This window comes from Oncorhynchus tshawytscha, linkage group LG03 (assembly GCF_018296145.1).
Source record: "Oncorhynchus tshawytscha isolate Ot180627B linkage group LG03, Otsh_v2.0, whole genome shotgun sequence".
In the NCBI taxonomy this organism is placed as follows: Eukaryota; Metazoa; Chordata; class Actinopteri; order Salmoniformes; family Salmonidae; genus Oncorhynchus; species Oncorhynchus tshawytscha.
The window spans coordinates 69,094,257-69,166,090 of NC_056431.1; the positions used below are offsets into that span (position 1 = coordinate 69,094,257).

Here is a 71,834-nt window from a genome sequence, read left to right on the forward strand (position 1 = left end):
AAGGTTTCTAAGCTCTTTACATTGGATCCAGAAGAGCTGTTTAGAGTGAAACTCAAGCTGGCCTGTCTTTGTGTTGAGTGAATAAAGCTTGATTGCATGTTGGAGAGAGAGTTGAAAAAACTATTAACACAAAAGCGCTCCTAGGCTTGTTTAACGTCACCACCCTTCAATGCTGGTACTTGGCCAAACTTTATAAAGTGACTGTCTACCAACAGTATGAATACAGCCTTAGAATAGAACCACACCAACAGTATGAATACAGCCTTAGAATAGAACCACACCAACAGTATGAATACAGCCTTAGAATAGAACCACACCAACAGTATGAATACAGCCTTAGAATAGAACCACACCAACAGTATGAATACAGCCTTAGAATAGAACCACACCAACAGTATGAATACAGCCTTAGAATAGAACCACACCAACAGTATGAATACAGCCTTAGAATAGAACCACACCAACAGTATGAATACAGCCTTAGAATAGAACCACACCAACAGTATGAATACAGCCTTAGAATAGAACCACACCAACAGTATGAATACAGCCTTAGAATAGAACCACACCAACAGTCCCTGACCCCCCCCCAGTAACAATCAACCCTCTTTTCAGAGAAGGATGATCTGCGACATTGCTGTGAACTCCTCTCCAGTCTCCACAGTGCTGTGGCTTGGACCTTTTCTTCCAGCATGTAGATATCCCAATTCACATGGAAATCCTGCAGGCTCCAGTGTTTTGTGTGTCTGAGGACTGTTGACATGGAATTTCCACACTGCTGAAAGTGCAAACAAGCTTGGCATTAAGAAACAAACCCTGGACAGACACTGAAGAAAGAAGAAGTGGCTGGGGCCACTTCATTGTAATTCGTATTGCAGAGCTGAATAGGCTGACTGACGGTCCACAACTACTGCACAATATTCTGAATCATCCACCTAATGTTGTAAATGAAGTTTTGGTTGTGTCAACGGTTGCATAGTACTGGAGTTCTCAAAAGGCCAAACATGAGTCACTGTGCTTGGACCCTAACTGTTCAATGTCTCTGTATTTTCTCAACTATCTGGATCCCTCCTTGAAATGTAATTTGATTCACATGGGTCTAGATTATTCTAGATTGCCTTGCCTCAACCAGGGTACAAATACAAGCCTGCAATATGTGCTGAGGAGTATTTCTGTCTGTAATAAATGTTCCCCTTTTGTAGGGGAAAACTAATTCTGATTGGCTGGGCCTGGCTCCCCAGTGAGTGGGCTTGCCTGCCAAGTGAGTGGGCCTATTGCCCTCCAAGGCCCACCCATGGCTGCACCCCTGCCCAGTCATGTGAAATCCATAGATTATGACCTAATGAATGTATTTCATGTCAATTGACTGATTTCCTTATGTAACAGTATAACTTTAGACCGGCCCCTCGCCCATACCCGGGACCCTCTGCACACATCAACAACAGTCACCCACGAAGCATCGTTACCCATCGCTCCACAAAAGCCGCGGCCCTTGCAGAGCAAGGGGAACTACTACTTAAAGCGCTCAGAGCAAGTGACGTCACCGATTGAAACGCTATTTAGCGCGCACCGCTAACTAAGCTAGCCGTTTCACATCCGTTACACTTATATGAACTGTAACTCAGTAAAATCTTTGAAATTGTTGCATGTTGCGTTTATACATTAGATATAATCAGATGTGTGTACAAAGAAGACATACATCTGATGTGTGTACAGTCTGGTGTTGATCTTGAGGTGACATTAGAAAGATCGCTACTTTTACTATTCTGGGCCTATAGGAAAATATACCCGATTTTCTCAAGGTCCTCTATGTTTAAAGGCATTTCCAGAGGGGGTTTATCTTGTTAAAATAATCAATTTCAAAAGTCCTAGTTCCGCGAACTATTTGATACATTTAGGCGTTTATGTATTAAAAACTCGTTTCCACGTGCACGAGCCTTCCATATCACTTACAAGTTTTTTTGTCTTGCACCTGTTGCGGCTCGAGGTGGGGTCGGTGACGTCACCCGAAGATGGGGGATGGGGTTGGGAACGCGCCGATGAACTCCGCCTGGGAAAGTTGCCGCGACTCCTGTAGGAGAGTAGTTTCACCACAAAAACGAGGAAATTGAAAACTTCTATTTACATAAAATCAAGAAAATGCGCTGATGAAGCGTTGCTTCGACAAATGTTGCATGGTTTTATCAAATTAATTGTATCGATTGACTAAAGGTTGGTCGTCTTTTAGGAGCTTCCGCGTTGGAATGGCGAAGAACAAAATGGGAAATATTATCTTGCTTGCGCTTCTGCTTGGTTTCCTGCCAACAGGTAAGGTTTTTAATCTAAAACCGCTTTAAGATACGGCTCTAACGTGTATTGGGCTTTATTACTTACAAAACACAATTCACATATACATTGTCTTGATTCTTTCCAAAATAAGCATGTTAGAATAAGTTAATAATCGACAGGTGTAAACATGACAAGGCCAACAAGTCGCGGTCACGTGACCGTAGGGTGTTTACAAGTTGCCAAGCAGATGGGTGTTCAGGACAGTTAATCCACAACGTTAAACGTTGTTAGAAATTATTGTTTCCGAGTACTAATATGCACTTCTGCATACAAATTAAGCAGTTTGAAAAACAGTTTCTCTTAATCATTTGAACACATCATTTTTTTCTAATTTAAATTTTAAAAATTGTGTGTTATTTTTGTACTATCCTCTCATTCTTTCTCGCAACTCTGTTTTTCAGAGGTGTTTTCTATCCAGGTGATTGTTCCTCAGACAGAGAGGAGTACGGCTCTCTTTGCCTCGGTCATCATACGCTGTGACTACTCCACCTCCGCCAATGCACAGGAAGTCCTGGTCACCTGGCGCTACAAGTCCTTCTGCAAGGACCCCGTGCTGGAATTCTACTCCACAGGTGAGATATTAAAGGACAGGTAAATGAGTGAGGGCTGCACGGACACTAGTGTAGCCCTCCTCCTTTCTTTCCGTTATTATAGTCTTCTTGCAATGGGGCTGTGGTGATTGTGATGTCATAAATGGAACTGCAGAGCTTGTGAGGTAACAGGGCTGTGGAGATTGATGTCATATTGCAGTGAAGATTGTAAATGTAATAATGGAGCTGTGTAGTTTGATGTCATAAGGTGCTGTGGTGATTGTGATGTCATGCTTTGTAGATTGTGCTGTTATAATGGGAATATGATGATTTGGATGTCATAATGGAGCAGCAGAGATTGATGTCAGAATTGTAAAGTGATGTTATAATGAGGCTTTGAAGATTGTATGATGTCATAGTGGTACTGTTGAGATTGGGACACCAATGCGATAATGGAGATGTTGGTGTATAGTGATGTCATCATAATACTTCCATTCTCCTCCTGCTGTAGCCTATCAGGCTGCTCTGCAGCTGGGCCAGGACCCAGCCAATGACTGTCCAGACCGCCAGCGCACCATTCGCACAGTCATCCAGAAGAAGGGAACCAATGAGGCCACCCTGGGCTCTGAGTATCGGGAGCGCAAGATATCCATCCAAAACAGTGAGTGTGACCCCAACATAGTGAAAAGAGACCACAATTATCAGATTTGTAAATGTTGCATTAAATGTTAACATGCACATGTACAGTAAGTGCTTGGGTGTGTGCCCAACCCCCTGCCCTCCACAGAGGCCGACCTGGTTATGAATGAGGTGATGTGGTGGGATAACGGTGTGTACTTCTGCTCCATCGACGCACCGGGGGACACTTCAGGAGACTCAGACCGCGAGGTCAAACTCATTGTTTACCGTAAGTGACTGCAAATGTTTTTTGCTTTTTCAGGATGCGTTTAACTATCCTCATTTTCATTTATGTATTTGCATGTTCCACCAATGCATTGCTCTCCTGGGGGAACCATGGGGTGCCTGTGGCACATCATTAAAAAGCACCCTTAGGCTTGAGGACCAACTGTGCAGTGGGTCATGTTTCATTCTTCCGTAACTATTTATTTATATATTTTTTATTTATATATTAACAAACTTTCCCCCCCAAATTTTGTGGTTTCCAATTGTCCCATCTCTACAACTCCCATACAGACTCGGGAGAGGCGAAGGTCGAGGGCCGTGCATCCTCCGAAACACGGCCCAGCCAAGCTGCACTGCTTCTTGACACAATGCCCGCTTAACCCGAAAGCCAGCCGCACCAATGTGTCGGAGGAAACATGGTACACCTGGTGACCGTTTCAGCGTGCACTGCGCCCCGGCCCGCCACAGGAGTTGCTAGAGCGCGATGGGACAAGGACATGCCGGCCTAACCTGGACGACGCTGGGCCAATTGTGCGCCGCCTCATGGGTCTCCCAGTCATGGCCGGCTGCGACACAGCCTGGAATTGAACCAGGATCTGTAGTGACACAGCTAGCACTGCGATGCAGTGCCGTAGACCACTGTGCCACTCAGGATGTTAACTTCCTCCATTCAAGGTTCATAGGTTCTCTATGTAAAACATGCATTCAACAAACTGTACACCATGTAATAGCCTATTTTGAATAAGAAATAATGTCACTCGTATTCTGTAGAGACTTGGCGCTGTTGTCTATGTGGCACTTTAATTACAATGTGAGTAACACAGCAAAAAAATGTACATTGGCCAATCCCAAATCAACTCCACTATTCACTTCTGTAGATCTGAAAGGATGGCATAGGTACAGTATAAACAAAATTATAGTAGCTCCAACACTGCGTGCAGCGGAGGCACGCATTAACACACAAATCGAAGTGAGAGAGGCGAAGGGAAGGGGTCAATCTGGGATTCTGCAAAAAATGTGGCAAAGAAATTACCTCCATATCCAGAATAGAAAGCCTTATGTTTGGGTCAAACACAACACATTACTGAGCACCACTCTAAATATTTTCAATCATGGTGGTGGCTTCATCCTGTTATGGGTATGCTTGTCATCGGCAAGGACTAGGGAGGTTTTTTTTGTTGATAAAACACAACGGAATAGATCTAAGCACAGGCAAAATCCTGGAGGAAAACCTGGTTCAGTCTGCTTTCCAACAGACACTGGGAGACATTCACCTTTCAGCAGGACACAAGCCCAAGTTGCTTACCAAGACAACATTGAATGTTCTGTAACGGCCTAGCCACAGTTTTGACATAAACCAGCTCGAATATCTATGGCAAGACTTGAAAATGGAGGTCTAGCACAGATCAACAACCAACTTGACAGAGTTTGAAGAATTAAAAAAATATATAATTTGCAATCCAGGTGTGTTAAGCTCTTAGACTTACCCAGAAAGACTCACAGTTGTTATCGCTGTCATTTTCAATAAATTTGCAAAAATGTTTTTGGGTATTCTGTGTGTAGATGGGTGAGAGGATTTTTTTTTTTTTTTTTTTAGTTCAGACTGTAACGCAACAAAATGTAAAATATGTCACTTGGGTATGAATACTTTCTGAAGTCACTATGTGTCCTACATGACCTCTTGACCTCTGTTCCAGATTGGCTGACGGTGCTGTTCATCATCATCGGGGCTCTGCTGCTCATCATGCTGTTCTGTATCTGCTGTTGTCAATGCTGCCCCCAGAAGTGCTGCTGCTACATCCGCTGTCCCTGCTGCCCACAGACCTGCTGCTGCCCTGAGAAAGGTACCACACACAAACACACACACACACACGATCGAGCGCACACACACTCGTAGTGATACACTTATTCACACCTCTCCTCTCTCCCCTCCCAAGTGGTGATGCAGCACAGGATGATACGAGAGGCCCAGAAGGCCATGGCCCCCTGGATGCACGGCCAGCCTATCTACGCCCCCATCAGCAACCACTCCTCCCAGGGCAACCCAGTGATGTACTCAGGTCAGTCTTATAATGGTGATAATGTTGTACCCTGCATGTTGTGAAACTATCTACTGAACTCCGGTCAATGTTATAAAGTTGTATCCTCAAGGTTCTCCCAAAGAATGTAAGAGAGGTGATGTGCCACCTTGTGGACTGGCTGTGCCACTATGTAAATAGACAAATGAAAAAATATCTGACCCCCCTGGCCGTACTCAGCAGCACCACCTTAAAAAATCCTGGGGAGAACCCTGACCATGCATGCTGTGAAACGATCTACTGGTCTCAGGTCAGTCTTATAACGGTGCTAATGCTGTGTGATTCGCTATGTCTCCAGCCTCGTTCTCCGATGGGTACCCTACCAAGCCCAACTTTGCCATGGCCCCGATGGGCCCCTCGCCCCTCCAGCTGCAGCCTCCCCCTATGCCCCAACACCAATACGGTATCCACCACGGTAACGGCAGCATGCATGGCGGGAGTGCGCACGACACCAACCAGATGCTGGACTTCCTGGAAAGCCAGATGAGGGGGGTTCACAGCCAGATGCCCCCTCCCCCTCATCAGCACTTGTCTCCCCACGCCCACCAGTATCAGCCCCAGGGAGGCCCCCAGGGGGTCCCCTTCACTGCCGGCCCCCCCAGCATGCTGTCTGCCCTGGATGAGATGGGGATGAGGGGGGTGGAGAGGAGAGTGATCACCTTGCCCCCTATCGTCCAGCGGGTACCCAGTTTTTCCTCTCGCAGGGGGACTGGAGGTGGAGGAGGGACCAGTGGTGCTCCAAGAATATCCAGCCAATCCAGCAGCAGCACCAACCGCACTGGGGGTGGCGGCGGTGGGCGTTACAGTGACAACCGGCGTGACAAACACAACTCCACCCCTCCGCGGCAAGGCATCCTGCGTAGCTACAGCGACGAGTCAGACTGGGACGACCGGAGGGGAGGGCCAAAGAGGGAGGGGCAAGGCTCGGCCGGGAGGAGGACGGGGGGGTCTGGGTCGGCGCCACGGTCCCGTAGTCGTGACGACATGATGGAGGAGGTGCGTCGGTCAGCCCTTGCCAGGCTAGACAGGAGCCACTCACCTCCTGCCCATCGACAACGGTCCTGGAGCTCGGAGGAGGAAGACAGCAGGAGGGGAGGGAAAAGGGGAGGCAAGGGGAAGCTGTGGCCAGAGAAACCCCCCAGCTACTCCTCCATCGAGATCCAGCATGGCAACAGGAGGAACTACGACCGCTACTCAGTAAGAAACAAACACAAGTGCTGATGTCTGACTCACACCCATATAACATTGTTTACTCACACATACAGATCAGGATCGTACTGTCCTGTAACAGACACTGCACAAACAGGATGGTACACACACATCTACAGACATTCACATGCACTCATTTTACCACACAAATGTCAACACTACTGAACACCCTCTATCTCTCCCTCCCCATCCCTCTCTATCTCTCTCTCTCTCTCCTTCCCCCTCTCTCTCCTTCCCCCTCTCTCTCTCTCCTTCCCCCTCTCTCTCTCTCTCCTTCCCCCTCTCTCTCTCCATCTCTTTCTTTCTCTTCCAGGATAAAAGCTCTCGTAGTGGTACCAGTGTGGTGATCTGAAACCTGGTCTGTCTGTCTGCCTGTCTGTCTGCCTGTCTGTCTGCCTGTCTGTCTGCCTGCCTGTCTGTCTCCCTTTTCCTCAGTGTAAACTCATGGTTTGTGTCTCCACAAACTGTTTGTTTTTCGGTCTCCACTGTCTGTCTGTCTCCACAAACGGTCTCTGTCTGTCTGCCTTTGGACGAGAAGTGACACCAAAAGGATTATTAAGCGTAATTGAGTCCAGAGACGCGATAGTCCAGCATCCCATTGTGACATAACTACGGGTCTCTGAGACCACTGCCCAAACGAGCATCTGCCCAAAATTCCCAACCAACACGGCTCTGCGTTCGCATCCTATATTAATTTGAATGTGTTGACGATTGGAGAAATTGCTTGAGCCATGCTGAGAAAAGTATGAAAGCTAATGTTCCAATATTCTAGATCACGCATACACGTTTTGGACTCTGATAGACGCTATAGAATGTATTGTAATAAGGTGACTCGGGTGCCTTTATACCTGTACAGGCGTAGAGGTTAAACAGTACTTATGTAATATTGTGCTATGCTTTATATAGAATGGGATTGAAGGGCAAGGTGTATATGGAGGGAGGGAGGGCTAGAATACCGGAATCTTAAGGCACATATTTTACCTGTTGAAATCCATGTGATCTTTTATTATTATTTTAGAATACTTTTTTTTTTACACATTTACCTATGAGACATTGTAAAACACAGCACTATCACGTCAATTGTAAGAAATATAATTAGTTTTTTTATTGTACATTTCATCAAGTGTGTATCTGTTTTCTTATCTTAAATAGTTGTATACAATGTTTTGTTGTAGATTCTGTAGTGTGTGACTGTTTCTTGTTCAGTTTTCCTCAAGTGCCTCTGTCTGTTTACAGTTGTATGTTGTTTTTTTAGTCGGTGGTGGGATAAATTATTCCGTTGGTCTTGTACTGGGGATTTTGTACTTGGGATTTAAATGAAGTCAAGTGAAATCATCATTCACCTTGCTTTGAGTGGCATGTTTCAAGAGTATGGTGAGTCTTTGTTCTACAGTACCAGTCAAAAGTTTGGATACACCTACTCATTCCAGGGTTTTTCTTTATTTTTACTATTTTCTACATTGTTGAATAATAGTGAAGACATCAAAACAAATATGGAATCATGTAGTAACCAAAAAAGTGTTAGAAGAATCTCAAAAATATTTTGATTTGTTTAAGTAGCCACCCTTTGCCTTGATGACAGCTTTGCACACTGTGGCATTCTCTCAACCAGCTTCACGAGGTAGTCACCTGGAATGCATTTCAATTAACAGGTGTTCATTTGTGGAATTTCATTCCTTAATGTGTTTGAGCCAATCCGTTTTGCTGTGACAAGGTAGGGTTGGTATATGACAGATGGAATTGCTTTAGTTAAACAAAGTGTCTGCTAAGTGTGTAGACAATTGCGTTTTTAAAAAAAACAACACTTTTTTAAAATAAAATAGTTTTAGAGAACTTTTTAAGTTAAAGTTATTTTTATCTTCACTGGTTCCTCAGATGATATTATAAACTAATAATACTCTCAACAAAAATATAAATGCAAAATGTAAAGCGTTGGTCCCATGTTTCATGAGCTGAAATAAGATCCCAGAAATTTTCCAGACACACACAAAACATATTTCTCTCAAAATTTTGGAGTGGTACCCAATTGTCATACTTGAGGAAAAGTAAAGATACCTTCATAGAAAATGACTCGAGTCACCAAGAAAAATACTACTTGGCTAAAAGTCTAAATGTTATAAATATACGTAAGTATCAAAAGTAAAAGTATAAATAAATTCAAATTGCTTATAATAAGATCAGGTGTTCTCTTTTTATGGAGAACCAGGGGCACATGACAACACACAGACATTTTCAATCTAAGCGTTTAGTTCGTCCTCCAGATCAGAGGCCGTAGGGGTGACCAGGGATGTTCTCTTTCCTGTCCTGCTAAGTATTGAAAATGTAACAAGGACTTTTGGGTGTCAGGGAAAATGTACGGAGTAAAAATAACATTTTCTTTAGGAATGTAGTAAAGTAAAACGTAAAAAGTTCTGATTGGCTAATTGACATCATTTGAGTCAATTGGAGGTGTACTTGTGGATGTATTTCGAGGTCTACCTTCAAACTCAGTGCCTCTTTTCTTGACATCTTGGGAAAATCAAAAGAAATCAGCCAAATTGTAGACCTCCACAAGTCTGATTCATCCTTGCAAGCTATTTCCAAATGCCTGAAGGCACCATGTTCATCTTTACAAACAATAGTACGCAAGTATAAACACCATGGGACCACACAGCAGTCATACCGCTCAGGAAGGAGATGTGTTCTGTCTCCTAGAGATGAACGTACTTTGGTGCGAAAATGCAAATCAATCCCAGAACAACAGCAAAGGACCTTGTGAAGATGCTGGAGGAAACGGGTACAAAAGTATCTATTCACAGTTAAATTAGTCCGATATCGAGTCCTATATCGACATAAACTGAAAGGCCGCTCAGCAAGGAAGAAGCCACTGTTCCAAAACTGCCATACAGATTGTAACTGCACATGTGGACAAAGATCATACTTTTTGGAGAAATGTCCTCTGGTCTGATGAAACAAAAATATAACTCTTTGGCCATAATGACCATCGTTATGTTTGGAGGAAAAAGGGGGAAGCTTGCAAGCTGAAGAACACCATCCCAACCGTGAAGCACAGGGGTGGCAGCATCATGTTGTGGGGATGCTTTACTGCATGAGGGACTGGTGCACTTCACAAAATAGATGGCATCATGAAGGAGGAAGATAATGGGGCTATATTGAAGCAATATCTCAAGACATCAGTCAGGAAGTTCAAGCTTGGTCGCAAATGGGTCTTCCAAATGGACAATGACCCCAAGCATACTTCCAAAGTTGTGGCAAAATGGCTTAAAGACAACAAAGTCAAGGTATTGGAGTGGCCGTCACAAAGCCCTAACCTCAATCCTATAGAAACTTTGTAGGCAGAACTGAAAAAAGCGTGTGCTTGCAAGGAGGCCTACAAACCTGACTCAGTTACACCAGCTCTGTCAGGAGGAATGGGCCAAAATTCACCCAACTTATTGTGGGAAGCTTGTGGAAGGCTACCCAAAACGTTTGACCCAAGTTAAACAATTTAAAGGTAATGCTACCAAATACTAATTGAGTGTATGTAAACGTCTGACCCACTGGGAATGTGATGAAAGAAATAAAAGCTTAAATAAATCTCTACTATTATTCTGACATTTCACATTCTTAAAATAAAGTGGTGATCCTAACTGACCTAAAACAGAGAATTTTGACTTGGATTAAATGTTAGGAGTTTAAATTTATTTGGCTGATGTGTATGTAAACTTCCGACTTCCCACTGTAAGTATAAAATATATGGATGAGCTGTGACAGAACGGCTAAATTGCAATGGATTTTTTATTTTAACCTTTATTTAACTAGGCAAGTTATTTAAGAACATATTCTTTTTTACAATGACAACCCACTGTTCCTAGGCTAACTGTCTTGTTCAGGGGCAGAACAACAGATTTTTACCTTGTCGGCTCGGGAATTCGATTTAGCAACCTTTCGGTTACTGGCCCAATACTAACCACAAGGCCACCTGCCACCCCTAGTAAAGAATATATAGTAAAGGATACAGTATATACATATGAGATGAGCAATGTGATATATGTAAACATTCTTAGTGGCGTTATTAAAATGACTAGTGTTCCATTTTATTAACGTGGCCAATGATATCAAGTCTGTCGGTAGGCAGCTGCCTCCCTGTGCTAGTGGTGGCTGTTTGAAAAACAGCTTTCTCAAGGCCATCAGATTGTTAATCTCTGTCCCAGCTTTGATGCATCTGTACTGAACTCGCCTTCTGGATGGAAGCAGGGTGAACTTGTAGCGGCTCGGGTGGTTATTGACCTTGATGATCTTTTTGCCTTCCTTTGACATCGGGTGTTGTAGGTGTCCTGGAGGGCAGATAGTTTGCCCCTGGTGATGAGTTGTGTAGACCGCACCACCCTCTGGAGAGCCCTGCGGATGTGGGCGGTGCAGTTGCCGTACCAGGCGGTGATGCAGCCCGACAGGATGCTCTCGATTGTGCATCTAAAAGTTAGTGAGGGTTTTCGGGGACAAGCCACATTTATTTCATCCTCCTGAGTTTGAAGAGGCGCTGTTGCGTCTTCTTCACCACACTGTCTGTGTGCGTGGACCGTTAGTTTGTTGGTGATATGTTCACTGAGGAACTTAACTTTCCACCTTCTCCACTGCTGTCCCATAGATGTGGATGGGAGGTGCTCCCTTTGCTGTTTCTTGAAGTCCATGATCTTCTCAAATCAAATTTATTTATATTGCCCTTCGTACATCAGCTGATATCTCAAAGTGCTGTACAGAAACCCAGCCTAAAACCCCAAACAGCAAGCAATGCAGGTGTAGAAGCACGGTGGCTAGGAAAAACTCCCTAGAAAGGCCAAAACCTAGGAAGAAACCTAGAGAGGAACCAGGCTATGTGGGGTGGCCAGTCCTCTTCTGGCTGTGCCGGGTGGAGATTATAACAGAACATGGCCAAGATGTTCAAATGTTCATAAATGACCAGCATGTTAATAATAAGGCAGAACAGTTGAAACTGGAGCAGCAGCACAGTCAAAGTGAAACCAGCATGGCCAGGTGGACTGGGGACAGCAAGGAGTCATCATGTCAGGTAGTCCTGGGGCATGGTCCTAACAGTTGAAACTGGAACAGCAGCATGGCCAGGTGGACTGGGGACAGCAAGGAGTCATCATGTCAGGTAGTCCTGGTCCCTAGGGCTCAGGTCCTCCGAGAGAGAAAAGAAAGAGAGAAGGAGAGAATTAGAGAACGCACACTTAGATTCACACAGGACACCGAATAGGACAGGAGAAGTACTCCAGATATAACAAACTGACCCCAGCCCCCCGACACATAAACTACTGCAGCATAAATACTGGAGGCTGAGACAGGAGGGGTCAGGAGACACTGTGGCCCCACCGAGGTCACCCCAGACAGGGCCAAACAGGAAGGATATAACCCCACCCACTTTGCCAAAGCACAGCCCCCACACCACTAGAGGGATATCTTCAACCACCAACTTACCATCCTGAGACAAGGCTGAGTATAGCCCACAAAGATCTCCGCCACGGCACAACCCAAGGGGGGCGCCAACCCAGACAGGTTGACCACAACAGTGAATCAACCCACTCAGGTGATGCACCCCTCCAGGGACGGCATGAGAGAGCCCCAGTAAGCCAGTGACCCAGCCCCTGTAATAGGGTTAGAGGCAGAGAATCCCAGTGGAAGAGGGGAACCGGCCAGGCAGACAGCAAGGGCGGTTCGTTGCTCCAGAGCCTTTCCGTTCACCTTCCCACTCCTGGGCCAGACTACACTCAATCATATGACCCACTGAAGAGATGAGTCTTCAGTAAAGACTTAAAGGTTGAGACCGAGTTTGCGTCTCTGACATGGGTAGGCAGACCGTTCCATAAAAATGGAGCTCTATAGGAGAAAGCCCTGCCTCCAGCTGTTTGCTTAGAAATTCTAGGGACAATTAGGAGGCCTGCGTCTTGTGACCGTAGAGTACGTGTAGGTATGTACGGCAGGACCAAATCAGAGAGATAGGTAGGAGCAAGCCCATGTAATGCTTTGTAGGTTAGCAGTAAAACCTTGAAATCAGCCCTTGCTTTGACAGGAAGCCAGTGTAGAGAGGCTAGCACTGGAGTAATATGATCAAATTTTTGGGTTCTAGTCAGGATTCTAGCAGCCGTATTTAGCACCAACTGAAGTTTATTTAGTGCTTTATCCGGGTAGCCGGAAAATAGAGCATTGCAGTAGTCTAACCTAGAAGTGACAAAAGCATGGATTAATTTTTCTGCATCATTTTTGGACAGAAAGTTTCTGATTTTTGCAATGTTACGTAGATGGAAAAAAGCTGTCCTCGAAATGGTCTTGATATGTTCTTCAAAAGAGAGATCAGGGTCCAGAGTAACGCCGAGGTCCTTCACAGTTTTATTTGAGACGACTGTACAACCATTAAGATTAATTGTCAGATTCAACAGAAGATCTCTTTGTTTCTTGGGACCTAGAACAAGCATCTCTGTTTTGTCCGAGTTTAAAAGTAGAAAGTTTGCAGCCATCCACTTCCTTATGTCTGAAACACATGCTTCTAGCAAGGGCAATTTTGGGGCTTCACCATCTTTCATTGAAATGTACAGCTGTGTGTCATCTGCATAGCAGTGAAAGTTAACATTATGTTTTCGAATAACATCCCCAAGAGGTAAAATATATAGTGAAAACAATAGTGGTCCCAAAACGGAACCTTGAGGAACACCGAAATTTACAGTTGATTTGTCAGAGGACAAACCATTCACAGACACAAACTTATATATTTCCGACAGCTAAGATCTAAACCAGGCCAGAACTTGTCCGTGTAGACCAATTTGGGTTTCCAATCTCTCCAAAAGAATGTGGTGATCGATGGTATCAAAAGCAGCACTAAGGTCTAGGAGCACGGGGACAGATGCAGAGCCTCGGTCCGATGCCATTAAAATGTCATTTACCACCTTCACAAGTGCCGTCTCAGTGCTATGATGGGGTCTAAAACCAGACTGAAGCATTTCGTATACATTGTTTGTCTTCAGGAAGGCAGTAAGTTGCTGCGCAACAGCCTTTACTAAAATGTTTGAGAGGAATGGAAGATTCGATATAGGCCTATAGTTTTTTATATTTTCTGGGTCAAGGTTTGGCTTTTTCAAGAGAGGCTTTATTACTGCCACTTTTAGTGAGTTTGGTACACATCCGGTGGATAGAGAGCCGTTTATTATGTTCAACATAGGAGGGCCAAGCACAGGAAGCAGCTCTTTCAGTAGTTTAGTTGGAATAGGGTCCAGTATGCAGCTTGAAGGTTTAGAGGCCATGATTATTTTCATCATTGTGTCAAGAGATATAGTACTAAAACACTTGAGCGTCTCTCTTGATCCTAGGTCCTGGGAGAGTTGTGCAGACTCAGGACAACTGAGCTTTGAAGGAATACGCAGATTTAAAGAAGAGTCCGTAATTTGCTTTCTAATAATCATGATCTTTTCCTCAAAGAAGTTCATGAATTTATCACTGCTAAAGTGAAAGTCATCCTCTCTTGGGGAATGCTGCTTTTTAGTTAGCTTTGCGACAGTATCAAAAAGGAATTTCGGATTGTTCTTATTTTCCTCAATTAAGTTAGAAAAATAGGATGATCGAGCAGCAGTAAGGGCTCTTCGGTACTGCACGGTACTGTCTTTCCAAGCTAGTCGGAAGACTTCCAGTTCGGTGTGGCGCCATTTCCGTTCCAATTTTCTGGAAGCTTGCTTCAGAGCTCGGGTATTTTCTGTGTACCAGGGAGCTAGTTTCTTCTGAGAAATGTTTTTAGTTTTTAGGGGTGCAACTGCATCTAGGGGATTGCGCAAGGTTAAATTGAGTTCCTCAGTTAGGTGGTTAACTGATTTTTGTCCTCTGGCGTCCTTGGGTAGACAGAGGGAATCTGGAAGGACATCAAGGAATCTTTGTGTTGTCTGTGAATTTATAGCACGACTTTTGATGTTCCTTGGATGGGGTCTGAGCAGATTATTTGTTGCAATTGCAAACGTAATAAAATAGTGGTCCGATAGTCCAGGATTATGAGGAAAAACATTAAGATCCACAACATTTATTCCATGGGACAAAACTAGGTCCAGCGTATGACTGTGACAGTGAGTGGGTCCAGAGCATGTTGGACAAAACCCACTGAGTCGATGATGGCTCCGAAAGCCTTTTGGAGTGGGTCTGTGGACTTTTCCATGTGAATATTAAAGTCACCAAAGATTAGAATATTATCTGCTATGACTATAAGGTCCGATAGGAATTCAGGGAACTCAGTGAGGAATGCTGTATATGGCCCAGGAGGCCTGTAAACAGTAGCTATAAAAAGTGATTGAGTAGGCTGCATAGATTTCATGACTAGAAGCTCAAAAGACGAACCGTCATTTTTTTTTTTGTAAAATGAAATTTGCTATCGTAAATGTTAGCAACACCTCCGCCTTTGCGGGATGCACGGGGGATATGTTCACTAGTGTAACCAGGAGGTGAGGCCTCATTTAACACAGTAAATTCATCAGGCTTAAGCCATGTTTCAGTCAGGCCAATCACATCAAGATTATGGTCAGTGATTAGTTCATTGACTATAATTGCCTTTGAAGTAAGGGATCTAACATTAAGTAGCCCTATTTTGAGATGTGAGGTATCATGATCTCTTTCAATAATGACAGGAATGGAGGTGGTCTTTATCCTAGTGAGATTGCTAAGGCGAACACCGCCATGTTTAGTTTTGCCCAACCTAGGTCGAGGCACAGACACGGTCTCAATCGTGATAGCTGAGCTGACTACACTGACTGTGCTAGTGGCAGACTCCACTATGCTGGCAGGCTGGCTAACAGCCTGCTGCCTGGCCTGCACCCTATTTCATTGTGGAGCTAGAGGAGTTAGAGCCCTGTCTATGTTGGTAGATAAGATGAGAGCACCCCTCCAGCTAGGATGGAGTCCGTCACTCCTCAGCAGGTCAGGCTTGGTCCTGTTTGTGGGTGAGTCCCAGAAAGTGGGCCAATTATCTACAAATTCTAACTTTTGGGAGGGGCAGAAAACAGTTTTCAACCAGCGATTGAGTTGTGAGACTCTGCTGTAGAGCTCATCACTCCCCCTAACTGGGAGGGGGCCAGAGACAATTACTCGATGCCGACACATCTTTCTAGCTGATTTACACGCAGAAGCTATGTTGCGCTTGGTGATCTCTGACTGTTTCATCCTAACATCGTTGGTGCCGACGTGGATAACAATATGTCTATACTCTCTACACTCTCCAGTTTTAGCTTTAGCCAGCACCATCTTCAGATTAGCCTTAACGTCGGTAGCCCTGCCCCCTGGTAAACAGTGTATGATCACTGGATGATTCGTTTTAAGTCTAATACTGCGGGTAATGGAGTCGCCAATGTATAGAGTTTTCAATTCGTCAGAGCTAATGGTGGGAAGCTTCGACGTCTCAGACCCCGTAACGAGAGGAGTAGAGACCAGAGAAGACTCGGCCTCTGACTCCGACTCGCTGCTTAATGGGGAAAACCGGTTGAAAGTTTCTGTCGGCTGAATGAGCGACACCGGTTGAGCGTTCCTACAGCATTTCCTTCCAGAAACCGTGAAAAAGTTGTCCGGCTGCGGGGACTGTGCCAGGGGATTTATACTACTATCTGTACTTACTGGTGGCACAGACGCTGTTTCATCCTTTCCTACACTGAAATTACCCTTGCCTAACGATTGCGTCGGAAGCTGGGCTTGTAGCACAGCTATCCTCGCCGTAAGGCGAGTACAGCGACTGCAATTAGAAGGCATCATGTTAATGTTACTACTTAGCTTCGGCTGTTGGAGGTCCTGACGAATCGTGTCCAGATAAAGCGTCCGGAGTGAAAAAGTTGAGGAAAAAAAAACATATATAAACGGTAATTAAAAAGTAAAAACCGTAAAGTTGTCAGGTAGCAAAATAGGTTGGCAACAAAACGCACAGCAACTCGAAAACAAGTCTGCAAGTTCTCTTTTGTTTTGCTGACATTGAGTTATTTTCCTGACACCACACTCCTGAGGGCCCTCCCTGTAGGCTGTCTCGTTGTTGGTAATCAAGCCTACCACTGTAGTGTCGTCTGCAAACTTGATGATTGAGTTGGAGACGTGCTTGGCCATGCAGTCATGGGTGAACAGGGAGTACAGGAGAGGGCTGAGAACGCACCCTTGTGGGGCCCCAGTGTTGAGGATCAGCGGGGTGATGTTTCCTCCCTTCACCACCTGGGGGCGGCCCGTCAGGAAGTCCAGGACGCAGTTGCACAGTGCGGGGTCGAGACACAGGGTCTCAAGTTTAATGAGTTTTGAGGGTACTGTGGTGTTGAATGCTGAGCTATTGTCAAAGAACAGCATTCTTCCATAGGTATTCCTCTGGTCTAGATGGGCTTGTTTATTGTGACGGCGATTGCATCGTTTGTGGACCTATTAGGGCGGTAAGCAAATTGGAGTGGGTCTAAGGTGACGGGTAGGTGGAGGTGATAGGATCCTTGACTAGTCTTTCAAAGCACTTCATGATGACAGAAGTGAGTGCTATGGGGCGGTAGTCATTTTGTTCAGTTCACTTTACACCACTGAAAATTTGTTAACATCCTTGTTGTTGATCATTTCTCCTTTGCCAAGATATGCCATACATGTCAGGTGGATGGATTATCACAAAGCTGGTTAAACAGCATGATCATTACACAGACACCTTGTGCTGGGGACAATAAAAGGCCACTCAAAATGTGAAGTTTTGTCTCACAACACAATGCCACAGATGTATGATGTTTTGAGGGAGTGTGCAATTGGCATGCTGACTACAGGAATGTCCACCAGAGCTGTTCCCAGATAATTAAATGTTAATTTCTCTATATTAAGCCGCCTCAATGTCAGTTTAGAGAATTTGGCAGTACATCCAACCGGCCTCACAACCACAGACCGTGTATGGCGTCGTGTGGGTGAGCCGTTTGCTTATGTCAGCGTTGTGAACATAGTGCCCCATGGTGGGATTATGGTATGGGCATAAGCTACGGACAACTAACACAATTGCAATTTATCGATGGCAATCTGAATGCACAGAGATACCGTGACGAGATCCTAAGGCCCATTGTCTTGCCATTCCTCCACCACCATCACCTCATGTTTCAGCATGATCAAATCAAAGTTTATTTGGCACATGCGCTGAAAACATCAGGTTACAGTGAAATGCTTCATACAGGCTCTAACCAACAGTGTAATTTTTAAGTTAATAATGCACAGCCCCTTTGACACTTCTCTGTTTGTAAACAAATTTGCAAATCAGTATTATAAAAGGGTGCACATTTTAAATTTGTTCCACCTGAGCGAGTCTGACCACAAGTCAGACCACTATGATGACACATCAAATGGGTTTGATGGATCGTGGGAAAAGAGCAGGAATATGCTTTTGTTGGCTACAGTCCAAGTTGTGTCTTCCAATGGTGCGACTGCTGTCGGCATCCAAAGATTATCGAACTTGAATAAACTCTTGGAGGTAAGGATGACAGCAATGGTGTAGTCTACGGCGATACCGATATCACTTATTATTGTTATCTACATAGCGCATTGATGTGAATCACACTGCTGTTCTCTCATTTAGCTATTTGCACATTACGGATTGTGGTTGTGGATGAATGTTCACAAATCTAAAAGTGCATTTGAACCCAATAATGGTTGAATTCAAGAAGTTGAAGCTGCCTATCAATCATTGTTTTTGAAACCAGTGGACAGCCAGTGACAGGGCTCTTGCAACAGCTGCACAGGGTGGATCCCAGCCTATGGAATAAAAGTGGGGCTTTTATTGCTCAATCTAATACATGCTGATAAAACATTTTTTATCCATAGGCCTAATGGACACATGTTCAAACTCACACACGTTTGATAGACTTAAAGGGGCAATCTGTAATGGCTTTTGGATGTTGTGGTAGCAGAATCAGAATTGGTTAGGTAACATTGATAAATAAGATGTAAATAAAACATCTTAATGCTTATGTGAGATATTTGTCATTAGGATGTCTTCTGGATAATACTGTTGGCAGTTTGCAGTTATCCCTTCTCTGCTAGGGCTTAGTCACTAGGGGCCCAGAGAGGGGAGAGGTCAGGATTGTCTTCATATGTCAATGTATCTGTTAAACCATGTGATGCTATGAAGAATATCAGGAGGGGAGGAGGACAGAATGGAGGCTTGTCTTCTTATGGGAATGTGTCTGGAACTATTGTATGTCCCCTCTGAGGTTGCCCTTATCTTGATTTAGTATAAGACCTAAGAGGCTCACTGTCTTTTCTGATCTTGTCCAGGAGGGGGTGCATTTGAGATGGGAGTATCTATAATTGACAATTGATATATGCCATTGGATGAGGTAATGTTTTGGTCCTGAGTGGTACCAAGAACGGGATAGGAACTTTGTTTACGAGACCAAACTGAACAATAATTTATAGCTAATGCTATCTAGCTATGGGATACTCCTCTTTCAAGTAAAAGGTTCTTTGTGAACTGTTCCTAAGATCTGTGTTTCGTCATGTGAGTTGAGATGGGTGTGTCTTGGCTATAAATTATACTAAGAACTGTTTTGTAAGCACTCTCAGAGAATTCATTTATAGACACTGAATTGATCTGAGAGTCACAGGGCTATGGTGAAGCTCATATATAATTAAAGATGGACTTTATAATATACTCTGACTTGTGTGTGTGGTTTGCTCTCTCAATGTTTAGTAATACAGGAAATTACCACGACAATGTATGAATAAAATATCACCATTAAATTATTGAAAGATATAATTTATAAATGCCTCATGAGCTTAGTTCAACTGTCATACTCCATGAGAACCCAGAATATGATCTTGTTTTTCTCCTATGTTTGTAAACATTGTATAGACTCAAAATGTTTAAAACAATTTTGATATCATGGATGGTCAGTCCTTGCAGCATCCATACTGTAGCTCTGTCTATTAATCTGAGACTGGTTACATTTCTCCAGGCCCATCCCTCAGTTTTTTTACCAAAACAGAGGCGGGGGCAACTGTTTTGTTCTTGTTTCATCTGTTGATTTGCCCTTTAAATGGCTGTATATTATCAAGATATCAAAGTTCCAACAAAGAGGTAAACAGGTCTATAGCAAATGCAGCTTATGGCATACATTTTTTCACATGTAAATAGCACTTTTCAGTAGTGTTCAAAGCATGCCATTCCATGAGAACAGCATTTATTTTTCAACTCGAATCAATGAGCCCAATCAGTCCTCCATGACTGCAAAATCATAAACAACAGAGTAGGGCTGGCTAATAAATCCTTAGTTTTGGGGTTATTCTCAGGTAAAACAATTTGACTAATCTATACCTTCATATTTCCAAGTGCTATTCTTGAAGATCTAGGGGTATAACATTTATTGGAATGACTGGCATTCTGATAGACTTTGGTTTTTAATGTAAAGATATCATTTAATCATTGTATTATTATATGTAGTAGAAAGCGATGGGTTTCAAGAAGCCTACATAACCATCCCATATAGTAAAACTGAATGTCCATATATGGCCAGCTATGTGAACTTGAACATTGATTTATCCTGCAATAGATGTGGTTCAATTGGTAACAAACGTTTTTGTCTTCTAATGCCTCTTAAGGGGAAAGTAATTTAAAAGTAACTGAATGTAATCATATTACGTTACTGAGTTTGGGTAATCCAAAAGCTACATTACTAATTACAATTTTGGACAGGTAACTGTAAAGGATTACATTTAGAAAGTAACCTTCCCAACCCTTCTTGAGACATAATGTACATCAAATGCTAGTAGAGTTATTATATTTGCCCAGCAAATTCATTCTTTGTTCAGTACTTCTCTGCGGGGTGGTGCACTCCTTGGAACGTCTCAATGTCTCTGGGTGTAACATAATTCTAAATCCGGAGGTTCTTGTTGTAAGCAATAACATCTGGCTGGTGACTCAGCATTGCAGACTGAACCAGAAACACCCTAGCTGGGCAATAAAGTACCATATATAAATGGGAAATATGTTTTTGTCTAAGGGGGATAAACAAAGAAAACAGATATGGATTTGACTGTCTTCTGTCATTTATTCTCAACATCTGTTTTTCACTCGCACTGCAGCGGTCTGTATGACCATAATTATGACGGTAAGCTGTAGTGTGTTTTCACATTATTTCACTTTTGTTTTATCTATTTCACTTGCTTTGGCAATGTAAACATACGTTTCCCATGCCAATAAAGCCCTTAAATTGAATTGAATAAATAGCATCTGACATGATCAAATACACTACTCCTACGCTAGTACTCTATTTAAAAAGGAAGGGCTACAATTATGGCGATGGTAAATAAAGTACACAGAAGGGAGGAGCGCGGAGTGGGGGGTGGAAGGGAGGGTCCAAAATATTTTTGTGCGGCTACGATCTTCCGTGAGCAACATTTTGCTTAACACGATTGGTCGGCGGTGACGAAATGGGCGGTTCTACGGTCTTTGGTGAAAGCGTCAACGTCAAATAAACTTGTATCAGCTGTTTAGACCATTCTACTCACATCCACTGATAAAAACGTCAGTGACGAAGAGAGACGGTCGTCTGCTACCCCAACCCTAAAAGGATTGAGGATTTTTCAGATTGGAACTCGAGGGCAGCGTCAAACCGTATTCAGGTAGCGAGCGACGCAGTTTGTTTTGTAAATAAATCAATTTCTGTGTGCGGTGTGCTGTTGTCTATATTTGGAGATTTAGCTATAACGTTACATTGCTCAACTATAGTAGGCCTAGGTGGAACATAAACCTGCCCATTACAGGATACTGGTAAGCACTGCATTTACAATGCCAGCATCATCGTGGCACCTGCTGTTTGTGTTTAATTAAATATTTTGCCTCACCTAGCCATAAAGTGATATATTCAAGGCCTAACGTCGTTAACTATATGTGGAGGGCAACCTTGCTGAACTTGATTAGGCTATGCATGTTGCATGCATGGAATTCTAGGTCGTCTGTCTTGTGATTTAGGACAAGTCATCATCACCAACCATCAACCGATATGTAACCATGGCAGCGCTTGACTTGGACTTGAACTCACCGTTGCTGAGTACAGGCATCTCAACATTTCTACTGCTTCATCTCCTGTTCCTCTTGTAGCATATTAGCTCAAAAGTATTGTGGAGCTCCTGCACCTAAATATAAACAGTACCGGCACCCAAAATGATTACCGGCACTTATACAGTCAAGCACTGTATGTAACCGGTGTCACAGCCACTCTTCCTCCCTCTCTCTTCACAGGAAATATGAACTCCCTACCAGGAAGGAGTGTGTCACTGTGCAGAATCACCACAGTGGGCGCTATGAGGGTCCTCGTGGGTGCACCAGGTCACCCTGTCACGATGGCCCGTGCGACTTGCCTTGAGGCCGTCAGAGTGTGTCACTCGGTCTCGAGCTGCAAGGGAAGCGTCAACACCAAGAAGCGCGGTTATGACATTACCAGAAACCCACACCTGAACAAGGTAAAGCCCTGGATCAAGGTCCCCCAACTAGGGGCCTTGATTTTATTTGGCCCCCCAAGTTTTCTGAGCAAAAAAAATTTCATATTTATTTTCAGAAAATTGTTGGACATAAAAGACTGTAAAAACACCAGCATATCAGCTCCAAGTGATTTCAATTCAGGAAATCTGTTCCAAAGTATTCCCACACATCACAGAGAGATATACACTGAGTGTACAAAACATTTTTTTAAAAACCTTTATTTTACTAGGCAAGTCAGTTAAGAACAAATTCTTATTTTCAATGACGGCCTGGGAACAGTGGGTTAACTGCCTGTTCAGGGGCAGAACGACAGATTTTGTACCTTGTCAGCTCGGGGATTTGAACTCGCAACCTTTCGATTACTAGTCCAATTAAAGTGGAACTGACAGCGTTTTAATTACTTTGCAGATATGAAACAAACAGACAATAATATCAGTAAAAAATACCAAATTCCCAGTTTTATGCTACAAAACCAATTTCATCAGAGGTTTTAAAAATAGTTTGTTTCACCCAAAATTCCATGACATACAGTAAGGAATTGTTGGAAAAATACAGTGCATTTGGATAGTATTCAGACCCCTTGACTTTTTAAAAATGTTGTTACTTTACAGCCTTATTCTAAAATGTATTAAATTGTTTGTTTATTCATCAATATACACACACAATACCCCATAATGACAAAGCAAAAACAGGTTTTTAGAAATGTTTGCAAATGTATTCAAAATAAATAACTAAAATATCCCATTTACATAAGTATTCAGACCCTTTACCCAGTACTTTGGTGAAGCACCTTTGGCAGCGATTACAGCCTCAAGTCTTCTTGGGTATGATGCTACAAGCTTGGCACATCTGTATTTGGGGAGTTTCTCCCATTCTTCTCTGCAGATCCTCTCAAGATCAGTCAGGTTGGATGGGGAGCGTCGCTGCACAGCTATTTTCAGGTCTCTCCAGAGATGTTAGATCTGGTTCAAGTCCAGGCTCTGGCTGGGCAACTCAAGGACATTCAGATACTTGTCCCGAAGCCACTCCAGCGTTGTCCTGTTGGAAGGTGAACCTTCGCCCCCAGTCTGAGGTCCTGAGCGCTCTGGAGCAGGTTTTCATCAATGATCTCTCTGCACTTTGTTCAGTTCATCTTTCCCTCAATCCTGACTAGTCTCCCAGTCACTGCCGCTAAAAAACATCCCAACAGCGTGATGCTGTCACCACCATGCTTCACCGTAAGGATGGAGGCAGGTTTCCTCCAGACGTGACGCATGGCATTCAGGCCAAAAGGTTCATTCTTGGTTTCATCAGACCAGAAAATCTTGTTTCTCATGGTCTGAGAGTTCTTTCGGTAAACTCCAAGCAGGCTATCATGTGCCTTTTACTGAGGAGTGGCTTCTGTCTCGCCACTCTAACATAAAGGCTGGATTTTGTCATTTTTTATTTCACCTTTATTTAACCAGGTAGGCTAGTTGAGAACACCTTTATTTAACCAGGTAGGCTAGTTGAGAACACCTTTATTTAAACAGGTAGGCTAGTTGAGAACACCTTTATTTAACCAGGTAGGCTAGTTGAGAACACCTTTATTTAACCAGGTAGGCTAGTTGAGAACACCTTTATTTAACCAGGTAGGCTAGTTGAGAACACCTTTATTTAACCAGGTAGGCTAGTTGAGGACACCTTTATTTAACCAGGTAGGCTAGTTGAGAACACCTTTATTTAACCAGGTAGGCTAGTTGAGAACACCTTTATTTAACCAGGTAGGCTAGTTGAGAACACCTTTATTTAACCAGGTAGGCTAGTTGAGAACACCTTTATTTAACCAGGTAGGCTAGTTGAGGACACCTTTATTTAACCAGGTAGGCTAGTTGAGAACACCTTTATTTAACCAGGTAGGCTAGTTGAGGACACCTTTATTTAACCAGGTAGGCTAGTTGAGAACACCTTTATTTAACCAGGTAGGCTAGTTGAGAACACCTTTATTTAACCAGGTAGGCTAGTTGAGAACACCTTTATTTAACCAGGTAGGCTAGTTGAGAACACCTTTATTTAACCAGGTAGGCTAGTTGAGAACACCTTTATTTAACCAGGTAGGCTAGTTGAGGACACCTTTATTTAACCAGGTAGGCTAGTTGAGAACACCTTTATTTAACCAGGTAGGCTAGTTGAGAACACCTTTATTTAACCAGGTAGGCTAGTTGAGAACACCTTTATTTAACCAGGTAGGCTAGTTGAGAACACCTTTATTTAACCAGGTAGGCTAGTTGAGAACACCTTTATTTAACCAGGTAGGCAAGTTGAGAACAAGTTCTCATTTACAACTACGACCTGGCCAAGATAAAGCAAAGCAGTGTGACACAAACAACAACACAGAGTTACACATGGAATAAACAAACATACAGTCAATAACAAAATAGAAAAATATATAGAGTGTGTGCAAATGAGGTAAAATAAGGGAGGTAAGGCAATAAATAGGCCATAGTGGCGAAATAATTACAATTTAGCAATTAAAACACAAGTAGAGATACAGGGGTGCAAGGAGCAAAAAAAAAATAACAGTATTGGGATGAGGTAGTTGGATGGGATGCAAATATGTTTCTGATTCTGATCATGTTTGCCCTTGCAGATGTAAGTTCAAATGGGCCCTAGTCTCTCTATAGCCTCTCTATAGGCTGTCTGTTAGATCTGGGACGATAAACAGAGATCAAATGGGCCCTGGGTTCTCTATAGTCTCTCTATAGCCTCTCTATAGGCTGTCTGTTAGATCTGGGACGATAAACAGAGATCAAATGGGCCCTGGGTTCTCTATAGTCTCTCTATAGCCTCTCTATAGGCTGTCTGTTAGATCTGGGACGATAAACAGAGATCAAATGGGCCCTGGGTTCTCTATAGTCTCTCTATAGGCTGTCTGTTAGATCTGGGACGATAAACAGAGATCAAATGGGCCCTGGGTTCTGTATAGTCTCTCTATAGTCTCTCTGTAGTCTCTCTATAGCCTCTCTATAGGCTGTCTGTTAGATCTGGGATGATAAACAGAGATCAAATGGGCCCTGGGTTCTGTATAGTCTCTATAGGCTGTCTGTTAGATCTGGGATGATAAACAGAGAATGATAGACACTGACCCAACCGACCACTTATCGTGGACATTTTGCGGATATCGTTCATTGCAATAAATAACCAATAGAGACCTAATAGAACAATTTGAAGTTTGAACATAAATATGTTTGCTAATATAGGTGATTGCTAATAGGACAATTGATAGGTACAACATTAAAAGTAGTAGTAGTAGTTTTAAGGGTAATATTAGGCTCTCTACATCCTCTCCATAGCTTCTCTGTATCCTCTCTATATCCTCTCCATAGCCTCTCTATATCCTCTCTACAGTCGTGGCCAAAAGTTTTGAGAATGACACATATTAATTTTCACAAAGTCTGCTGCCTCAGTTTGTATGATGGCAATTTGCATATACTCCAGAATGTTATGTGATCAGATAAATAGCAATTAATTGCAAAGTCCCTCTTTGCCATGCAAATGAACTGAATCCCCCAAAAACAATTCCACTGCATTTCAGCCCTGCCACAAAAGGACCAGCTGACATCATGTGTGAGTGTTGACAAGGACAAGGCTGGAGATCACTCTGTCATGCTGATTGAGTTTGAATAACAGACTGGAAGCTTCAAAAGGAGGGTGGTGCTTGGAATCATTGTTCTTCCTCTGTCAGCCATAGTTACCTGCTAGGAAACACGTGCCGTCATCATTGCTTTTGCACAAAAAGGGCTTCACAGGCAAGGATATTGCTGCCAGTAAGATTGCACCTAAATCAACCATTTATCGGGTCATCAAAAACTTCAAGGAGAGCGGTTCAATTGTTGTGATGAAGGCTTCAGGGCACCCAAGAAAGTCCAGCAAGCGCCAGGACCGCCAGTACAGAGCTTGCTCAGGAATGGCAGCAGGCAGGTGTGAGTGCATCTGCATGCACAGTGAGGCGAAGACATTTGGAGGATGGCCTGGTGTCAAGACGGGCAGCAGAGAAGCCACTTCTCTCCAGGAAAAACATCAGGGACAGACTGATATTCTGCAAAAGGTACAGCGATTGGACTGCTGAGGACTGGGGTAAAGTCATTTTCTCTGATGAATTCCCTTTCTGATTGTTTGGGGCATCCAGAAAAAAGCTTGTCCGGAGAAGACAAGGTGAGCGCTACCATCAGTCCTGTGTCATGACAACAGTAAAGCATCCTGAGACCATTCATGTGTGGGGTTGCTTCATAGACAAGGGAGTGGGCTCACTCACAATTTTGCCTAAGAACACAGCCATGAATAAAGAATGGCACCAACACATCCTCCGAGAGCAACTTCTTCCAACCATCCAGGAACAGTTTGGCGACGAACAATATATTTTCCAGCATGATGGAGCACCTTGCCATAAGGCAAAAGCGATAACTAAGTGGCTCGGGGAACAAAACATCAATATTTTGGGTCCATGGCCAGGAAACTCCCCAGACCTTAAAAGCATTGAGAACTTGTGGTCAAGTCCTCAAGAGACGGGTGGACAAACAAAAACCCACAAATTCTTACAAACTCCAAGCATTGATTATGCAAGAATGGGCTGTCATCAGTCAGGATGTGGCCCAGAAGTTAATTGATAGCATGCTAGGGCGGATTGCATAGGTCTTGAAAAAGAAGGGTCAACACTGCAAATATTGACTCTTTGCATCAACTTCATGCAATTGTCAATAAAAGCCTTTGACACTTATGAAATGCTTGTAATTATACTTCAGTATTCCATAGTAACACCTGACAAAAATATCTAAAGACACTGAAGCAGCAAACATTGTGGAAATTAATATTAGTGTCTTTCTCATTACTTTTGGCCACGACTCTATAGCCTCTCTGTATCCTCTCTGTAGCCTCTCTATGCCTCTCTATATCCTCTCTATAGGCTGTCTATAGCCTCTCAATAGCCTCTCAATAGCCTCTCTATAGGCTCTCTATAGCCTCTCTATAGCCTCTCTATAGGCTCTCTATAGGCTCTCTATAGGCTCTCTATAGGCTCTCTATAGCCTCTCTATAGGCTGTCTATCACCTGGTCCAAATTGGGTCATGTGACACACACAGTAGGATTGTGCCTCAGGTTAGTAATCACAACTGGTATTATTTTTTAACAAGGTTAAATAAACTTTATAAAGTTACATTGTTTATTCTCGTAGCTGTCGGTCTCAGTCCGGATGTTAAAGTTTTTATTTATTTACTTTTCTGCTCTTTTGCACACCAATATCTCTACCTGCACATGACCATCTTATCATTTATCACTCCAGTGTTAATCTGCAAAATTGTAATTATTCGCCTACCTCCTCATGCCTTTTGCACACAATGTATATAGACTTTTTTTTCTACTGTGTTATTGACTTGTTCATTGTTTACTCCATGTGTAACTCTGTGTTGTCTGTTCACACTGCTTTGCTTTATCTTGGCCAGGTCGCAGTTGTAAATGAGAACTTGTTCTCAACTAGCCTACCTGGTTAAATAAAGGTGTCTCAACTAGCCTACCTGGTTAAATAAATCTGAACATTTGTAATTGTAGTTCTATAACTGAACTAGGAACTATGTAGTCCATCAGCTCCTACACACACATTGTCCTGGGATTTCAGGTTATTGGTGTTGACGCTAATAAGGCTAAACTGAACAGGAATTGTCCATTGTTAAAACTGCTATTCTGCACTTTCTGTGAGGAAAAACCTCAAAACACCTGGTGGCCTTTTTATAGCATGTTTTGCACACCAGGCATTTTAATTGTATAGTGCAGAGGTCTTTATGTTAACCAGAACACAAGTGTTTTAGTATGATTTTTATCCGCATTCTCCAGTACTCTTTCGCACTCTCTCTCTGGAGGTCAGTGTAGACTGAAGGTGTAATTGCGGTTGCTGGTCAGCTGTTTCCTTAAGGGGTTTACTTTAAATGTTTTAAATTAAATGTTTTCCTCATCAATCAATCAATTTTATTTATGAAGCCCTTTTTAAGTCAGCCAATGTCACCAAGTGCTATACAGAACCGCCTGAAACCCCAAACAGCAAGCAATGCAGACGTAGAAGCACGGTGGCTAGGAAAAACTCCCTAGAAAGGCAGGAAGGTGCAACAGGTCAGCACCTCAGGAGTAAATGTCATTTGGCTTTTAATTATTATTATAATTTAAAAAAAAACGTTATTTTACTTGGCAAGTCAGTTAAGAACAAATTCTTATTTACAATGACGGCCTAGGAACAGTGGGTTAACTGCCTTGTTCATGGGCAGAATTACAGATTTTTACATTGTCAGCTCGGGGATTCGATCTAGCAACCTTTCGGTTACTGGCCTAAAACTCTAACCACTAGACTACCTGCCGCCTCATAGCAGAGCTATGAGAGTTCGAGATAGCAGGTGCGGTAGAGAGAGAGTCAAACAGCAGGTCTGGGACAAGGTAGCACGTCCCGTGAACAGGTCAGGGTTCCATAGCTGCAGGCAGAACAGTTGAAACTGGAGAAGCAGCACGATCAGGTGAATTTGTGGCAGCAAGGAGTCATCAGGCCAGGTAGTCCTGAGGCATGGTCCCAGGGCTCAGGTCCTCCGGGACGGAGAGAGAGAGAGAATTAGAGGAAGCGTACTTAGATTCACATAGGACACCTGATAAGACAGGAGAATTACACCAGATATAACAGAATGACCCTAGCCCCCGACACAAACTATTGCAGCATGGATACTGGAGGCTGAAATAGGAGGGGACTGGATACAATGTGGCCCCATCCGACAATACCCCCAGACAGGGCCAACTAGGCAGGATATAACCCCACCCACTTTTCCAAAGCACAGCCCCCACACCACTGGCGGGATATCCACAGTCCATCAACTTACTACCATGAGAGAAGGCTGAGTATAGCCCACGAAGATCTCCCCCACGGCAAGAACCCGAGGGTTCAATCTACACACAATAGCCCATGATGACAAAGCGAAAACGGAAATACCTTATTAACATAAGTATTCAGACCCTTTGCTATGAGACTTGAAATTGAGCTCAGGTGCATCCTGTTTCCATTGATTATCCTTGAGATGTTTCTACAACTTGGAGTCCACCTGTGGTAAATTCAATTGATTGGACATGATTTGGAAAGGCACACACCTGTCTATATAAGGTCCCACAGTTGACAGTGCATGTCAGAGCAAAAACCAAGCGATGAGGTCAAAGGAATTGTCCGTAGAGCTTGGAGACAGGGTTGTGTCGATGCACAGATTTGGGGAAGGGTACCCAAAAAAATTCTGCCGCATTGAAGGTCCCCAAGAACACAGTGGCCTCAATCATTCTTAAATGGAAGAAGTTTGGACCCACCAAGACTCTTCCTAGAGCTAGCCGCCCGGCCAAACTGAGCAATCGGGGGAGAAGGGCCTTGGTCAGGTAGGTGACCAAGAACCCAATGGTCACTTTGACAGAGCTCCAGAGTTCTTCTATGGAGATGGACAAACCTTCAAGAAGAACATCCATCTTTACAACACTCCACCAATCAGGCCTTTATGGTAGAGTGGCCAGACGGATGCCACTCCTCAGTAAAAGGCTCATGATAGCCCACTTGGAGTTTGCCAAAAGGCACCTAAAAGACTCTCAGACCACTAGAAACAATCTTGGATCTGATGAAATCAAGATTGAACTCTTCGTCCTGAATGCCAAGCGTCACGTCTGGAGGAAACCTGGCACCATGCCTACGGTGAAGTATGGTGGTGGCAACATCATGCTGTGTGAATGTTTTTCAATGGCAGGGACTGGGAGACTAGTCAGGATCGAGGAAAAGATGAACGGAGCAAAGTACAGAAAGATCCTTGATGAAAACCTGCTCCAGATTGTCAGGACCTCAGACTGGGGCGTAGGTTCGCCTTTCAACAGGACAACAACCCTAAGCACATAGCGAAGACAACGCAGGAGTGGCTTCGAGACAAGTATCTGAAAGTCCTTGAGTGGCCCAGCCAGAGCCTGGACTTGAACCAGATTGAATATCTCTGGTGAGACCTGAAAAAGCTGTGCAGTGATGCTCAAAAACCAACCTGACAGAGGATCTGCAGAGACGAATGGAAGAAACTCCCCAAATACAGGTGTGCCAAGCTTGTAGAGTCATACCCATGAAGACTCAAGACTGTTATCGCTGCCAAAGGTGCTTCAACAAAGTACTGAGCAAAGGGTCTAAATACTTATGTTCATGTGATATTTCTTAATTTTATTTTTATACATTTGTCAATTTCTTAAGAACAATTTTTGGCTTTGTCATTATGGGATAGTGTGTATAGATTGATGAGGGGGGGAAAACAATGTAATCAATTTTAGAATAAGGCTGTAACAAAATGTGGAAAAATTCAATGGTCTGAATACTTTCTTGAATGCAATGTACATTATATACAAATAATGTATTTCCATTTAGTATTTTTTTGTGTGTTAGTTGTATGTGTTGTTGAAATAATTATGTTTGTTTGTACTTGAATTTTGTGTGAAGCTAAGTTGTAGACTGATAATGATCATTAATCTTATCAAACTCCCGCTTCATATCAACTCTAAACGCAGTCCCATTCACCTTTCAACATATTGAATGATTTGACGATGGGTCACACCATCAAACAGTTCTTGGGTTCCTTAAACAATGCGCTCAAGTTCAGTTCAAATCCCCCACTTGTATCACACTGAAATGAGGAAGTGGATTTAGGTTCCATTTGAAGGTTAACATCTCATAGTTGGAGAGTGTCACTGTGATTGACACATTAATAGGTGTTTATTATTAATTGAAACCAAACCACAGGTGCAAGTGTCACATTACACTATCACAACTTTACATAGTGACACTGGCATATTTACTGTAGCAAGTTGGTGCACAGTTTTTATTTTGTGATTGATTTCCATGACGGGCCTCTCTGGCTTTCAGAATAGTTCTTTCCATTGAAGAAAGAAGAGGTAGAGTGAGTGTGTGAGGAAGAGGAAAGAAGATATTAGAAGAGAGTTCACAGGGGAGGGAATTCAGGCTCCTATCCCATTGGACAGAATAAATAGATGACCTCCACACCCCCAAATGCTGAAACACACCCCTCCAGAATACTGACATGACAAAGTAGAGTGGCACTAACCACAACCAGATCTCAAAGTCACGACCCAATCAGCCCGCTGAGCAACCATAAGAATTTCCCTTCATGCAATAGGCCTAATAAAGGAATGCTACAGACATGATCAGAACCACAACATAGCTAAAGCACCACAGCTTCTTTATCGAAAGACAATAATTGTAAACACCTGATAGCTGGGTGTTTATGTGAGCAACAGCTAGCTAGACCAATGCTACAACATTGGAGCGATCAATCCTAATGTTGGATATGTGGTCCTCCAACCCCCGTAGGGCATGGCCTTCACCCTGCAGGAGCGCCTGCAGCTGGGCATCCACGGCCTGCTGCCCCCAGTCTTCCTCTCCCAGGACGTCCAGGTGCTCCGCATCATGAGGAGCTACGAGGGCCGCAACCCCCTCGACAAGTGAGCGCACGCACACACACACACACACACACACACAGATACTAATAATACACTTGCATATACAAACACACAACACACAACACACAATGGCTAAAAATGCACATACAGACAGAAATACAGAAACTTTCCTCCCCCTCATTATCACTAATCACTATCATCACAAGCACTATCACCACTATTACTATTATTACTATCATCACTATCACTAAAAACTAGCAACGCTATCAACTCTATCATCACTATCACTATCATCACTATCACCACTATTACTATTATCACTATTACTATATTCACCATTATCACTATTACATTCATCACTTCCTATAATCACATTCATCACTATTACTATTATCACTATTACTATCACATTCATCACTATTACTATAATCACATTCATCACTATTACTATAATCACATTCATCACTATTACTATAATCACATTCATCACTATTACTATCACATTCATCACTATTACTATAATCATCACTATTACTATCACATTCATCACTATTACTATAATCACATTCATCACTATTACTATAATCACATTCATCACTATTACTATTATCACTATTACTGTCACATTCATCACTATTACTATCAGATTCATCACTATTACTATCATCACTATTACTATCACATTCATCACTACTATTATCACATTCATCACTATTACTATCACATTCATCACTATTACTATAATCACATTCATCACTATTACTATAATCACATTCATCACTATTACTATAATCACATTCATCACTATTACATAATCATTCATCACTATTACTATAATCACATTCATCACTATTACTATAATCTTCATCAACTATAATCACATTCATCACTATTACTATAATCACATTCATCACTATTCCTATAATCACATTCATCACTATTACATTATCACTATTACTATCACATTCATCACTATACTATCAGATTCATCACTATTACTATTATCACTATTACTATCAGATTCATCACTATTACTATTATCACTATTACTATCACATTCATCACTATTACTATAATCACATTCATCACTATTACTATAATCACATTCATCACTATTACTATAATCACATTCATCACTATTACTATTATCACTATTACTGTCACATTCATCACTATTACTATCAGATTCATCACTATTACTATTATCACTATTACTATCAGATTCATCACTATTACTATCACATTCATCACTATTACTATCACATTCATCACTTACTATTATCACATTCATCACTATTACTATAATCACATTCATCACTATTACTATCACATTCATCACTATTACTATAATCACATTCATCACTATTACTATAATCACATTCATCACTATTACTATAATCACATTCATCACTATTACTATAATCACATTCATCACTATTACTATAATCACATTCATCACTATTACTATAATCACATTCATCACTATTACTATAATCACATTCATCACTATTACTATAATCACATTCATCACTATTACTATAATCACATTCATCACTATTACTATAATCACATTCATCACTATTACTATTATCACATTCATCACTATTACTATTATCACATTCATCACTATTACTATAATCACATTCATCACTATTACTATCACATTCATCACTATTACTATTATCACATTCATCACTATTACTATTATTACTATCACATTCATCACTATTACTATAATCACATTCATCACTATTACTATAATCACCATCATCACTATTACTATCACATTCATCACTATTACTATCATCACGATCATCACTATTACTATCATCACGATCATCACTATTACTATCATCACGATCACTTTCAGCTCTGTTTCACCTTGTCCTACATTTCCTGTTGCTCTCTCGCTCTCTGTCTATTTCTCTCTCCCTATCGCTATTTCTCTCTCCCTATCGCTATTTCTCTCTCTATCTCTCTCTCTCAGGTACATCTTGCTAATGACTTTGCAGGACAGGAATGAGAAGTTGTTTTACCGCCTGCTGACATCTGACGTAGAGGAGTTCATGCCCATCGTCTATACGCCTACAGTAGGGCTGGCCTGCCAACAGTACGGACTGGCCTTCAGGAGACCACGGTAGACATGACACACTGACACACACGTACAGACACACACACGTACACACACATTTTACAGTAGGGCTGGCCTGCCAACAGTACGGACTGGCCTTCAGGAGACCACGGTAGACATGACACACTGACACACACCTACATACATACACACACATGTACAGACACACACACACACAGAGAGAGACAGAGCATTGTTGTGTGATCATAGTGGCTCAGTAGTTCTGAAGTGTTAGCATGTACAGTTGAAGTCAGAAGTTTACATACACTTAGGTTGGAGTCAGTAAAACTCGTTTTTCAACCACTCTACAAATTTCTTGTTAACAAACTATAGTTTTGGCAAGTCGGTTAGGACATCTACTTTGTGTATGACACAAGTAATTTTTCCAACAATTGTTTACAGACAGATTATGCCAGTTAAAATTCATTCACTGTATCACAATTCCAGTGGGTCAGAAGTTTACATACACTAAGTTGACTGTGGCTTTAAACAGCTTGGAAAATTCCAGAAAATTATGTTATGGCTTTAGAAGCTTCTGATAGGCTCATTTACATCATTTGAGTCAATTGGAGGTGTACCTGTGGATATATTTCAAGGCCTACCTTCAAACTCAGTGCCTCTTTGCTTGACATCATGGGAAAATCAAGAAAAACAATTGTAGACCTCCACAAGTCTGGTTCATCCTTGGGATCAATTTCCAAATGACTGAAGGTACCACGTTCATCTGTACAAACAATAGTATGCAAGTATGAACACCATGGGACCACGAAGCCGCCGAAGAACACCATCCCAACCGTGAAGCACGGGGGTGGCAGCATCGTGTTGTGGGGGTGCTTTGCTGCAGGAGGGACTGATGATGCACTTCACAAAATATATGGCATCATGAGGGAGGAAAATTATGTGGATATTTTGAAGCAATATCTCAAGGCATCAATCAGGAAGTTAAAGCTTGGTCGCAAATGGGTCTTCCAAATGGACAATGACCCCAAGCATACTTCCAAAGTTGTGGCAAAATGGCTTAATGACAACAAAGTTGAGGTATTGGAGTGGCCATCAAAGCCCTGACCTCAATCCTATAGAAAATATGTGGGCAGAACTGAAAAAGCATCTGCGAGCAAACCTGACTCAGTTACACCAGCTCTGTCAGGGGGATTGGGCCAAAATTCAGCCAACTTATTGTGGGAAGCTTGTGGAAGGCTACCCGAAACGTTTGACCCAAGTTAAACAATTTAAAGGCAATGCTACCAAATACTAATTGAGTGTATGTAAACTTCAGACCCACTGGGAATGTTAGTTAAGGAAATAAAAGCTGAAATAAATCATTATTATTATTCTGACATTTCACATTCTTAAAATAAAGTGGTGGTCCTAACTGACCTAAGACAGGGAATTTTTACTTTGATTAATTGTCAGGAAAACTGAGTTTAAATGTATTTGGCTGAGGTGTATGTAAACTTCTGACTTCAACTGTATCCCACAGAGGTCTCTTCATCACCATCCATGATAAAGGTCACATCGCCACCATGCTCAACTCCTGGCCTGAGGAGAACATCAAGGTGAGGAGTACCACACACACACACAAGCTTTGCTTTACTGCATGGTACAGGATGTAGACATGAGGGTGTAAACAGCATAAGGCTCTTAGCTGGAGACTAGAAGTTTCACCAGGTGAACCAAACCGTGTTTGTGTATTCCACAGGCCATTGTGGTGACGGACGGAGAGCGTATCCTGGGTCTGGGTGACCTGGGAAGTTACGGCATGGGCATCCCCGTGGGCAAACTGGCCCTGTACACAGCCTGCGGAGGAGTGCCACCCCAACAGTGTCTGCCAGTGCTGCTGGACGTGGGCACCGACAACCAGGTACTTCAACTGGGACACTCCATGAGGAAACACCCAGGCCTGATAGGCCTTCGTTGACTAATATCATGGTCCTTATCATTTGACCCAGCCATATAGAAAAGGCAGTATCTTACCTTGTGAACTAAATGTGTCACTAGAAGTTGTTTGGAATTCAGGGCTCCGCTATCACTTAGTTACTTCCCTTATTTCCCTAAAGGTCGTCATCCGCAGGTTGGCATTTATTGAGATTACTCATATAGTGAGTCATATATTGAGGCAGCTCTGCAGAGTGGTCACTAGCTTGCACAGCCACACCACAAAGTCCTAAAATCGGATTTTAAACCTAACCTTAACCCAAACCCTGCTCCTTGTCGTAGAATGTGAAGGTGATGATGTTTAATCTTTGATCAGGCGCTCCTGGAAGACCCCCTGTACATCGGTCTAAAGCACAAGAGGGTCAGAGGAAAGGAGTATGATGATCTCATCGATGAGTTCATGCAGGCAGTTACTGACAAGTGGGTAATGTGTGTGTGTGTGTGGCTGTGTAATTTGACTATCTGACCGACCGTTCACTACTCTGCGCTGCAGGTACGGGATGAACTGTCTGATCCAGTTTGAGGATTTTGCCAACTCCAACGCCTTCCGCCTCCTCAACAAGTACCGCAACCACTACTGCACCTTCAACGATGACATCCAAGGTAATCTCTCTCCCTCTCTCTTTGGCCCTATCCAAAATCTACTCCCACCCTCTACCCGCTAGACCGGGGTGGGCAATCATTTTTACTCAAGGGCCATATCGGGATTTGAAAATTCAGCGGAGTGCCACACAGAATTTTTTCCTGACCGATTTGTTCGTCAAAAGCAATTTGCGGGCCAGATAGAGGGCAGTAATTTGAAAACGTAAAAGTCCATTATAATTTCGACATACTTTCTATTTAGTTTCAGACATACAAGAGTGACCTGGAGTGTTTTTAACCCAAAATAATAAATACAACTTTAAATAAAAAATTAAACCTTCCCTAGACATTTATTGGGATTTGTAGGCTGTGTGGCTCACTGATGGACCTCCTGATGACACATTATATAATGTTTTGTTTTGTTGAAAGATAGATGTGCAAAACCATTCCAATCACAACTTTTTACAACCCATCCCTGGTGTTTATCACCCTCTCTAACTCACTCTCTCCCTCTCCCAGGTACAGCCTCAGTAGCAGTAGCTGGAGTATTGGCTGCTCTGAAGATCACCAAGAACAAACTGTCAGACCACACCTTTGTGTTCCAGGGAGCAGGGGAGGTAAGAGGACAAACGTGCTGATCTGTGTTAATTATAAACTCTTTGTCCAAGATTTATTAACGTTTGGACTCACTCTCTTGAATCAAGCCCTGTAAGGTAACAAAAGCATGCGTATGAAATGGATTTATAATCATCATGTTGTATGCCAATGATTGGTTCGATTGGTTGGCAGCAAGATGCATCATGGGACGATGTGTCTTTTTTGACCAGGCTGCACTGGGCATCGCCCACCTGCTGATTATGGCCATGGCGAAGGAGGGAGTGTCCCCCACAGATGCCGCAAAGAAGATCTGGATGGTTGACTCCAGGGGCCTCATCGTCAAGGTAACTGCAATACCATAATATCATAGCTAATCAATGTTCCCTCAAAACATTTTCGGCCCTGAGCAAACTTCAGTTCTGCTGAGCGCAAACTTGAACATTGGTCAAATTCTGTGCAACTTCCAGCACGTGCATACTGTGAACACTGAGGCTGTACCAGCTTTAAGTTACAGTTTCAGACAGTGGTAAAGTAGGCTACTGTGGCTATTTGATCATAACGTAGGGTTACCAATTATTTAGACTACAGCAGCAGCCAATGTGTGGTGTTCAATGTAGGCCTACATTCCATGAGACTTTTGAAAACGAAACACGCAGGGCAAAACATTAACCTGTTTATCCACTTGTCCTTCAGATAAGGAGGTGACTGAAAATGTTGTTTGATGCTAAATAAAATGCATTGTTATTCCCATACCATTATTACAGAGCTTAGAGGGAACATTGCTCCGAATACACTTGAATAGCTTCAAAACACTGATCTGATAAGCATTCTCCCGAGCTGTCCATCTAGATATGTAGGATGCAACATCCTAGAGTTTCAGATAGAAATGTCATATGTAGAACAGTCATGCTGCACTGTCATGTAGAATAGGGAAGGTCAGTCATTTGTATCAGCAACATTCACAACATTGCTCCCTCCTGAACAGGATCCAGTAGTATGTCAGATTTACTGATGTCATCATTATGCGACCCACAGGGCAGAGGAAACCTGAACCATGAGAAGGAAGAGTTTGCCCATGACCACGCCCACATCAAGACCCTGGAGGAGGTGGTGCACACCATCAAGCCCACTGCCATCATCGGTCAGTCCCCATGATCACCTACTGGCTCAGCTGGACTCACCTGTGTATCTAGGGGTCACCTGGGTTATGTACTAGGGCCTAAATGAGAAAAAAAAATTGTGCCACATTTGTCTCAGAAAATGTCTCCCAATTTCGTGCCCACAGAACACGTCTCTGGTTTCTCTTGACCTTACTTTTTTTGTAGATGGTATTTTATTAGGATGCCCATTAGCTGTTGCGAAAGCAGCAGCTACTCTTCCTGGGGTCCACACAAAACATAATGACATAATACAGAACAGTAATAGACAAGAACAGCTCAAGGACAAAACTACATAGATTTCTTTGTAAAGGCACACAGCCTACATATAATAATGTATACACACAAACTATCTAGGTTAAATAGGGGAGAGGCGTTGTGCCGTGAGGTGGTGTTTTATCTGTTTTTTTAAACCAGGTTTACTGTTTATTTGAGCAATATGAGATGGAATGGAGTTCCATGCAATAATGGCTCTATATAAGACTGTACGCTTTCTTGAATTTGTTCTGGATTTGGGGACTGTGAAAAGACCCCTGGTGGCATGTCTGGTGGGAGAAGTGTGTGTGTCAGAGTTGTGTGAAAGTTGACTATGCAAACAATTTGGAATTTTCAACACATTGTCTATTTTTTTAAAGAAGAAGTGATGCAGTCAGTCTCTCCTCAACTCTTAGCCAAGAGAGTCTGGCAGTATAGTATTACACAACATGTTCTTCATAATGACGCTAAGCTCAGAAGCTGAAATGAAACGAACAGATAATCAACATTGCAGAGCATCTCAGGATCATATGTATGTTTTGTTCTCATTTTTATTTAACCTTTATTTAACTAGTTAAGTCAGTTAAGAACAAATTCTTATTTACAATGACGGCCTACCAAAAAGGCAAAAGGCCTCCTGCGGGACGGGGGCTAGGATAAAAAAAGAACATTGGTGGCAAATCTGATGGCCGAATGGTAAAGAGCAGTACTTGTAATCAGTGCTCGTTTCCTATATGCAGGAGTGGCAGCCATCGCAGGGGCGTTTAATGAAAACATTATCAAGGACATGGCGTCCTTCAACGAGAGGCCCATCATCTTCGCCCTGAGTAACCCCACCAGCAAGGCAGAGTGCACCGCCGAGCACTGCTACCAACTCACCGAGGTACTGTAACTCTGAACTCTGACCCTAACCTAGAGAATAGAGATTCACTCTCTGTTCCCTTGTTTGAGTGCCGCTGAATGTACGCTTACTAAATATTGTTGTTGTCATTGAAATAGAATGAATGCTCTCTCATGCTCTCTCTCTCTCTCTCTCTCTTTCTCTCATGCTCTCTCTCTTTCTCTCATGCTCTCTCTCTTTCTCTCATGCTCTCTCTTTCTCTCATGCTCTCTTTCTCTCATGCTCTCTCTTTCTCTCATGCTCTCTCTTTTTCTCATGCTCTCTCTTTCTCTCATGCTCTCTCTCTCTCTCATGCTCTCTCTCTCTCTCATGCTCTCTCTCTCATCTCTCTCTCTCATGCTCTCTCTCTCTCTCATGCTCTCTCTCTCTCTCATGCTCTCTCTCTCATGCTCTCTCTCTCTCTCTCTCTCTCTCATGCTCTCTCTCTCTCTCTCTCTCTCATGCTCTCTCTCTCGCTCTCTCTCTCTCTCTCTCTCTCTCTCTCATGCTCTCTCATGCTCTCTCTCTCTCTCTCTCTCTCATGCTCTCTCTCTCGCTCTCTGATTCTCTCTCTCTCTGATCCTCTCTCTCCCTCATGCTCTCTCCCTCATGCTCTCTCTCTCATGCTCTCTCTCTCTCTCTCTGATTCTCTCTCTCTGATCCTCTCTCTCTCTCTCTCTCATTCTCTCTCTCCCCCTCCCTCCCAGGGGCGGGGCATCTTTGCGAGTGGCAGCCCTTTTAGTAAAGTGACCCTGGCTGATGGGCGCTCCTTCATCCCCGGCCAGGGGAACAACGCCTACGTGTTCCCTGGCGTGGCGCTTGGCGTCATCGCCTGCGGGGTACGCCAAATCTCTGACGACATCTTCCTCACCACAGCGGAGGTAACTGTTTATTTTATTTTGACATTTTCAACAAAAGACAAACTTCTGTAAAACATTTCAACGAAATACAAATAAAGTTCCCGAACTGCTGAGGTAAAGGGGAAGAGACTTGATCAAGAGAAATACACACACACACACACAGTCACACACACACACACAGTCACACACACACATTTTTTTCAAATTATTTTAATGTCACATCTCAATTTCTATTTTCCATTCTCTTCTCTTTCTGTCACCCATAATCCCCTTTCTCGCCTCACTTTTCTTCTCTTGCCCAAATCCTTCCCCCCTCATTTATTCACTTCTGCTTTTTTTCATTTCCTGTTTCTCACTCTCTGTTTCTCTCTCTCTTACTCAGGCAATAGCTGACATGGTAACAGAGGAGCACCTAGCCGAAGGGAGACTCTACCCTCCCCTCAACAGCATCAGAGAGGTGTCCTTTAAGATTGCTGTCAAGGTTGGAGACTGACACCTCCCCACAAACCATTATCAATACCAGCATTACATTCCCAGTTCCCACCTCCACGCCGATTTGTTACTGCAGAGAAAGACACTTTCTCCGTATCAATACATCAGCACTCTAACTCATTTCACTTTCTCTCTCCCAATCTCTCTCCCAATCTCTCTCCCAATCTCTCTCCCAATCTCTCTCCCAATCTCTCTCCCAATCTCTCTACCAATCTCTAACCAATCTCTCTACCAATCTTTATCAATCTCTCAGGTGGTGGACTATGCGTACAGACACAACATCGCCTCCCTGTACCCGGAGCCCAAGGACAAGGAGGCGTTTGTGCTCTCCCACGTCTACAGCCCAGACTACGACTCCTTCATCCAGGACACCTACAACTGGCCCAAGGACGCCATGAAAGTCCAGAACATGTGAACTCCATCTCCATCAGCCACCTCTATCTCCATTGTTCGATCCCTGTCAGTACAGCAGAAGGGAGCCACATATCAGAAAACGCGCCACCGTCTCTTCTCTCCAGCACTCGCATAATTTTCACCAATTATCACTCAACGCCTTCTGAAGTTAGGTTATCAATACGAGATACTCCTTTGCCCCTAGACACTCCCCAGTGCCCATAGAAATGTACATCGTAGTTGGAGATGACCAATGCTTAGCCAGCACAGAGATCCTTTGAGGGGTATTTTTGAAGGTTCATTATTTTGAAGCCTCCTTTGTCTTTTGTCATTTTTTTGTTTGTCATATCGACAACAGTGTATCCATACAGTCATACTGCCAGGTTATAGTGCCACAATATTTCATGTATAAATTGAGGCAACCCTCAAACTGTTCTATACATTCTATTTCTATGTTCCTATATTCTAATCTGGAGACAGACTATTGACATCACCACAACACCATGTTATTCTGTCTGTGTCACCAAGGCCCTAATAACACACTCTATTGAGCTTTCTAGGCCTGGTCCAGTCTGTGTGGTCTAGCTTCAATAACTAACAGGCTAAACTCTAAAATAAATTACAAATGGCTAGGTCTCTCAGGCATCTATTGTAGGGTGCATCTCAGGAGTCTTACCTGGCTTTCTTCCCTTGACTCCTTTACTTCATCTTTACGGTATCTGCAAAAGTGGACATTTGAAAGCAAATTCCCATTAGGCATTCACCATATCGCCTTCACCTGTCCATTGTTTTTGAATCAGTCAGGATAAAAGGAGATGGGGGACGAGGACCCCATTAAGATAGGCCCCTTCTCCGGACATAAACGCACAAACCCTGATAGTGCCTGCCTCTGTTTGACCTTCTGACCTCACAATGTTAGATCCTGCAGAGTCTTGTCTTTGGTTGGAGGATTCTATCAGATATTAGTAAGGAATGATATGTACAAGCCAGTTCACACTGTTCAGTACCTCCTCATTCATTTTCAAGCGTAACTCCATTATATTATTAAGTGGCATCTTGCTCCCTGTTGTCACTGCATACTCTAGGCTACACTCCTGCCAAAGCCTGGGTTAGGACAGGGTTAGATAGACAATCTATAGCACTTCAAGCCTTGTAAGGTAACACAAGCATGCATATGAAATGGCTTGATTATCTTGTTGCATGGCAGTGATTGTTTAGATTGCTTGGCAGCAGGATGCATCATGGGACTGTCTTTTTTACCCAGGTTGCACTGGGCGTAACCCACTTGCTGATAATGGCCATGGCACCACGAATGCCGCAAATACCAAAAAATATAAGGTTATAAGGGATATTTTATTTAAAAAATATATAAAAATTAGGACTTTTAATTTATTTTCAAAAACACTCCCTGTTCATCTTATATTTTTCCTCTAGACTTTGTCACTGATCGCCTGTTGATACGCGAGTGTCAGTAGAGTTTTAACAAGATGCATAGCTACATGGTTTTAGCCCCAATGCCACTACCAGTAGGAACTGACTTCAGGTCTGTGAGGTGCATAATGTTTATGTACAGAGGAATCTTTGGCAAGCACAGTGATTAGATATATGATTGCCTCTAAGTATATTTTTTATATAATGGAGGGGTTGCTTATTTGAGTGTTTTGTATAAAGCTTTGCCTGTTTCGGTTTAGATGTTTTTGCCAAAGGTAATAACAGAAACGGGGTGAATCTTATCTTTCCTTTTCCCCAGGAGAATATAATGCTCTGCTTAGGAGTGATGCACTACGAAAGGAATTATATTTCAGTTTTTTAAGGAAAGACTAAATGTTTTTGAAGGGAATAAAATTCACTTTTAGGTGAATATTGTAAACAAAACTACTGACTGTTTTATTGATGATTTAACACTGATTTTGCTCGTGTGTGTCGTGTGTGTGTGTGTTGGCATGAAAGGGCTATAGGAAGCAGTTGATGTCTACTAGTGATGTGCGGGTTAACTCATAACCCGCAGGTTTAGGGTCATGAAATATTGTGGATGAAGGGCAGGGGGTGGGTGGTAGGCAGGTTGAGTAGAGAGAAAACAATACCTTAAATCCAATCCATAAATATATCATTTTTGTGCAGTTTACTGAACAAAAATATAAAGGTGTTGGGGTAGGTTCCTTGTTCCTTGTCAATCATTGGCTTATTGGTGAAATCAGCAATCAGACAATATCTTTAAGTAAATCAATCAAACCTTTATTAATGCAATTGCAGACAGAAGTTGACAAGGGAAACACAGCACACATGTTTCAGAGTAAGAATAAAAAAATGTAAAAGTTGCTTTAATATGCTTGCAGTCAACCCATAGTGATGGAACTGCCTACGTCAACACCTTCTACTCATGAGACCAAGCCCATGCATATACAGTTATACAAACTTGCAGGAGAGAATAGTAGTTCCAGTGTTTTCTAAGGGCTCAGCAGTCATTTTCCATTCCTGTGTGGCTTACAGTGGTGTGTCTGACTTGCCTCTTATCTATTTACTCCCCTGCAGGGGTCTGTGTCTATGTATCTCTTTTAGCCTTGAGGCGCTTTCTCACAGACACCCTGTTTTGACCGCTATGGCTCACACATCTGCTCAGAACATTTCTATAAGAGGCAGAGACCAGACAAGAACTGTGGAACAGTATTAAATCTTATAATGCATATATTGCTAATCTGTGGTTCAGGACCCTATAAATGTAGTAGGGGAGGGTCTTCTAGCCCTTCCACTTCTATTAATACAACATAAGCATAATTATTATAATACATCAATCATTTGGTGCAGCCCCTATCATGACCCCAAGGTGACCCCCATCAAAGGCAACATGTAAAGTGTTGGTCCCATGTTTCTTTAGCTGAAATAAAGGATCCTTGAAATGTTCCGTATGTACAAAAAGCTTATTTCTCTCCATTTTTGTGCACATGTTTGTTTACATCCCTTTTAGTGAGAATTTCTCCTTTGCCAAGATAATCCATCCACCTGACAGGTGTGGCATGTCAATAAGCTGATTAAACAGCATGGTCATTACACAGGTGCACCTTGTGCTGGGTATAATAAAAGGCCACTCTAAAATATGCAGTTTTGTCACATAACACAATGCCACAGATGTCTCAAGTTTTGAGGGAGCGTGAATACTTTCTGAAGGCACTATATGTACATCACTTAGGCTGTTTACACAGACAGCCCAATTCTGATTTTTTTGCCACTAATTGGTCTTTTGACTAATTAGGTCAGATATTTGGCATATAACTGGGCAAAAGATCAGAATGTGGCTGTCTGTGTTAACACAGAATAGAGTTTTTCCTAATCGGGTCACGTGAGCACCTGTCCACAGGTATAGTTGGGGGCAGGATCTCCAGTTCTTCTGTGAGGCAAATTCAACTGACTGGCTGGCTGGATGGTCTGGTGGGTGTTGGGACGCCAATAATCCTGTGTATTTGTGGCACAAAGGTGGGGGAGTTATAATGCATTATGAAATACGGTACAACAGTGTGCACAATATAGATTAGCAAAGCCTTTTACTAAAGTACACTGAAAAAAATATAAACGCAACATGCAACAATTTCAAAGATTTTACTGAGTTACAGTTCATATAAGGAAATCAGTCAATTGAAATAAATTCATTAGGCCCTAATTTATGGATTTCACGACTGAGAATACAGATATGCATCTGTTTGTCACAGATACCTAAACAAAAAAAAGTAGGGGCGTGGATCAGAAAACCAGTCAGTATCTGGTGTAACCACCATTTGCCTCATGCTGCGCGACACATCTCCCTCGCACAGAGTTGATCAGGCTGTTGATTGTGGCCTGTGGAATGTTGTCCCACTCCTCTTCAATGGCTGTGTGAAGTTGCTGGATCTTGGCCGGAACTGGAACACGCTGTCGTACACGTCGATCCAGAGCATCCCAAACATGCTCAATGGGTGAGATGCCTGGTGAGTATGAAGGCCATGGAAGAACTGGGACATTTTCACCTCCGAGGAATACAAATCCTTGCGATATGGGGCTGTGAATTATCATGCTAAAACATGAGGTGATGGCGGTGGATGAATGGCACGACAATGGGTCACAGGATCTTGTCACGGTATCTCTGTGCAATCAAATTGCCATCGATTAAATGCAATTGTATTCATTGTCCGTAGCTTATGCCTGCCCATACCATAACCCCACCACCACCATAAGGCACTCTGTTCACAACGTTGATATCAGCCAGTTTGACAGTTTGTGCAGAAATTCTTTGGTTGTGCAAACCCAGTTTCATCAGCTGTCTCAGTGGCCGGTCTCCGACAATCCTGCAGGTGTAGAAGCCGGATGAGGAGGTCCTGGGCTGGCGTGGTTACACGTGGTCTGCGCTTGTGAGGCCGGTTGGACGTACTGTCAAATTCTCTAAAACAACTTTGTAGGCGGCTTATGGTAGAGAAATTAACATAAAATTCTCTGGCAACAGCTCTGGTGGACATTCCTGCAGTCAGCATGCCAGTTGCATACTCCCTCAAAACTTGAGACGTGTGGCGTTGTGTTACAAAACTACACATTTTAGAGTGGCCTTTTATTGTCCCCAGCACAAGGTGCACTTGGGCAATGATCATGGTGTTTAATCAGTTTCTTGATATGCCACACCTGTCAGGTGGGTGGATTATCTTGGCAGAGGAGAAAGGCTCACTAACAGGTATGTAAACAAACATATGCACAAAATTTGATAGAAATATGCTTTTTGTGCATATTTCTGGGATCATTTATTTCAGCTGATGAAACATGGGACCAACACTTTACATGTTGCATTTATATTTTTGTTCAGTATACAGTACCAGTCTAAAGTTTGGACACACCTACCCATTCCAGGATTTTTCTTTATTTTTTACAAAGTTGTTCAAAGCTGTAATCAAGGCAAAGGGTGGCTAATTTGAATAATCTTTATTTTGATTTGTTTAACACATTTTTGCTTACTACATGATTCCATATGTTATTTCATAGTTTTGATCTCTTCACTATTATTCTACAGTGTAGAAAATAGTAAAAAAAAAAAAAAAATTGTTGAATGAGTAGGTGTGACCAAACTTTTGACTGGTACTGTATATAATACCAAAACAAATACTGTATCTACAAAGTTGTTTTGCAAAAAATCAATCGCTTCAGCAACTGGTTGAAACCATTTAACAGTCCTGATTGCGATCCCTACCGGCTTGCTCAACTCTCCTGTGCTGTCTCTGTCCAGACTGGGGCTGGAGCTGAGGCTGGGGGGGGGTCTCCCATCTCCTCTGCCCCCCTCCCATGTTCTCCTGTGGGGTTGCTAGGTAACAGGAGGGCCTGTTCTGCCTTGTGTCTCTGCAGGCAGGATATGCTGGTGGTCTCCAGAGATTTACTGGTGCCAACCACACACAGATGGACACAGATCATGACATACACACACACACACTGTTTGCATTCAATACTTTGAAAACCTTACCATACATGAGCGTTTATATTATTGCAAGATATGTCAGAACCTATTGAGAAATGTTGTTAATCTCGACCGACCTAATATCATGACACACTCATTAGGTGATTACAGCAGTGACGACCATCATTCAGGGCAGGTGAGAGCCCACCTGTTTTGAGCCCCACCTGTTTAACAAAAACAGAAATATGATATTGAATTAATAAAGATGCTTATGGTCTCTTTTTTGCTTTCTTTAGTAAGGCAGCTCCAAAATGCAGGTGTTTCAGCCTAGCTCAGTGCCTTCTGTTGTGGTGGGGCAGCCAGCGGAATATACAGAGCGTAGGGGTTGGTAATCTTCTCTAGTTGCGCCGTGATTGGCTCAGTGTTCTGTCACTCATGGGGACACTATGTCCCCGCAAAATATATAGGGAGAGCTAGGAAAGTTCAAACCCCCTTGGGTGCTGCCATAGATTTACATTAGAAGTGCCCATCCAAGAACACTCAAAGTCATAGGTCACAGATAGAATGACGTCACATCTCATTATATCTACCATAGCTTTGATTGTACTGTTTTTTTTCACACACTCAAAACATTTGAGGTTCAACAAGGGTTCTTCTAAGATCCTCAAAGTTCTTTGAAGAACCTTAGGGTATTTGGAACTGGAAGATGCCCCCAAAAGGTACTTCTAATAACCCCATAGAGGGTAGGGTTCATCGAGGAACCTCCTTAGTTCTTCAGGGTTCTTGCAGGAACCTAACGTTGAATTTGAAAAAACAGCAGGTGCAGGCACTCCATTTAAGGTAAGGTTTCTCCCTTGTATGATCTAAATGGATATTGTTTTATGATAATACCATTTATCTTTTCATATTTGTGCAAATGGCTGTGTTGTTTAGCACTTTCTCCCTTTTAAAATTCTTTATAAAAACAAAACAATTTACACAATTCAATGGATGTCAATCAACAAAGATATAAGAAGAATATGTTGAAGGCTATAGCTTCATTGGGCGCAGATGACTGAACTGCCCACCTATTTGTGTTTGTCTGTGTTTGCAGGTATACTGACGAGGAGGCACACCAAGGTATGTACAATTTGGTATTGGTTTGTTGCATAATGTTATGCAGATCACATGTAGGCTATAATCAAATTTGTATTAATGGTATCTCTAAAACCTTACGAACCCAGAAAAAAAATAAACGTCCCTTTTTCAGGACCCTGTTTTTCAAAGATAATTCGTAAAAATCTAAATAACTTCACAGATCTTCATTGTAAAGGGTTTAAACACTGTTTCCCATGCCTGTTCAATGAACCGTAATTAATGAACATGCACCTGTGGAACGGTCGTTAAGACACTAACAGCTTACAGACGGTAGGCAATTAAGGTCACAGTTATGAAAACTTAGGACACTAAAGATGCCTTGCTACTGATTCTGAAAAACACCAAAAGAAAGATGCCCAGGATCCCTGCTCATCTGCGTGAACGTGCTTTAGGCATGCTGCAAGGGGGCATGAGGACTGCAGATGTGGCCAGGGCAATAAATTGCAATGTCCGTACTGTGAGACGCCTAAGACAGCGATACAGGGAGACAGGACGGACAGTAGACCACGTGTAACAACACCTGCACAGGATCGGTACATCCGAACATCACACCTACGGTACAGGATGGCGGCAACAACAACTACCCGAGTTACACCAGGAATGCACAATCCCTCCATCAGTGCTCAGGGTCCATGTGCATCTGCCTTAGGCATGCTGCAAGGGGGCACGAGGACTGCAGATGTGGCAATAGGCTGAGAGAGGCTGGACCGAGGGCTTGTAGGCCTGTTGTAAGGCAGGTCCTCAACAGACATCCCCGGCAACAACGTCGCCTATGGGCACAAACCCACCGTCGCTGGTCGGATTCACGTTTATTGTCGAAGGAATGAGCGTTACATCGAGGCCTGTACTCTGGAGCGGGATCGATTTGGAGGTGGAGGGTCCGTCATGGTCTGGGGCGGTGTGTCACAGCATCATCGGACTGAGCTTGTTGTCATTTTAGGCAATCTCAACGCTGTGCGTTACAGGGAAGACATCCCCCTTCCTGCAGGCTCATCCTGACATGACCCTCCAGCATGACAATGCCATCAGCCATACTGCTCGTTCTGTGCGTGATTTCCTGCAAGACAGGAATATTCAGTGTTCTGCCATGGCCAGCAAAGAGCCCGGATCTCAATCCCATTGAGCACATCTGGGACCTGTTGGATCGGAGGGTGGGGGCTAGGGCCATTTCCCCCAGAAATATCCGGGAACTTACTGACTGTTACTCTTGATTTTGACCCTCCCTTTGTTCAGGGACACATAATTCATTTTCTGTTAGTCACATGTCTGTGGAACTTGTTCAGTTTATGTCTGTTGTTGAATCTTGTTATGTTCATGCATATATTTACACATGTTAAGTTTGCTGAAAATAAACACAGTTGACAGTGAGAGGATGTTTCTGTTTTTGCTCAGTTTAGGACTCAGTCACAGCAGCCATATTCCTCCTCTCTGACCTCTTCAATGAAGATCCCAGAGACCTCTACATTATGGACAAGGTATGGGTATGAAAACCATTGTCAAAGGTGAACAGTTCTTTCATTCACATTTACCACAAAAACCAAGGTTTGAAGACCGTTGTGTGCACGTTTTGTTAATCATCTGTATATTTATTATTTTGTTTTCAGACACCGCTGATGAATATAACTGGAAACCTTTTCGATCACCATGTAGTGTAAAATCGCTGTACATTTCAAAAGTGTGAACCAATAGTTTTTTGACTACGTCCGTTTTAGCTCGCTCAATAATGTCTTAAACGAAATGACCGATTGCCTCTTATCCGCTCATCGTTCCCTTATGCCATAGTTTGTACATCTCAATTGTCAGTAGAAACCACATTTGTTTAAGCAAGTCAGCCATATCAGCTATGTGTAAGGGACATTTTGGTTAAACATCTTTAATGTTTGTATAATGAAAGATCTTTCTAAGACTGTATGGTTTCTGGCATTCCAAAAAGTTCATGCTTGTGTGTGTATGTGTGTGTGCGACCACACACCATCTGTGCAGACAACAAAAGGTGCATGCTTGCTCCACTTCAAAGAACCGTTGACCTACTTCAGAGAAATGGCGTCTAAGATAGTTCCTGTTGTTTAGCACCTCACTAGAGGACTAGAATAAGCAGCTGTTGCTACAGAACAAGACAACCAAATTCACAGTCTGTACCCTTTACCCCAATTTCGTCTCGTTCTCCACACACGTACACATACCAAGATCCCATGTTTTGCATCTGCTTGCATAAGAAAACTTGATTATATAACACCTCCGTACTCTGGTGTAATCGAGCCCTCGACCTTCCACCTCAGAGTGGAGGGTCGACCAGCTTCATTATTGCAATTCTTATTAATAACGTGTGATTGTTTGAGGATTTAACAAAGTCTCTTGTTATTGGTTAGCATTTCCACTACATGTTTTTTTTTTAAAGGCAGTAAATTAGTCTGAATTAACTGTTTCGCTGCCAGACAAGGCTCCGCTGACAACCAGGTGTAGTGGTGATAAGGATTCAGTCCAGTGTGCTGAAAAGAAAGCTCTGATGTTGTGACAGCTTTATGGAGGCCCCAACGATTTGTGGGCACCGTTTGTCACAGTTAAAGTGCAATTAATGTATTGTTTAGTGGCTTTGCTGGCACGAATCTAAAACATAAATATATATATATATATATAAGATTTACATGCTAAATTCCCCACTGGATTACAGGATTGCTGTTATGATCTTTGACCGTAAAAATGTGTTTTGCCTTCGGGAAGGACATCTGCCGCTCGTTAATTGATGACACCTATGACCAAATGTTCTCGTCTGAAGTAGAGAGAGGGCACCAATGAGCAATTCATTAGATTAAATTAAGTTACAGCTCTCTCCTCTGTTTGCTTCCACTATTACTCCAACATAGCATTTTGTTTATTAAATCGGTCCTCACCATTTTCTGAGAGAATTGTGAAAGCGTTCCTCTTTGCTTCAGACACGACTGAGGAGGGCATCAGTCATGTTGAAATTTAGCTAATTATTTTCCACAACAAAATGGTAGCACACATGCTATATTACTTTACTTTATCCCATGACGAATGAATGACAGGTACACGCTTCAATTCATCAGATGTGCCTTAGAATTATGTATTGTGTTTTCATGGATGATGCCATAATGATTGCTTAGGATTCAAACCAATGAATCAAACAGCTACACAATCAAGCACCACGCAGCTGCAGGTAACACGCGCAGGGTACACGCGCAAGCGGTGCACACGTACTTTAACTAAAAAGAGAGTTTTGAGCTTGTATCTTGTATATGAAGTATCCAATATTTAACAACGGCAGAAGTACAGTATGTGTCAAGTAGACAATTTCCTATATTTCCTGACTATCGAACAATTGTGATGGATTACTTGCTAAAGCTAGCTAAAGCTTAGCTAACTCCAGGCGGAAGTGAAAGCTTTGGCTAACATCAAGCCAGCTAACTATCTGGATATAAGAACATTTGTTAATGTAGGGGGGAAGACTGATCTTAAGTTCTTCTCATGGACTAGCTAGCTAGTCAGACCTTATATCTTCCTTCATAAATAAATCACCAATCACTTTATTGCAATTGTTCAATGGGAGATATATTTGAATTGTGGAAAGTTAACACAGTTATGGTAACTGGTAGAAAGTGAGGTAACACTCGGCAATAGCGAAGCTTGGCAAACGGTAACATGTTAAAGCATTCCAGCTGTGGTGTATGGCATAGGCAATAATACTGCTGTAACCGTTAGCTACAAAATGGCATCACTTTGAGACTGCCTAACAAGAGTCTTAAAAGGGTAAACAGTTACATGATAAAAGTTATTCCTAGATTTAAATAAATGTCACATTTTGATGTAAACTGTTGCAGAAGTACTTGAAAAATAACACTGGATAAGAAGAATAAAGCCAGTCCTGAAGGAAGGCTGTCTGCTGGTTGATGACCTAGCCGTTTCCATCACCATCTGATTCAGGCCTGTAAACTTCTTAATGGATGACAAAAACCAGCAGACAAAGTCCTCAAGGGTTACGTTTCTGAACATCCTTGGACATAGAATACATAGGAAAGCACATGATTTGGTACAGAACTGAGTTAACAAATATTCATCTGTTAGGTTGTAGGCTAAATTGTGGCGACATGCCTTGGGCATTTCCTAGAGGCCCACACTAAACCAAACTGATTTATTTGACATGACAGAGCTGGATTCACATTGAGGTTTGTAACCATAAACCCATTGTTTGGTATTATTTTCCCTCACATTTACTTTTGTCAAAATACCTTCGAAACTTCGCTCCAGTTTCTGTAAACCCAAACATACTTGATATTTAGAGTGAGAACATCATTAATGCAAGTCTGAAGTACAGGATTTGGCAAATGTGTCATTTTCCATGCATTTGTTATACTGCATTTCCCACTCTCAATCTTCCCTACTGCACTGCAGTAGCCTACATAAACTTATTGCACTTTATGGCAGCCGATATTCCATTCAAGTTTTGCAAGTGTATTGAACAGAATTAGTTGAAATCTGTAGTTTTTTTTTTTTTTAACAATCTGTGAGTCACAATTCAATAACAAGGCTGTTTCCCATAAAACAAACACTGAATGTCAGAAACTATTGCATAAAACTTTTCACACACACATTTCTTAAAATAATCCTTTGAAACAAGAACCCTTTGAACGTTTGGCCATTCAACTTTAAATACAGCAGGTGGGGTCAAAGTCAGTAATCACTTCATAGTTGACTGATTCAATCAGTCCCGTTGTTTATCTCCCTATCTCTCCTGGTTTATTTGTGACTGTGAGATGGTTGATAAAAAACACTGTCACTTCACAACAGCGGATCCCATATACAGGAAGCAGGTACACAGCAGATAGGGCTTAGGCTACATCAGGCCATGCTCGCAGTAAACAGGTGAGCTTTGTGATTACACTATAGGTAACTCTTGTAAACATAACCGCACTCCCCATCTCACACAAATTTGTAATCTTCCATACTCTTTTCCTTTCTCGGGCTAGCTCTTCTCTGGGCATACGTAAGACAGGATAGTGTCAATCATGTTCTTGACAATGACTGGAGGCGGGTGGAGAGCATGGGGGAGGTGGTGAGCAAGGGTCATCTCCCAGGCATCCACCAGCAAGACATCCAGACCCCTGAACATGGCCCTGAGCACACCGTCCAGCTGTACTGAGAACCAGTCACTATTGTACAGGCTCACCTCTGGGTCCAGGGCTTGGAGGTTGGCTGAACGCACCACTATCAGGGTCCCCGGAGCCCGGTCCAGAAGCCGCACCACCGCCCGTCGAATATGGCGTAGCCTGCGTATGTAGACCTCTACAGGGAAGGTGCTAAAATGGGCCCAAACACTGAGGACCACCACGGTATCTGGGCCTCCCGCCAGGCCGTCCAGCTCGTTAGCTACATAGCGCATCTCACTGGCAATGACAGTGGAGAAGCGTATTGGAGGACCGTGACAGCGGTATCTCAGCAGGATGTTGTGGGTGCTGTCCACTGCCATGAAAGGCCCCACATTCCTAGGACTGTGAAGGTTGAACTCCTTCAGCTCTGTGATAAAGAGGAAGTTGGACAAACAGAACAGAGAGTTAGAAAGCACACGAGACAGAGCACAGTGATCAAATCAAATCAAATTTTATTTGTCACATACACATGGTTAGCAGATGTTAATGCGAGTGTAGCGAAATGCTTGTGATTGATGTCATTGGACTTTAGCAGACAATACTCACCTGGGACAAAGGCATTGAGGTACTCGAACCACTGTCTAGCAGTGGAATCTCCATACATGTACACCACCTTGCCCTTCAGACACTGAGTAATGGCAGAAGAGTCGTTAAACTGATGCATTGTGACACCACCCAGCGCTCGCCATGACCCTTGGAAGTAATACCCAGATGGAGTGACCCTGATAGGCTCCGCTCTCACACTGCTGCTCTCCATCTCTGGTTTGTCTGAAAGAGGAGCCAGCATGATGCGCTAGCTAACATAACCTTACAAGTACAGTGCCTTCAAAGTATTCATACCACTTAAGTTATTCCACATTTTGTTATGTTACAGCCTGAATTCAAAATGGATTACATTTGGGGGGGGGGGGGTTCTCACCCATTTACACAGGTGGCAGGTAGCCCAGTGGTTAGAGCGTTGGACTTGTAACCGAAATGTTGCAAGAACCCCGAGCTGACAAGGTAAAAATCTGTTGTTCTGCCAGTTAAGGCAGTTAAGCCAATGTTCCTAGGTCGTCATTGAAAATAATAATTTGTTCTTAACTGACTTGCCTAGTTAAATAAAAGGTAAAATAAAAAACACAATACCTAATAACGACAAAGTGAAAACACATTTTTAAAAGTGCTTGCAGAAACATCTCATATAACATAAGTATTCACACCTTTTGTCAATAAAATGTTAGAATCACCTTTGGCAGTGATTAAAGCTGTGAGTCTTTCTCGGTAAGTCTAAGAGCTTTGCACACCTGGATTGTATAATATTTGCAGATTATTCTTTAAAAAATGTGATTGGTTGTTGATCATCGCTAGTCAACCATTTACAGGTCTTGCCATAGATTTCCAAGTAGATTTAAGTCAAAACTGTAACTCGGCCACTTGTGAACATTCATTGTCTTCTTGGTAAGCAACTCCAGGGTAGATCTCGCCTTGTTTTAGGTTATTGTCCTACTGAAAGGTGAATTAATCTCCCAGTGTCTGGTGGAAAGAAGACTGAACCAGGTTTTCCTCTAGGATTTTGCCTGTGCTTAGCTCCATTCAGTTATTTTTTTAAATCCTGTAACTCCCCAATTACAAGCATACCCATAACATGAAGCAGCCACCACTATGCTTGAAAATATGAAGAGTGGTACTCAGTAATTTGTTGTAGTAGATTTGTATTCAGGACAAAAAGTGTATTGCTTTGCCATGTTTTTTGCAGTATTACTTTAGTGCCTTGTTGCAAACAGGATGTACAGTGCCTTGCGAAAGTATTCGGCCCCCTTGAACTTTGCGACCTTTTGCCACATTTCAGGCTTCAAACATAGATATAAAACTGTATTTTTTTGTGAAGAATCAACAAGTGGGACACAATCATGAAGTGGAACGACATTTATTGGATATTTCAAACTTTAACAAATCAAAAACTGAAAAATTGGGCGTGCAAAATTATTCAGCCCCCTTAAGTTAATACTTTGTAGCGCCACCTTTTGCTGCGATTACAGCTGTAAGTCGCTTGGGGTATGTCTATCAGTTTTGCACATCGAGAGACTGAAATTTTTTCCCATTCCTCCTTGCAAAACAGCTCGAGCTCAGTGAGGTTGGATGGAGAGCATTCGTGAACAGCAGTTCAGTTCTTTCCACAGATTCTCGATTAGATTCAGGTCTGGACTTTGACTTGGCCATTCTAACACCTGGATATGTTTATTTTTGAACCATTCCATTGTAGATTTTGCTTTATGTTTTGGATCATTGTCTTGTTGGAAGACAAATCTCCGTCCCAGTCTCAGGTCTTTTGCAGACTCCATCAGGTTTTCTTCCAGAATGGTCGTGTATTTGGCTCCATCCATCTTCCCATCAATTTTAACCATCTTCCCTGTCCCTGCTGAAGAAAAGCAGGCCCAAACCATGATGCTGCCACCACCATGTTTGACAGTGGGGATGGTGTGTTCAGGGTGATGAGCTGTGTTGCTTTTACGCCAAACATAACGTTTTGCATTGTTGCCAAAAAGTTCAATTTTGGTTTCATCTGACCAGAGCACCTTCTTCCACATGTTTGGTGTGTCTCCCAGGTGGCTTGTGGCAAACTTTAAATGACACTTTTTATGGATATCTTTAAGAAATGGCTTTCTTCTTGCCACTCTTCCATAAAGGCCAGATTTGTGCAATATACGACTGATTGTTGTCCTATGGACAGAGTCTCCCACCTCAGCTGTAGATCTCTGCAGTTCATCCAGAGTGATCATGGGCCTCTTGGCTGCATCTCTGATCAGTCTTCTCCTTGTATGAGCTGAAAGTTTAGAGGGACGGCCAGGTCTTGGTAGATTTGCAGTGGTCTGATACTCCTTCCATTTCAATATTATCGCTTGCACAGTGCTCCTTGGGATGTTTAAAGCTTGGGAAATCTTTTTGTATCCAAATCCGGCTTTAAAACTTCTTCACAACAGTATCTCGGACCTGCCTGGTGTGTTCCTTGTTCTTCATGATGCTCTCTGCGCTTTTAACGGACCTCTGAGACTATCACAGTGCAGGTGCATTTATACGGAGACTTGATTACACACAGGTGGATTGTATTTATCATCATTAGTCATTTAGGTCAACATTGGATCATTCAGAGATCCTCACTGAACTTCTGGAGAGAGTTTGCTGCACTGAAAGTAAAGGGGCTGAATAATTTTGCACGCCCAATTTTTCAGTTTTTGATTTGTTAAAAAAGTTTGAAATATCCAATAAATGTCGTTCCACTTCATGATTGTGTCCCACTTGTTGATTCTTCACAAAAAAATACTGTTTTATATCTTTATGTTTGAAGCCTGAAATGTGGCAAAAGGTCGCAAAGTTCAAGGGGGCCGAATACTTTCGCAAGGCACTGTATGTGCATGCTTCCTTCCTTCTCACTCAGTCATCTTCAGTTCTCTCCTGTCACACCCATTAAACTCTAACTGTTTTCAATTTACCATTGGCCTCGAGGTGAAATACTCGAGTGGTTTCCTTCCTCTCTGGACAACAGAGTTAGGAAGGACATCTGTATCTTTGTAGTGACTGGGTGTATTGATATACCATCCAAAGCTCAAAGGGATTTTGAATGTCTGCTTTTTTCCCCCTCCTTTTTTTAACACATCTACCAGAGGTGCCCTTCTTTATGCAAGGAATTAGAAAACCTCCCTGGACTTTGTGTTTGAAATTCAGAGTGAGTCCATGTAACGTGTGACTTGTTAAGCACATTTTTACTCCTGAACTTACTTAGGCTTTCCATAACAAATGAGTTGAATACTTATTGACTAAAGACATTTCAGCTTTTGATTTATTCATTTATAGACATTTATAAAAAAACGAATTCCACTGACATTATAGTCTGCACCCGCACGGCCGACTGCCTGCACCCGCACGCCCGACTAGCATCACCACCCTGGATGGTTCCGACCTATAATATGTGGACATCTATAAGTATCTAGGTGTCTGGCTAGACTGTAAACTCTCCTTCCAGACTCATATCAAACATCTCCAATCTAAAATCAAATCTACAGTCGGCTTTATATTCCGCAACAAAGCCTCCTTCACTCACGCCGCCAAACTTACCCTAGTAAAACGGACTATCCTACCGATCCTCAACTTCGGCGATGTCATCTACAAAATAGCTTCCAATACTCTACTCAGCAAACTGGATGCAGTTTATCAGTGACATCTGTTTTATTACTAAAGCACCTTATACCACCCACCACTGTGACCTGTATGCTCTAGTCAGCTGGCCCTCGCTACATATTCGTCCCCAGACCCACTGGCTCCAGGTCATCTACAAGTCTATGCTAGGTAAAGCTCCGCCTTATCTCAGTTCACTGGTCACGATGGCAACACCCACCCGTAGCACGCGCTCCAGCAGGTGTATCTCACTGATCATCCCTAAAGCCAACACCTCATTTGGCCGTGTACTCTGCTGCCTGTGACTGGAATTCGCTGAAGTTGGAGACTTTTATCTCCCTCACCAGCTTCAAACATCAGCTATCTGAGCAGCTAACCGATCGCTGCAGCTGTACATAGTCTATTGGTAAATAGCCCACCCATTTTCACCTACCTCATCCCCATACTGTTTTTATTATTTACTTTTCTGCTCTTTTGCACACCAGTATCTCTACCTGCACATGACCATCTGATCATTTATCACTCCAGTGTTAATCTGCAAAATTGTAATTATTTGCCTACCTCCTCATGCCTTTTGCACACAATGTATATATACTATTTTTTTCTACTGTGTTATTGACATTTATGTGTAACTCTGTGTTGTTGTCTGTTCACACTGCTATGCTTTATCTTGGCCTGGTCGCAGTTGTAAATGAGAACTTAGTTCTCAACTAGCCTACCTGGTTAAATAAAGGTGAAATAAAAAAATAAAAAGTAGTGTGTTTTTTTAAATTTTTTATTTCACCTTTATTTAACCAGGTAGGCTAGTTGAGAACAAGTTCTCATTTACAACTGCGACCTGGCCAAGATAAAGCATAGCAGTGTGAGCAGACAACACAGTTACACATGGAATAAACAATTAACAAGTCAATAACACAGTAGAAAAAAAATAGTCTATATACATTGTGTGCAAAAGGCATGAGGAGGTAGACGAATAGTTACAATTTTGCAGATTAACACTGGAGTGATAAATGATCAGATGGTCATGTACAGGTAGAGATATTGGTGTGCAAAAGAGCAGAAAAGTAAATAAATAAAAACAGTATGGGGATGAGGTAGGTGAAAATGGGTGGGCTATTTACCAATAGACTATGTACAGCTGCAGCGATCGGTTAGCTGCTCAGATAGCTGATGTTTGAAGCTGGTGAGGGAGATAAAAGTCTCCAACTTCAGCGATTTTTGCAATTCGTTCCAGTCACAGGCAGCAGAGTACTGGAATGAAAGGCGGCCAAATGAGGTGTTGGCTTTAGGGATGATCAGTGAGATACACCTGCTGGAGCGCGTGCTACGGATGGGTGTTGCCAACGTGACCAGTGAACTGAGATAAGGCGGAGCTTTACCTAGCATGGACTTGTAGATGACCTGAGCCAGTGGGTCTGGCGACGAATATGTAGCGAGGGCCAGCCGACTAGAGCATACAAGTCGCAGTGGTGGGTGGTATAAGGTGCTTTAGTGACAAAACGGATGGCACTGTGATATACTGCATCCAGTTTGCTGAGTAGAGTGTTGGAAGCCATTTTGTAGATGACATCGCCGAAGTCGAGGATTGGTAGGATAGTCAGTTTTACTAGGGTAAGCTTGGCGGCGTGAGTGAAGGAGGCTTTGTTGCGGAATAGAAAGCCGACTCTTGATTTGATTTTTGATTGGAGATGTTTGATGTGAGTCTGGAAGGAGAGTTTGCAGTCTAGCCAGACACCTAGGTACTTATAGATGTCCACATATTCAAGGTCGGAACCATCCAGGGTGGTGATGCTAGTCGGGCATGCGGGTGCAGGCAGCGATCGGTTGAAAAGCATGCATTTGGTTTTACTAGCGTTTAAGAGCAGTTGGAGGCCACGGAAGGAGTGTTGTATGGCATTGAAGCTTGTTTGGAGGTTAGATAGCACAGTGTCCAATGACGGGCCGAAAGTATATAGAATGGTGTCGTCTGCGTAGAGGTGGATCAGGGAATCGCCCGCAGCAAGAGCAACATCATTGATATACACAGAGAAAAGAGTCGGCCCGAGAATTGAACCCTGTGGCACCCCCATAGAGACTGCCAGAGGACCGGACAGCATGCCCTCCGATTTGACACACTGAACTCTGTCTGCAAAGTAATTGGTGAACCAGGCAAGGCAGTCATCCGAAAACCGAGGCTACTGAGTCTGCCGATGAGAATATGGTGATTGACAGAGTCGAAAGCCTTGGCAAGGTCGATGAAGACGGCTGCACAGTACTGTCTTTTATCGATGGCGGTTATGATATCGTTTAGTACCTTGAGTGTGGCTGAGGTGCACCCGTGACCGGCTCGGAAGCCAGATTGCACAGCGGAGAAGGTACGGTGGGATTCGAGATGGTCAGTGACCTGTTTGTTGACTTGGCTTTCAAGACCTTAGATAGGCAGGGCAGGATGGATATAGGTCTGTAACAGTTTGGGTCCAGGGTGTCTCCCCTTTGAAGAGGGGGATGACTGCGGCAGCTTTCCAATCCTTGGGGATCTCAGACGATATGAAAGAGAGGTTGAACAGGCTGGTAATAGGGGTTGCGACAATGGCGGCGGATAGTTTCAGAAATAGGGGGTCCAGATTGTCAAGCCCAGCTGATTTGTACGGGTCCAGGTTTTGCAGCTCTTTCAGAACATCTGCTATCTGGATTTGGGTAAAGGAGAACTTGGAGAGGCTTGGGCGAGGAGCTGCCGGGGGAGGAGCTGTTGGCCGAGGTAGGAGTAGCCAGGCGGAAGGCATGGCCAGCCGTTGAGAAATGCTTATTGAAGTTTTCGATAATCATGGATTTATCGGTGGTGACCGTGTTACCTAGCCTCAGTGCAGTGGGCAGCTGGGAGGAGGTGCTCTTGTTCTCCATGGACTTCAGTGTCCCAGAACTTTTTGGAGTTGGAGCTACAGGATGCAAACTTCTGCCTGAAGAAGCTGGCCTTAGCTTTCCTGACTGACTGCGTGTATTGGTTCCGGACTTCCCTGAACGGTTGATTATCACGGGGACTATTCGATGCTATTGCAGTCCGCCACAGGATGTTTTTGTGCTGGTCGAGGGCAGTCAGGTCTGGGGTGAACCAAGGACTGTATCTGTTCTTAGTTCTGCCTTTTATGAACGGAGCATGCTTATCTAAAATGGTGAGGAAGTTACTTTTAAAGAATGACCAGGCATCCTCAACTGACGGGATGAGGTCAATGTCCTTCCAGGATACCCGGGCCAGGTCGATTAGAAAGGCCTGCTCACAGAAGTGTTTTAGGGAGCGTTTGACCGTGATGAGGGGTGGTCGTTTGACTGCGGCTCCGTAGCGGATACAGGCAATGAGGCAGTGATCGCTGAGATCCTGGTTGAAGACAGCGGAGGTGTATTTGGAGGGCCAGTTGGTCAGGATGACTTCTATGAGGGTGCCCTTGTTTACAGAGTTAGGGTTGTACCTGGTGGGTTCCTTGATGATTTGTGTGAGATTGAGGGCATCTAGCTTAGATTGTAGGACTGGCGGGGTGTTAAGCATATCCCAGTTTAGGTCACCTAACAGAACAAACTCTGAGGCTAGATGGGGGGCGATCAATTCACAAATGGTGTCCAGGGCACAGCTGGGAGCTGAGGGGGTCGGTAGCAGGCGGCAACAGTGAGAGACTTATTTCTGGAGAGAGTAATTTTCAAAATTAGTAGTTCGAACTGTTTGGGTATGGACCTGGAGAGTATGACATTACTTTGCAGGCTAACTAGATTATCTTGAGAAGATGTTATAGTTGGGTATGGAAATCTCTGAATTTTTGGTGGCCTTCCTGAGCCAGGATTCAGACACAGCAAGGACTTCAGGGTTAGCAGAGTGTGCTAGAGCAGTGAGTAAAACAAACTTAGGGAGGAGGCTTCTGATGTTGACATGCATGAAACCAAGGCTTTTACGATCACAGAAGTCAACAAATGAGGGCCAGTGACAAAAAAAGCTAAATTGTATTCATTTTAAATTCAGGTTGTAACACAACAAAATGTGGGAGAAGTCAAGGGGTGTGAATACTTTCTGAAGGCACTGTAGATTGATACAAAACACACACAAATACTGCATACCCACAAATCCAGTACAAAACTGATTATAAACTGGGTGGTTCGAGCACTGAATGCTGATTTGCTGACAGCCGTGGTATATCAGACCGTATACCATAGGTATGACAAAACATGTTTTTACTGCTCTAATCAATTAGGCACCTCGGGGGTTTGTGGTATATTGCCAATATACCACGGCTAAGAGCTGTATCCAGGCACTCCACGTTGCGTCATGGTTAAGAACAGTCCTTAGCCGTGGTGTATTGGCCATATACCACACCCTCTCTGGCCTTATTGCTTAAGCATACCATGCAATAGCATGCAGATCAAAAACAAGTGTCCCAAAACATAGCCCTGGGTTACCCCTTGTCTGTCGATAGTCAACTTGGATAGTCACACAAGGGGTTCCCAGGGCTCTGTGCTGGTGCAGCTCTTTTTCCTCATTTGCATGCACTCACTTGGTATGCTGGTTTTTCATTACACTTTCCAACAAATCCTAAACCTCCCACCTAGCCAACAGATCTGGCCCGCTTTCTTACAGCTGCACTAGGATTGGACAGCATTCCTGTGTATATTAAGACACTGCGAAGCCGGCGCAAGATATGGCTCAGAAAATGTACCAAGCAGTCATTCAATCTTCTTGGTGTAACAGTTGGGATAATGGGACAGTTCAGTGTACAATGCATTTCTCATCCCTGGATTGAGCGCCGGCTCTGCAGTGACTTAACATACACAAGAATGCTGTTCGACCCTAGTGCAGCTGTAAGAAAGCGCGTCAGATCTGCTGGCTACCTCCCACCCTACAAACAAGCACACGGATGCACACTAGCATGCGTGCAGCCTCCCCTTGCTGTCTTACCTTTCTTCTCAGGCTGCACAATGACACTGTCAGACCCGGAAGCATGAACACGGACTTTGATGTTTACACCACTGAGAAAAATCAAAGAGACTTATTTTGTTAAAAAAAAAAATCATACACCCGAAACAAACCTTGTAATGGTACATGTTACTAGCTAAGGCACAACTACTACATAGGTCTAACATACAGTCCTCACATACTCTCATCTACCACTCACTAACCTCTGGAAGAGCAGTGACTCTTTGTTGGTGAGCAGGTGTTTTTGGTAGCCTCCTTTGGCGTGGTTAATCCGCGTGTCACAGCTGAGCAGTTTGGGCTTGTAGCAGTACCATGGTTCACCTGTGTGAGGGTCCGTATAATTACACAGCGGCTGCCGGGTGGCTGGCAGGCACAGGTTGCACACGGTGGTCTCAGACAGGAATCCAGAGCGGAACAGACTCTTGAAGAAGACACGGTCGGGATGTTCCTCTCGTAACCGACGCAGCACAGCAACTGCCTCACTAGGATGGACCAGTGTCACCTCTACCCGTACAGACCCCTCCCATAGTAACGGGAACACGGCTGAGTAGAGCCCATTCCGGTGGTCCAGCACCTGTCCTGCAACACCCGCCCCCAACTCTGGGGAATGCAGCCGGGCCAGCAGGAAGTCCCCACCGTGACGCTTGGGACGCCCCTGGAAGTCATGCATATGGACTAGCGCCTCTAGCTGATCCCCCACATGCCACTCTCTCCCGCCCCCTCCTGGCAAGATTGCAAACAGGCTGTGTGCAGGGTCGCTGGTCTGCCGCAGGGGTCTAGGCGTCAGCCGAGGCTGAGGCTCTGGCCACGCGATGGACTCCAGGAGGTAACGCTGCTCCAGAGCCTCCTCGGCTGAGGGCTCCAGGCCCAGGTGGCCACAGTAGCTCCGGTTGTGATCCACAGGAGGTTGTTCCTCTGGGGTGAAGGCTGAATGAATGCTGCTCTGGAACTGGTAGAGTGTCGACACTGTTTGGCAGTTGAGCTTCTGCAGAGGAGAAGAGGAAAGGTCACCAAGAGGGAGGATAGTAATGGAGGATGGTGATTAAAAGACACACCCCCCTCAGAGAGAAACATAGCTGCATGTGAGTTCTCACATTTTTCAACATGTTTTTTTTTTATACAAAAGGATAGATTTCAAGTTAGATAAACTTGGATTTTTCAGCAGGTACATATGCAGGATGCTACCCTCCAAAGCATGGCCTACGCTCCAGATCAAAACTCCAAACCAATTTTGACCAAAATTAACCAGAGATATTACTGCTTCCAAGTTATTTTTCCAAGCTATACTGAGAGTGCTCTAGCAAACAAACAGCAGAGACCTGAGGACACCATCCAACCTGGAACTGAATGACTAGTGTTTGGTCTGATGCCATTTTGAAAGCCAAGAAGAAAAAGGATAAATAAAGTACATTACAATGATATATTTTAATGGGACTGAATGCTGAGTCTAGGCTCCCAAGCTTGGACAGACCAGATACAAATTCAATTAGCACTGAGGTGTGAAGTAAAAGGTGTCGAGGCCTTTGGGACCAGCAAGTGTCAAGAGTCTTTGAAGCATCCTCTGAAGTCCCCTCCTGCTGTTCAAAGACCAGTCACTGGCATTTTCTACAAGAAATCTGCCTCCAGAAATAAAAGCTTCTCCCAAGTGGGTGTGACACCTACTCCTGTTGCCTGCTGCTTGGGTTCCACCTGGCGATCTGTTCACCGTCTGCCCTGGCCTGTCTCCGTCTGATACAGGTACCCCCACCACACTCCCCCCTCTCTCCCTGGCCTGTCTCCGTCTGATACAGGTACCTCCACCACACTCACCCCTCTCTCCCGAGCTTTCTCTCGCCTCCACCACACACGCACTGTTGGTGCAAGTGACTCTGAACTTACAATGGCTAGCCCCAAGTTGTTATATATTGAATATTTTTCTTGTGCACTTTGCCTCATGACTCCTGCATACTTTGTTGACTACAAACGTTCTTTTCCCCATCTGTGGGACAGACTGTTTGTTCCAACACTCGGGACTTTGACTATTGGTTACACTGACTTTTGGCCTCCCATCCTATTCTAACCACCTCTCGTCGGCATTGTATTCATGTTACCTGATGAAATTGCTGTACAATATGATATTTTTGCCATGTGATGCACATTCAGATTAGAGGTTGACCGATTAATAGGGCCGATTTCAAGTTTTCATAACAGTCTGAAATCGGTATGACAGATTTTCACCTTGTCAGCTCGGGGGATTCAATCTTGCAACCTTACAGTTAACGAGTCCAACGCAATAACGACCTGCCTCTCTCTCGTTGCACTCCACAAGGAATCTGCCTGTTACAGGAATGCAGTAAGCCAAGGTAAGTTGCTAGCTAGCATTAAACTTATCTTATAAAAAAACAATCAATCATAATCACTAGTTAACTGCACATGGTTGATGATATTACTAGATATTATCTAGCGTGTCCTGCGTGGCATATAATCTGACTGAGCATACAAGCATACAAGTATCTAAGTATCTGACTGAGTGGTGGTAGGCAGAAGCAGGCACGTAAACTTTCATTCAAACAGGACTTTTGTGCGTTTTGCCAGCAGCTCTTCATTGTGCGTCAAGCATTGCGCTGTTTATGACTTCAAGCTTATCAACTCCCGAGATGAGGCTTGTATAACCGAAGTGAAATGGCTAGCTAGTTAGCGCGCACTACTTGTCGTTGTGTTGCTGGTTTGAGCCCAGGGAGGAGCGAGGAGATGGACAGAAGCTATACTGTTACACTGGCAATACTAAAGTGCCTATAAGAACATCCAATAGTCAAAGGTTAATGAAATACAAATGGTATAGAGGGAAATAGTCCTATAATTCCTATAATAACTACAACCTAAAACTTCTTACCTGGGAATATTGAAGACCCATGTTAAAAGGAACCACCAGCTTTCATATGTTCTCATGTTCTGAGCAAGGAACTGAAATGTTAGCCTTCTTACATAGCACATAATGCACTTTTACTTTCTTCTCCAACACTTTGTTTTTGCATTATTTAAACCAAATTGAACATGTTTCATTATTTACTTGAGGCTAAATTGATTTTTATAGATGTATTATATTAAGTTAAAATAAGTGTTCATTCAGTATTGTTGTAATTGTCATTATTAGAAATACATTTTTATTTTTAAAATTGGCCGATTAATCGGTATCGGCTTTTTGGTCCTCCAATAATCGGTATCGGAGTTGAAAAATCATAAATCGGTCGACCTCTAATTCAGATGTCATAAATCAACACTGCAGAGCTCTCCCTGTCCTCTGCCGTGCCTTGATTGTATTACTGTTGATCATATCTGGAAATGTGCATGTACACCGTGGCCCATCTACTGTTGCTAGGCCCAATTCTGCCTTGTGCTCTGATATCTGCTTCACTGATTTCTGCTCTCGTAAAAGCCTAGGTTTTATGCACGTTAACACTAGAAGTTGATTACCTAAAATGGATCCATTGAAAGTGTGGGTTCACAGCTCCAATCCAGATGTGTTGGTCATTACTGAGACGTGTTTTTTATTTAACCAGGCAAGTCAGTTAAGAACAAATTCTTATTCACAATGACGGCCTAGGAACAGTGGGTTAACTGCCTTGTTCAGGGGCAGAACAACAGATTTTTACCTTGTCAGCTCGGGGATTCGATCTAGCAACCTTTTGGTTACTGGCCCAACACTCTAACCAAGGAAGGAAGAGTGTTTTGAATACTGATGTTAACCTTTCTGGTTATAACCTTTTTTGGCAAGACAGATCTTCCAAAGGTGGGGGAGTGGAAATCTTTACCAAGGATCACCTTCAGTGCTTGGTTGTCTTCACCAAGTCTGTCCCCAAACAATTTGATATGCTGGTTTAAAGAATTAAACTTACAAATAGCTCTTTGTTGACTGTTGCTGGGTGCTATCGTCCTCCATCATCACCGGCCTGTACCCTTCCTGCTCTAAGCACTCTCCTGGCCCCTTACACTAAGTCTGAATTTGTTCTGCTTGGTGACCTAAACTGGGACCTGCTTAAACCACCAGACCAAGTCCTAAAGCAATGGGACTCCCTAAATCTTTCTCAGATTATTACCAATTCCACAAGGTATGACTCCAAACACAGAGAAAAGGGTACTCTCCTTGATATTATCCTCACATAATCCTGATAGGTAGCAGTCTGGTGTTTTCTGTAATGACCTTAGTGATCACTCTTTTACAGCCTGTGCTCGTAATGGCTGCTCAGTGAAACGTCCTGTCGTGATTTGTCACAGACGCTTGTTAAAAAACTTGACCAAGTCTTCCTTTATGAACTAGCCTCTGTAAAATGGTATAGAATCAGCTTGTCAAAGAAGCTTGAACCTTCTTTTTTAATATTTTCAGTGGATTGTTAATATACACTCCCCATAATGAAAATAAGAATTAAAAAGGTTCAGCCCCTGGTTCGACCGTGATCTTGCAGAGTTACGCCACCTCAAGAATTGCATTTGGCGAAAGGCTGGGCACACGCATACTCAGGCTGACTGGCTATTTTTCAGGCAAATGAGAAATAAGCGCACTCAGGCTATCCGGAAGGTCAAAGTTAGTTACTTTAAGGAGCGCTTCTTTCTCTAAGTCTAACCCCAGGAAGTTCTGGAAAACAGATAAAGACTTGGAGAATAAATCCTCCTCCTCACAGCTGCCCATGTCCCTTAATGTTGATGATGTGGTTGTTACTGACAAGAAGCACATGGCTGAGCTCTTTAATCACACCTTCATTAAGTCAGGATTCCTATTTGACTCAGCTATGCCTTCTTGCCCATCCAACATTTCCTCATCGCTCACCCCTTCTAATGCGACAAGCCCTGATGCTTCTCCCTCTTTTCCCATGCCCCGCTACAAAGTTTCTCCCTGCAGTTAGTCAATGAGTCCGAAGTGCAAAAGGAGCTCCTTAAACTTGACCCCCAAAAAACATCTGGGTCAGATGGTTTAGACCCTTTCTTCTTTAAGGTTGCTGCCCCCATCATCGCCAAGCCTGTCTCTCCAAGCCTGTCTGGGGAGGTTCCCATTGCTTGGAAGGTAGTTCATCCTTTATTTAAAAAGGGGAGATCAAGCTGATCCTAACTGTTATAGGCCTAATTCTATTCTGCCTTGTTATTCAAAAGTGTTGGGAAAACTTGTCAATAATCAACTGACTGGATTTCTTGATGTCTATAATAATCTCTCGGATATGCAATCTGGTTTCCACTCAGGTTATGGATGTGTCACTGCAACCTTAAAAAGGTCCTCAATGATGTCACCATTGCCCTTGATTCAAAGCAATATTGTGCTGCTATTTTAAATTGACTTGGCCAAAGCTTTTGATACGGTAGACCATTCCATTCTTGTGGGCCGGCTAAGGAGTATTGGTGTCTCTGAAGGGTCTTTGGGCTGGTTTGCTAACTATCTCTCTCAAAGAGTGCAGTGTATAAAGTCATAAAATCTGCTGTCTCAGCCACTGCCTGTCACCAAGGGAGTACCCCAAGGCTTGATCCTAGGTAGAGGTCAACCGATTAATTGGAATGGCCGATTAATTAGGGCCGATTTCAAGTTTTCATAACAATCGGAAATCTGTATTTTTGGACACCGATTTGGCCGTTTTTATTTATTTATTTATTTTTACCCCTTTATTTAACAAGGCAAGTCAGTTAAGAACACATTCTTATTTTCAATGACGGCCTAGGAACGATGGGTTAACTACCTTGTCAGCTCGGGGGATTCAGCTAGCATTAAACTTCTTATAAAAAAACAATCATAATCACTAGTTAACTACACATGGTTGATAATATTACTAGTTTATCTAGCGTGTCCTGCGTTGCATATAATCGATGCGGTGCGTATCGTTGTTCCAATGTGTACCTAACCATAAACATCAATGCCTTTCTAAAAATTAATACACAGAAGTATATATTTTTAAACCTGCATATTTAGCTAAAATAAATCCAGGTTAGCAGGCAATATTAACCAGGTGAACTTGTGTCACTTCTCTTGCGTTCATTGCACGCAGAGTCAGGGTATATGCAACAGTTTGGGTAGCCTGGCTCATTGCGAACTAATTTGCCGGAATTTTACTCAATTATGACATAACATTGAAGGTTGTGCAATGTAACAGGAATATTTAGACTGATGGATGCCACCCCTTAGATAAAATACAGAACGGTTCCGTATTTCACTGAAAGAATAAACGTCTTGTTTTGATACAGTCTTATACTCAGCTGTCCCCTCCCTTTCTTAGTGTCCTACAAGCTTTCTCTACCCTTAACCTTGTTCTGAACACCTCAAAAACAAAGGTCATGTGGTTTGGTAAGAAAAATGCCCCTCCACCCATAGGTGTCATTACTACCTCTGAGGGTTTAGAGCTTGAGGTAGTCACCTCATACACGTACTTGGGAGTATGGCTAGATGGTGCACTGTCCTTCTCTCAGCACATATCAAAGCTGCAGGCTAAAGTTAAATCTAGACTTGGTTTCCTCTATTGTAATCGCTACCCTTTCACCCCAGCTGCCAAACCAACCCTGATTCAGATGACCATGCAAGATTATGGAGACATAATTTTCAGATCAGAACGGTAAGGGTGCTCTTGAGCGGCTAGATGTTCTTTACCATTCCGCCATCAGATTTGCCACCAATGCTCCTTATAGGACACATCACTGCACTCTATACTCCTCTGTAAACTGGTCATCTCCCACTGGTTGATGCTTATTTATAAAACCCTCTTAGGCCTCACTCCCCCCTATCTGGGATATCTACTGCAGTCCTCATCCTCCACATTCAACACCCATTCTGCCAGTCACATTCTGTTAAAGGTCCCCAAAGCACACACATCCCTGGGTCGCTCCTCTTTTCAGTTCGCTGCAGCTAGCGACTGGAACGAACTGCAACAAACACTCAAACTGGACAGTTTTATCTCAATCTCTTCATTCAAAGACTCAATCATGGACACACTTACTGACAGTTGTGGCTGCTTGTGTGATGTATTGTTGTCTCTACCTTCGTGCCCTTTGTGCTGTTGTCTGTGCCCAGTAATGTTTGTACCATGTGTTTGTGCTGCTACCATGCTGTGTTGTCATGCTACCATGCTGTGTTGTCATGTGTTGCTGCCTTGCTATATTGTTGTCTTGGGTCTTTATGTAGTGTTGTCTCTCTTGTTGTGATGTGTGTTTTGTCCTATATTTATATTGTATTTATTTTTTAAATCCCAGGCCCCGCCCCTGCAGGAGGCAGTCTGCCTTTTGGAAGGCAGCCGTCACTGTAAATAATAATTTGTTCTTAACTGACTTTCCTAGTTAAATAAAAGGTTAAATTAAAGAAATGTGGGAGAAAGGAAGAAACATCAAAGCACATTTCACTGCTGAAGTGGTTGCTCAGCTTATAGGCCTATCACTGTTCCATTTTGTTGACATTGTCCTTAATATGATTGCTAATGATAAACACCACATTCATCACAAAGGGGAAATGGAGTAAAGAAACAATAGAGGAGGTAGTGAAAAGGGAGTTTGAGCGTTAACTAGATGGTTTCATAAGGAAAACAACTTTTTTCTCTCTCTCTCTCTCTCTCTCTCTCCTCCACAATAGAGCTAGAGTTCCTCAAGCGCCAGCTGAAAAACGAACTGAGCCCCTCCGCACTTAGAAATAGGGAAGACAGAGTTGAGGTGATCCTTCAGAATGATTTGTCCAACCCCCACTCCCTCCAATCAGAACGCTTACTAGAGCAACTCCAACAAACATACCTTTCTCCCCTTCCCCTCCTCACCTCAAGAGTGTGAATGTTGCGCAACAGGAAGATGATTCCAGACAGGGCCAGAAAAAAGAAGATAGGGGTGTATTTGGACAGGTTCTTCCAAACAGTGCCTCCTTTCTGCCTCCCATGATCAGGCCCAGTCTCACGGTCGGATGTCACCATGGCAACGGTGTCATGCCACTACCAGTCCCCCTGATATAAGCAAAGTCAGAAAGGAGTCAGAAGTCAACATAGGGGAAGTGTTTGCATTTACATTGAGCATGGAACCCTAGGTTAACAATTCAGATTTCCTGTTTTATGAAGCACTTACTTTGACCTCACTTTTCATTATAATCAATCTACAGTCAGAAAGGAAAAGCACTTGCAGACTCATATATCATTGAAATGTTAGCTCTGGGGTGGAGAATCCAGGTTCATTTGAGGTAATATCTTGGTATTCCAACATGCAGTACACTACTCAAACCTACTAGCCAGCGGTATAGTTCACAATGCACTTTACAGTTACTACTGCTCCAGCAATGTCCAGCCAGTAAGTTAATGTTTTGTTCAGGCAACAAACATATCTGTATCACGAGTGTGCTGCTCTGTGTTAAGATTTGTAATCTACTCATTCTGGAACAGCCAGCCATAGGACTGCTAACTATGTCTATACCGGGCAGACCATGCAATGATTTGCCTTTATTAGTCCATGCTACCTGCAGTTGGCTACATACTCTAGCATTGGTACTAACCTACCACCACGGTCCGTGGATCGTTTTTCCCCCAAACACATTTATCAGTCACAAAAAAAAAAATAGACAGTGATGTCAACAGATGGAGGGCAGAACGGACTGTCCACTTTAGATGCAGTGTTTGCTCTGCTGCACGTCATAGCTGTATAGAGGAACGAATATAAATATATGTTTTTGTTAACCATCAAGCTAACAACTGTAGTGTTCTTAGCAGCTAGCGTTAGCCAATACGATTTCTGTGTTGACTCTTCTAGCTAACCAGCTAGCAAGCTTGCTTGCTACTTGTACATGCACATATCTGACGTGAGATAGCGAAATATGGCAAATTGCTTACTTAGTTGAAACAGAAAGTTGCGTTGCTAGAGATGATCTCACTGTCACACGATGTGCCTTTGTGCAGCTCTGCCAAACATACCATCTGCTGTGATTATACCGATCATATTCACCACTGCGCGTATCAGCTCATTGTGTCGTTTTACGAATCTGTCAGATTTCAGAACGAGATTCATCCGTTTACATTTTTTGATGAAAGACAAAACATCGCCTTCCGGACAGATGCAGTTACCCCAAGCAGTGCTGTAGATATAATAGAACGTCACCTTAATAAGATCATATCAGTACAAAGCCCTCCCCTTTTTGGCTAGGCTTAAAGCACATAAACTGGAAATCAAGTGTAGCATGTTATTTTTATACCTTAGTGGTGGAGACCACATGTTTTTTGTTCTGCGAGTTGATTTGGCCCAGCATACCGCTATTTTGGTTGTTAGAATATACAAATTATGCCGTTGCTTTTATCCATGTAAACTGAAATGGAGGTTGGCTGGCCTTCAATGGATGTTATTCAATTATGTATAATATTACTGACTGCTGATCTGGGTTATACTGTCACCATGGGGCATCAGTGAAAAGGGAGATACAAGAAGAAAAAGGACAGATAAAATACACACCGATACATAAAGTGAGCATGACAGTCAAGGAAGAGTCAGGTGACCAAAGATGGAGGGTAAAAAAAACATGCGTAGACATAGGGGTCGAAATAAATTAAGGTTAAAGTTAGATTAACGCCTCGATCTCACCGACAGTGATATTCATTTCCAGTGGAACGCTGCGTTTGCCTTGCAGCATTGCGTTGCGGAGGCAGTGCGTTCTGTGTGGTGCAAATGTTGGGATTTATCGAACGTATTCGTCAAACTACGTGTAGACGGCTTGACAGAAATGGTAGCAGAAGGTGAATGTTGAACCTTTGCTGCACACATATCCAGATTATGCTACTGTAGGCACCGTAACATTTTGTCCCAAAACAAT

The 71,834-nt window shown here is 43.0% G+C and overlaps 3 protein-coding genes across 13 annotated transcripts; 2 read left to right on the forward strand and 1 right to left on the reverse strand.

The window, feature by feature from the left end:
- Positions 1-2,035: 2,035 nt before the first annotated feature.
- On the forward strand, positions 2,036-8,386 carry ildr1b (immunoglobulin-like domain containing receptor 1b). Its single transcript, XM_042319906.1, has 8 exons — positions 2,036-2,307; positions 2,730-2,900; positions 3,370-3,519; positions 3,646-3,765; positions 5,459-5,605; positions 5,699-5,821; positions 6,138-7,036; positions 7,362-8,386. The coding sequence occupies exons 1-8, from the start codon at positions 2,244-2,246 to the stop codon at positions 7,398-7,400; spliced, it is 1,713 nt and encodes a 570-aa protein (XP_042175840.1). The 5' UTR covers positions 2,036-2,243; the 3' UTR covers positions 7,401-8,386.
- A 13,107-nt stretch (positions 8,387-21,493) lies between these two features.
- Positions 21,494-43,140, forward strand: LOC112242528 (NADP-dependent malic enzyme, mitochondrial-like). Of its 8 annotated transcripts, none has more exons than XM_042319910.1 (17): positions 21,494-21,658; positions 21,765-21,806; positions 22,008-22,086; positions 22,278-22,498; positions 31,895-32,025; positions 33,971-34,120; positions 35,595-35,670; positions 35,814-35,975; positions 36,366-36,469; positions 36,543-36,652; positions 37,151-37,248; positions 37,459-37,572; positions 38,264-38,369; positions 39,381-39,523; positions 40,228-40,401; positions 40,763-40,861; positions 41,126-43,140. In XM_042319910.1, exons 3-17 carry the CDS (start codon positions 22,047-22,049, stop codon positions 41,285-41,287), a joined length of 1,890 nt encoding a protein of 629 aa, XP_042175844.1. In that variant the 5' UTR covers positions 21,494-21,658; positions 21,765-21,806; positions 22,008-22,046; the 3' UTR covers positions 41,288-43,140. The 8 variants fall into 8 exon arrangements, with proteins under 8 accessions (XP_042175844.1, XP_042175845.1, XP_042175848.1 ...); XM_042319914.1 differs by having other exon boundaries at positions 21,495-21,658; positions 22,008-22,151; XM_042319911.1 differs by lacking the exon at positions 21,765-21,806.
- Positions 43,141-51,358: 8,218 nt separating this feature from the next.
- On the reverse strand, positions 51,359-71,692 carry LOC112242540 (NXPE family member 3). Of its 4 annotated transcripts, XM_024410438.2 has the most exons (7): positions 70,864-71,163; positions 70,530-70,671; positions 69,811-69,990; positions 62,263-63,044; positions 62,042-62,112; positions 53,518-53,739; positions 51,359-53,338 (listed from the first exon to the last, which is right to left on the reverse strand). In XM_024410438.2, exons 3-7 carry the CDS (start codon positions 69,958-69,960, stop codon positions 52,788-52,790), a joined length of 1,776 nt encoding a protein of 591 aa, XP_024266206.1. In that variant the 5' UTR covers positions 69,961-69,990; positions 70,530-70,671; positions 70,864-71,163; the 3' UTR covers positions 51,359-52,787. The 4 variants fall into 4 exon arrangements, with proteins under 4 accessions (XP_024266206.1, XP_024266212.1, XP_042175851.1 ...); XM_024410444.2 differs by lacking the exons at positions 70,530-70,671; positions 70,864-71,163 and adding an exon at positions 71,606-71,692; XM_042319917.1 differs by lacking the exons at positions 70,530-70,671; positions 70,864-71,163 and adding an exon at positions 71,223-71,241.
- Positions 71,693-71,834: the final 142 nt, after the last annotated feature.

Excerpts from the sequence above, each read along its gene's own strand:
- ildr1b (XM_042319906.1), top strand. The coding sequence starts at position 2,244 with ATGGCGAAGAACAAAATGGGAAATATTATCTTGCTTGCGCTTCTGCTT. Across the intron at positions 3,766-5,458 it reads GGTCAAACTCATTGTTTACC|ATTGGCTGACGGTGCTGTTC; the intron begins GTAAGTGACTGC and ends CCTCTGTTCCAG. Across the intron at positions 5,822-6,137 it reads CAACCCAGTGATGTACTCAG|CCTCGTTCTCCGATGGGTAC; the intron begins GTCAGTCTTATA and ends CTATGTCTCCAG.
- LOC112242528 (XM_042319910.1), top strand. The coding sequence starts at position 22,047 with ATGGCAGCGCTTGACTTGGACTTGAACTCACCGTTGCTGA. Across the intron at positions 36,653-37,150 it reads CTTCAACGATGACATCCAAG|GTACAGCCTCAGTAGCAGTA; the intron begins GTAATCTCTCTC and ends TCCCTCTCCCAG. Across the intron at positions 40,402-40,762 it reads TCTTCCTCACCACAGCGGAG|GCAATAGCTGACATGGTAAC; the intron begins GTAACTGTTTAT and ends TCTCTTACTCAG.
- LOC112242540 (XM_024410444.2), bottom strand. The coding sequence starts at position 69,960 with ATGGTGACATCCGACCGTGAGACTGGGCCTGATCATGGGAGGCAGAAA. Across the intron at positions 63,045-69,810 it reads GCAACATTCACACTCTTGAG|AAGCTCAACTGCCAAACAGT; the intron begins GTGAGGAGGGGA and ends TCTCCTCTGCAG. Across the intron at positions 53,740-62,041 it reads TGTGCAGCCTGAGAAGAAAG|ACAAACCAGAGATGGAGAGC; the intron begins GTAAGACAGCAA and ends CTCCTCTTTCAG.